This window comes from Pyrus communis, chromosome 8, assembly GCF_041283825.1.
Source record: "Pyrus communis isolate YQ-2024b chromosome 8, ASM4128382v1, whole genome shotgun sequence".
NCBI classification, from domain to species: domain Eukaryota; kingdom Viridiplantae; phylum Streptophyta; class Magnoliopsida; order Rosales; family Rosaceae; genus Pyrus; species Pyrus communis.
Genome location: NC_142572.1, coordinates 6,842,963 through 6,897,447, shown reverse-complemented (window position 1 = coordinate 6,897,447; position 54,485 = coordinate 6,842,963). Strand labels below are relative to the sequence as shown.

General features: G+C 37.1%; 2 protein-coding genes and 1 long non-coding RNA gene across 3 annotated transcripts; 1 reads left to right on the top strand and 2 right to left on the bottom strand.

Moving 5' to 3' along the window:
• The first annotated feature begins 935 nt into the window (after positions 1-935).
• Positions 936-1,872, top strand: LOC148694679 (uncharacterized). The gene is made up of 2 exons (XR_015965730.1): positions 936-1,035; positions 1,137-1,872. It is a non-coding gene; the product is annotated as an uncharacterized LOC148694679 (long non-coding RNA).
• An 11,226-nt stretch (positions 1,873-13,098) lies between these two features.
• On the bottom strand, positions 13,099-16,266 carry LOC148694678 (uncharacterized). Its single transcript, XM_088698287.1, has 8 exons — positions 16,182-16,266; positions 15,178-15,462; positions 14,993-15,096; positions 14,765-14,878; positions 14,221-14,528; positions 13,624-13,731; positions 13,434-13,572; positions 13,099-13,329 (listed from the first exon to the last, which is right to left on the bottom strand). Exons 1-8 carry the CDS (start codon positions 16,264-16,266, stop codon positions 13,099-13,101), a joined length of 1,374 nt encoding a protein of 457 aa, XP_088554413.1.
• A 12,727-nt stretch (positions 16,267-28,993) lies between these two features.
• Positions 28,994-35,240, bottom strand: LOC137718625 (nitrate reductase [NADH]). The gene is made up of 4 exons (XM_068458174.2): positions 34,161-35,240; positions 33,766-33,906; positions 32,998-33,230; positions 28,994-31,362 (listed from the first exon to the last, which is right to left on the bottom strand). Exons 1-4 carry the CDS (start codon positions 35,134-35,136, stop codon positions 30,004-30,006), a joined length of 2,709 nt encoding a protein of 902 aa, XP_068314275.2. The 5' UTR covers positions 35,137-35,240; the 3' UTR covers positions 28,994-30,003.
• Positions 35,241-54,485: the final 19,245 nt, after the last annotated feature.

Here is a 54,485-nt window from a genome sequence, read left to right as displayed (position 1 = left end):
TTGTTGGTTAGTATATTAATTTTTAGCCTTTATCATTTTTTTTAATTCTTTTTACAAATATTAAAAACCAAAATATATTATCTTAATATTATTAAATTTCTTACTATTATTTTATTGTTTTTCATATTTGTAGGTCATTTATGATTTGCAGGACATATCCCTCGAGGCCATGGCCTACTTAGAGGAGACCTTAGCAACCCGGTATAAACATTGGAAGAACAATCTTCACATGTATTTTAAGCGATGGGATGATCTGGAGATTGCTCACCTACATGGTCTAATCGAGTTGCAGAACCAGCCGGAGGATTGGGAGTGGCTTTTGTCACATCCCGGTCTCCCACCTTGAGGATATTGTCCGCTTTGGCATTCCTGGCCTGGACTAGGTCGCAGACTCCAGGCTACCGCACGGTTTTGTTTTTGCAGGCCGCAGCCCCAAAAGGCCTCCTCAAAGGGTACCACTAGGCATGTACATATAAGGCCCAAAGACCACGCCCTCACGGGCGATGTGGGATACAACAATCCACCCCCCTTAGGGAGCCCGACGTCCTCGTCGGCACACCACGACCGTGAGTCTGGCTCTGATACCAAATTGTCACATCCCGGTCTCCCGCCTTGAGGATATTGTCCGCTTTGGCATTCCTGGCCTGGACTAGGTCGCAGACACCAGGCTACCGCACGGTTTTGTTTTTGCAGGCCGCAGCCCCAAAAGGCCTCCTCAAAGGGTACCACCAGGCATGTACATATAAGGCCCAAAGACCACGCCCTCACGGGCGATGTGGGATACAACAGCTTTGCAAACATTTTACGGACCCAAAATTTGTGGTATGTACATAATATTTTAATAATAATTTATTATTGTTTAAGTTATTATTTTAAGCTTTTTTTATTAATTTATTTCAAATAGTCGCACTAACATGTATATTGTGTGTTTAGCAGAAGAAATATGTTGTTGGCATGGAAGCTCGGGAGTCAAAGACACTTCTCCACCATTCCGGTTCGAAGTCCTTTTCATATAGGCTTAAGGCACGATGTCAGGTAAAAGGATATTAATTTTGAAATTTTATACAATTTATTTATTATTATTGATTAATAAAATTTTCTTAAAGTTTTGTTCTTCATGTTTTTTTTTTCTTTAGGAAGGTTCTAAGTTCCTAGAGATCGACATGTTAGAGGACGTTTACGTTCGACCTGGTGATGAGATCACTGAGCAGCTTCATGTAAGTATATGTAATTGTTATTATTATTATATGTATGAATCGTTCAAATATTATTTATATTTTGATATTAAACATTATATGTTTTTTCTTTATTATTGCAGGTTGTTATGGTGGAAAAGCGCATTGCTGTTCTCTAAGAAGCAACATCGCACCTTCCCCCGAAAACCCCGATCAAGGACGTCATGGTACCCAAGGATGCAGGTTTTCAAATCTTAACTGATGTCCTAGATTAGAACTTCAGTCGTCGTCATGGCAAGGTTGTTCGGTGTATGGGGAAAGCGCGGGTTCGTGAGACGGGTGCCTTTTCTTCCAGATCGAACACAGCAGAGGTTGATGCATTGAAGGAGGAAGTGACAACCCTAAAGGGTTAGCTTGCGGTCCAGGGCAAGCAAATAAGGGCCCAGGGCAAGGAGATGAGGACCTATGCTGTGTAGGTGAGAGGCCTTGTACGAGCCATACAGATGTTAGGCCTCCAAATCTCGTTACCAGCACCTGATCTTGCTTCACCTTCGACCTCCGAGCTACCTGGCCCTGCCGATACCCAGTAGCCTGATGTATCAAACCTAGAAGACTACTTGTAGTTTTTTTTTTTGTTCGGACATCTTGTATGTACATTTTGATATATTTTATAATTAAATACTTTTTTCTTGGTTAATTAATTATTGTTTAGAATTTAATTACAATATTTATTAAAAATTTAAAAGAAAATATTTTTGGCCAAAACAAAAGAAAGGGTTTGCGCGATGAAGAAGAAACCTATGTTGTGTAAAGCCATTAAGCCACGTGCGATGAAGAAGAAACCTATGTCGTGTAAAGCCACTAAGCCACTTTGTGCGACGCATGTCCCTACATCGTGCAAAGCCACCTAAGCCACTTTGCGCAACACATATCTCTACGTTGCGCAAAGAGGCTTTACGCGACACACATCTCTACATTGCGCAAAGAGGCTTTGCGCGACGTAAGACACATGTCCTTACGTCGCGCAAAGCCACCTAAGCCACTTTGTGTGACATAGAGATGTGCGTCGCTCAAAGAATCTTTGTTTGACGTAGAGATGTGCTTCGCATAAAGTGGCTTTGCGCGACGTATGTTTCATCTTCGTCGCGCAAACCCTACTGTCACTGCCCTGGCATGATAGTTAGCGCGCGACGAAGGTTTCGTTACCCTATTTTGCAGGCAAAGATTTTTGACTTTGTGCGACGAAGGTACCTATGTCATGCAAAGTGTTTTTTTCTACAAGTGATGATAGTGATTGGCATTCTTTTAGAGGATTGCGAACAATTGCAAAGTAGTACCCTATGCTTTTGTCAACAAATAAAGGTTGCTAAAACTTATACTTAAGTAATCTTCTTTTGTAACTAATAAGACCAAACTACTTCCAGATTTATAATTATTGGTTGTATCTAAATGTTTGTATTAGAGGATTTTCATCACCTCATGCAATTTGATTGCCATAAGTCGAATTGACCCTTTCTATCCAATGTCTTTGAAGCAGTTTGAAAGTTGTGTTGTGTACATTTAATTTTATAATTATATTATATATAAATATATATATATATATATATCGTAGTGCTATTTACACACTCATTTTAACTTTCCACACACTTTTGTTAATTTGTTTGCATTGATCATTTTCGGTTTTTTAGCCAAAATGGTCCCTGAGATTGTCCACCATCCATTATTTTGGTCTTTCTCTTAAGAAACCAAAGGAAGATTGAAGGGCGAATTGACTAGGGTTTGAATAATAAGCAATTGGGTGAATGATTTTCTGATTGCTCTCATTGTCAACAATACAAGGTATATCTACAAATACAACATTCAATTACACCTATTTCTAAGGCTAGAAATTCGTGATCCACCTTTGGTGGGATTTCATCTAGACTAAATCAAGAAAGTAAATATTACAAATATATTACAAAGATAATTCTTAACACTCCCCCTCAAGTTGGAGAGTGAATGTCATGAAGTCCCAACTTGTCATGTTGTGTCATAAATTGATCTTTCCCTAAGGCTTTTGTGAACATTCCAGCTTGCAGTTTTTCTCAAACTATGTGACACTCTATTTCAATGTGCTTTGTACAGTCATGGAAAACTAGATTTGTTGCAATATGCAAAGCTGCCTGATGATCATAGAACAATGATGTTGGAGCTCTTTGTGGGACTTTTAAATCCTGTAATATATAGTGCAGCCAAGTGAGCTCCAAACATGTGTTAGCCATAGCTTGATAATCGGCTTCTGCTAATGATCTAGAAACAATGGTTTGTTTCTTAGACTTCCATGAGATGGGAGAGTTTCCAAGAAATACACAATATCCAATAACTAAGATTCTAGTGGCACGACAACCTCCCCAATCTGAATCACAAAAATCTTTCAAGGCAAGATTGTTGGAGGCAAGAAAAAACAAACCTTAACCAGGAGTACCTTTTATGTATTTGAGGATCCGTAGAGCAGCATCCCAATGAGGTTTGCAAGGCTGATGCACAAACTCACTCAATGTTCGAACAAAGTAAACTATATCAGGCCTTATGACATTAAGATAAATCAGTCTCCCAACCAATCTTTTGTACTTAGTTGGATCATTTAGCAACGTTCCATCTGTGGAAGTAAGCTTCAAATTTTGCTCTATAGGAAATTTATCTGGGCGTGCGCTTATAAGTTCCGAGTCCTGCAAAATATCTAGTGCATATTTTCTCTGAGACATGAAAATACCTTTCTTGGAATGGGAGAACTCTATGCCTAGAAAATATTTGAAATCTCCGAGGTCTTTGATATAGAAGCATTGAAGAAGAAACTTTTTGAGATGTTCCATTTTTTGAAGATCATTTCCTGTGATAAGTATGTCATCAACATAGATAAGCACTGCAGTAAATGAATTACCTTTAGCCTTGGTAAATAGTGAATAATCAGCCTTTGATTATTGATAACCAGCCTTTTGTACACTATTTGAAAAAGTGGAAAACCAGTTTCTAGGCTCGTTTGAGTCTATAGAGGGATTTATTGAGCCGACATACAATGTTCTCCCTCTATCAGTGAAGACCAGGATGAGGCTCCATGTAAACTACTTCGTGTAAATCTCCATGAAGGAAAACATTCTGGACGTCCAACTGGTGGATGAACCGATTGCGGGCAGCAACAACAGTAATGACACATCAGAAAGTGGTGAGCTTTGCTGTAGGGGAAAATGTCTCTTGGTAATCAATGCCCTCAACCTGAGTGTAGCCCTTAGCAACTAGCCGAGCTTTGTATCGTTTAATGGTGCCATCAGACTTGTATTTGATTTGTAGACCCATTTGCATCCAATTGGTTTATGACCAACGGGTAAATGAACCATACTTCATGTGTTATTTTGCTCCAAGGCCTCTAATTCTGCATGCATGACATGTCGCCAATTTGGATCATGGATAGCTTGAGCATATGAAGTAGGCTCGGTGGGACCTGTAATGTTAGCTACAAAAGCATAATGGGCAGAAGAAAAATAAGAGTAAGAAAGAAAATGAGAAAGAGGATATCGAGTACTTGAAGAAAGAGGCGTCGAGGTAGAATGATTGACTTGGTTGGACATGTCATAGTCGTTATGCCATGCCGGAGGGTGTTTGGAACGAAGGGACTGACACGGAGGTGGTATAGATTGTGTGGGTTAAGGTGTAGGCTCGAAAGAGGATAAATGGAGAGGAGTTGGGTTGACCGAGTGTGAGGGGACGTCAGAAGGTGCGGAAGAAGTGGATGGGGGGACACGGGTGAATCGTGAAGGATTAACTTAGGTATGTTGGGATTATTTGGTGAGGTAGGGGTGATAGAATTATCTGGTAAGATAGGTAGGATATGATTATGTGGTGCTTGGAGTAACGGGCTAGCAGGTGGGGTAAGGTTAACTGGTGGGTCAGACACATGGTCGTGTGTGTCAGGCACATGTGGGTTTAAGTTAGGTGAGTACTCTGTTGAATTTGGCAAGTGGGTTGGCTGATTGATGGTGGGAAATGGATGTGAACATGGCCCATCATCAGTGATGTGAGGAAATGATAAGGGGAACACAAAATTGGGATTGGGTGGTGTAGAAATAGATGAGAAAGGGAAAATCGTTTCACAAAATTTGATGTCACGACTTACGAAAAACTTATGGGTCTCCAAATCGTAAAGTTTGTAGCCTTTTTTACCGGTGGGGTATCCAACAAAGATGTAGCATTTGGCATGGGGATCAAAATTTTGAGTAAGATGAACAACAACTGCATAACATAAACAACCAAATACTTTCAGGTGATCAAAAGATGGTAGCCGGTTATATAACAACTCAAAAGGTGACTTGGTGGATAAAAGTGGTGATGATAGGTGGTTAATTAGGTAGACAGCGGTTAAGACACATTCTCCCCAAAAAGAAAGAGGTAAGTCAGATTGGAACAATAAGGCTCATGTTATGGTGAGAATATGACAATGTTTGCGTTCGGCAACTCCGTTTTGTTGTGGAGCATAAACACATTTGCATTGATATTTAATTCCATTAGTTTGAAAAAAAATCTCTCATGGAAAAAAACTCATACCCATTGTCAACTTTGATGGCTTGAATTTTGGCATGAAATTGATGAGTACGAGCAAAAAGAACAAAAGATTTTAAAAGATGTTGAGTTTCAAACTTATGTTGCATTAAAAATACCCATGTGCATCTTGTGAAATCAACCACAATGGTAAGAAAGAAACGTGCCTCTGAATGTGCGGGAACTTTGTGTGGACCCCAAATATCACAATGTAACAAATCGAATGAAGCATGTGTTGATATAGAACTTAAAGGAAATGGAAGTTTTGTTTGTTCGGCCATAGGACAAATACTGCAATTAGCATCAAAAGAAATATTTTTGGAAGTTAGGAATGGAGTCACCAATTTGAGACGAGAAGGGGACGGATGACCAAGTCGCATATGCCACAAACTGGTGGGGTGGGAAACTTGATTTGAGACAGGTGTTCTCTGTAACAGAGATGTGTAATAGAGACCACCACATTGTTTACCTGAACCAATCATCTTCCCCTTAGCCAAGTCCAGCAAGACACAGAAAGTGGGAAACAAAAGGATACAACAGTTTAAAGAATCAGTGACTTTACTAGCATACATGAGATTTAAGTGGAAAGAATGAACACATAAAACTTTGTCTAATATGATATTTGAGTTGAAAGGTACAGTGCCAATGGAAATGATTGGGACTGTGGATCCAGTGGGTAAATTAACAATGGGTATTGGGCAAGATTCTATCTTAGTGAAAAGTGTAGAATCATAAGTGATGTGGTCAGTGGCTCCGCTATTCAAAATCTAAGGTTTAGTGAAGGCAGAATTAATTGAGACATATGTAGAAGGTGGCAGAACTGAAACACTTGCATAAGAATTGTTATTACCAAAGACACGGTTTGCATTCATTATACATATGGCATAGGCAAGTTGTTAAAGCTCCTTTGCAAAAAGCCCATTTAATGGGTTCGGTTGAGAAGACTTTGAATTGGAGTACTTGGCCGGCACATGAAAGCTTTGACACTATTAGCCCCAATTGGAAGTTTGGGTTGTACATGCAGAGACATTTGTTGCGTTGGTAGCATGTAAGAAGGCAGGTGCCTTGCGGTCCATGCTAGTAGCATGAATTGGCTGCATTCGTTGGCAACATGCACCAGAAACATGTTTCGGCTGATGATACAGTTGTTGGTGATGATGAATTTACTGATGATGCATGTGATGCTTAGTCAAATAAGCATTTGATGCTGTGGAAATATTTTTGAGAATTAGGTTTTGTCTTTTCTGAAAGTGCTTGATTTGGCATGGTGTTGAAAGATTGGATTTTGTGTTTTCTAACAAGGGAAAATTTGATTTGATTTGACATGGCATTTTTGAGAAATGAGAAATCAGGCACCAGGATGGTGCTCTAATACCATCTTAAGAAACCAAAGGAAGATTGAAGGGCGAATTGACTAAGGTTTGAATAATAAGCAATTGGGTGAATGATTTTCTGATTGCTCTCATTGTCAACAATACAAGGTATATATACAAATACAACATTCAATTACACCTATTTCTAAGGCTAGAAATTCGTGATCCACCTTTGGTGGGATTTCATCTAGACTAAATCAAGAAAGTAAATATTACAAATATATTACAAAGATAATTCTTAACACTTTTCATTAAAAACTCTGTTAAGTGTCCCAAAGCTCTTGGTCGAAAGTTTGGGCAGTTTTCAAAGCTTCGTAACTCAATTGTTTCTTAATCAAATTCGACCCATAATATATCAAAATGAAAATAGGAAAGTGTAGAACAAAATTATACCTATTTGGAAGCCTAATGGTTGCCGAAGATGGCCGGAAAATAACCTGAAAGTTGACTGGTTCACGGGAAAACTGAGAAATTGGGTAAACTTTAAACGTTCATAACTTCTTCAATACTCAACGAAATTGAGTGATTAAAAAATGAATCATACTTCTAAATGAGACAAAGAGAATGGTACCTTTTTAGATGGCTAATTATCCGTGGTTTGGCCGGAAAAAGACTCGAAAGTGGCTAACTCGAGACCAAGACAACCATTTTCGAGCTATTTTTCGGCTAAACCATGATGATTTATCCATCAAGAAAGGTACTATTTTCTTCGTCTCATCGCGAAATATGATTTTCATTTTTGAATCACTCGATTTCATTGAGTATTGAAGAAGTTATGAACATTTAAAGTTTACCCAGTTTTTGGCGAGTTTTTCAGTTTTCCAACGGATCAGTCACCTTTCAGGCTATTTTCCAACCATCTCCACCAACCATTGGGCTTTCAAATAGGTATAATCTTGTTCTACACTTTCCTATCTTCATTTTGATATATTATGGGTTGAATTTGGTTAAGAAACGATTGAGTTACGAAGCTTTGAAAATTGCCCAAAATTTCGGCCAAGAGCTCTGGGACACTTAACGGAGTTTTTAACGGAATGATCAAAATAATGGATGGTGAACAATCTCAAGGACTATTTCTATTGATTTTCAATCTCAGGAACCAAAGTGATGTGTTATGCAAATCTCAGGAACCATTTAAACTAAAAAGCCATCATTGTCAATTTATTTGTTTCTACGGTTGAAAATTAAGAAGATATGTGAGAAATAGAATGAGTGTATAAGTAGAACCACTCTTTAATTATTATTTTTATTATTATTATTGTACCTAGTTATTAAGAAGGACATGAGTTTATTTCTATATTTTTTTCAGGCTCAACAAAAGTCTATTTGAGAGATCAATCTATGCTTTTATAATGTAATACAGTTAAACTTGAATCTTAATAATTAGAAGAATTGTTGTCGTGCCTGCAAGAACTAGGGATTGTTTAGTGATGATAATTATCAGGTGGGAAACATATCCAGAAGAGGTATAAAAGAGTATTCTCTACTTGATTCCATCATCAACAATTTCTCTTCTTTTGGCTTTGGTCAAAGGCATGCAATAGTTCAAGGAGGGGCCATGTCGGGTGGATGCGGAAACTAGGTTTACACGACCCTTCACCATACCAAAGAGGGACACAGGTTAACCAAAGATGCTTCAATATTTCTTGGTTTTGGATCACCCTAAAATGTGAGGACGTACGACTCTTAGATTTGTGATACACGACTATACTAAAGGGATTTTTTTTTTTTTTTCCAATCCAAAAGTAATAATATTATTCATACTATGTTTTTGTATCATATTTGCATACCACCTTAGTGACATCTGATGTGGACAGTCATATCATTTAAATTAATCAGATTTTTAAATTTAGTTAGACATTATTTAATAAACCAATAATTAAGAAAAATATAATTAATTAAATAATGTTTACGATTTACGAGAAAACTTTCTCCTTCCTTCCCCTCTTACTACTGGGTATACTGAATGGCTGCTGCTTCTTTTAAATCTGCAGCTGGGTTTTCGCAACTAAAGAAACCACAAAACCAAGTGCTTCTTCGCTCTCCCAGTCATGTATCCACCCTTTCGACCAAGAAATTTGCTTCATTGGCGGCTTTCACCGCCACCTAAAGCCTCCAGCCTCTCACAGACTTTCATGAATTTGAAGGAGCAGGAGGGAAAGGAAGCAAATTGTCGGCATCTAGGTTCTTCTTCAACGCCTAGGAAAATCTGGTAAGAAAATTGATTTGGATTGTAGTGGATATGAATGGTGTCAATATGCTATAATATTATTTAATTAACCAGTTTTTTTCTAATTATTGGTTTATTAAATAATATTTAATTAAATTCAAAAATCTGATTAATTTAAATAATGAGATTGTTCATATCAGATGTCACCTAAGGTGGTATGCAAATATGGTATAAAAACATGGTATGAATAACATTACTCATCCAAAAGTAGACTTTTTTAATGAATTGCATCAAAAAAGGCATGTTGGTCGCAATATAATCCATCGATTGTTATCTGCTCATTTGCACTAAATCCAAGTTCGAATCCAATTTTGTAAACCCTAAGGAAGTTAAAAAATGTCAAAACAATAGAGGTAGAAAAAACTACTTGCTCGACAAAACTTTTTGATGACGAAACACTTTGTCGTGTAAGTGGCCTTTGTGCAACAAAGTACCCTTGTTGTCACAGGAAGTCGTTATGGCTACAAAAAAAATATTAAAAACTTTGGACGACGAAGATATTCGTCACGCAAGAAGACTTCGCACAATGAAGGGAACAATTCATCATGCAATCTCTGGCAAAAAATGCAGAAAAAAATCAGATTTAACACCAATATGTCGCGCGATGAACATTTTATTGCGCGAGGGAGCACTTGTCAAGTCAAACTTGCGTGACAAGGTCTTTCATCACGTAAAGTGCTTTGAGATGGTAGGTGAGACATTTAAGGTGGAGAAATTACTGTAAACTTTGCGCCATAAGTGGCACACCCCGTCCTAAGGAGGACGTGCTGGCCGTCACATGAGAGTGATGAAACCATGTGCACAGTACGGAAGCTAAGAAGATAAATAGAATTACGAATAAATAAAAACCGAATCACTAGCAATACTAGCTAAGAAATGATGCTAGTGCGAGTCTAAGTGTATAAATACACATTCAGAGAAATAAGAACGTCTAGTTGCAGTCAAGTAGGACAATTACTAAGATATAACACCCGAAGGTGAATCCTACTATTGTGAATTCTGTCAGAACTACGTTGGATTCCTTGTGGCCACCAAAGCTCTGCTACCTAGAACCTGGAGGGGCGAAAAACAAAACGCGTAAGTGGGCAAAAACAAATCTTTTCAAATGTTCTAACCCCTCGCCGTAAAACCTGTATAATTTCCCAGAAAAATAGCATATATACTTATATACTCATCATAAATCATATCTCAAGTCATGCTATCAATATGCCACTGAGTGTATGCCATGCTCATACTCTGAATATGACAGAAAGGTAATAACTGGTGATGCATCTCAAATCAAATCGCATAAGCCGGATCCACCTCAGTGGCCTGTACGGTTGATTATAGCTCATCATAAATAATAACATGTCAACCGTATGATCAGCACGACTGAAACTATAGCTCATAACTAATCTCACATCATATCAATTCATATCAAATCTTGCACACGAGTCGGAACCACCTCTAGTGGTCTGTACGACAAGCATGGGTGTAAAATAAATATGCTCTAATGCTACAATCACGTGAAGACTGTGCAATTAAATGCAGGTCACCTACGAGTCGGAACCACATGTGGTGGTCTGTACGACAAGCATGTGCACCTAACTTGGATCCAAGGTGAGCATATGGTGTGGGAGGTGAACAACATGTGAAAGACTGTGCCCTAACTCTGGGCGGGAGCACTAACACCGGGGTGCAAGTTTATGAGCTATCGATACATCTCAACATATTCATCATCAAATTTCCATATCTCAAACTTAGCATCTAAACTTACCTGATACTTACCTGGGCGTCCACAGCGCTGAATCATAATTATACATATTTACCAATTCATAATTATATGCAACTACTCATGCATAAATAAAATGGCATATACATTGCAAGGCACTTTATAACATACTTTCACTTAAATTGATTTTCTGGGAAAAATCTCATTTATATAGGTATATACGGAAAACAAAAGCCCACTCACCTGGAGTTCACCCTACAACTCACTAGCACAACACATCAAGGTGTCATGACGATCGGCGTCTAGAACAATCATCAAATCATGCCTCAGAAATCATATCGATATAATATAACTCATATAAAACACGTCACTACGTAGATCGATCCAGAAGATCTGCAACTCAGATTTTTGATCCGTAACTTCCAGAGGTTCACAATATACCTCTAGAACAACATCCTAAAATGTCATTACCATCCAACGGTCGGATCTCCATCAATTGCCAAAACCAATTGACGGTTAACATTCTATTATATGAACTTACAACTCCAATTTCGGAAGATCCGTAAATCGGATGCCCAATCCGTAAGTTCCTATAATCCTCAAATATTACATATTACAACTTATCAAAGTTTGGTGACGATCCAACGGTCGGATCGTCAATTCACATTTTCACCAAGTAACGTAACGTAAAGAATTTAGGTCCAAACAATCAATCTACGTTACACAATCACCAAAACTGAAATCAAGGCAATTCATTTAGCCTAAGAATAACATTGACGGCCCCCTGGCCACGTGCCGCTGCGGGTGGCGGTCAACCGCCCCGGCTCATCGAAAAATCCAACTATTTCTAAAAATTACCAAAATTTGCAGAAATAAAGATCTCAGTGAGTAGAGTAAACTTTATACATGTGGCCAAGGCAAAATTGGCTTGGAAGAACTTCAATTTCACCAAAACCGTGTGGAACCCTAGGTTTTGGGTGTGTTCAATCCTACTCCAAAACAACTCCGTCATCCCAACCATTGCTTGGGGTTTGTTCTAGGCCTCAAGAGGATGCCATGGGTGCTGGAAATTGAAAGAAATTGCTTCGGGATTGGGTGATTCGAAGCCAAAGCCGCCACACCCCTCCTTGCGAATTTCTCCATTTTCAAGGCCAAATCTCTCCAAATTTGAGATGGAATGGATAGAGGGAAGGTGGTGGAGGAGTTCTTAAAAGGTTTCTAGAAGCAATTCGTCGGAAAAATGGGTGAAAATCGTTGAAAAGGGAGGTGTTTGCCGACCGGGTTGAAAACGGGTTACGGGTCAAGAGAACCCGACTTCCCCTTATTCTCCTTCTCTCTCCTTTCCCTCCTGTTCTCTCCTTTGGTTGGTTGGTCTCCACTTCTCTCTTCTCTTGATTCGCCAGAATTCTCTCTTCTCATATTTCTCGATTAGGCAGCTCACCCAATCCTGTTTTTCCTCCCCGAGTCCTCTTCTTCTTCTTTTACCAAATTCCAAATTTCTAACAACTCTTAAAATAATAATAAGGTTATAATATATATATATATATATATATATATATATATATATAAAGTTTAAATAGAAATTAAACTAAAAATGCTTCTCGGTTTACTGTTCCATAAAACTTTAACCAAAATTTCAAATCCTCTTCTGCTTGCTCCTACGAGCCCGTATCGTCGAATACTTCAGCAATATGCTAAAAGAATTCAGTAGTTCTTACTATACACTGATCAACGAAAGCCAAAAACCCTTTACCTCTAGGGTGATTTCGTAAAATCAAGCTTTTAAAATTTGTAAAATCATAAAAATTTGGTACGGGCTGCGACAATCTACCCACCTTAAAAATTTCTTAAACAAAAATTGCAATCCACTAATAATCATAAAACAACCTTAGGTATAACTCTCTCATCCGATAATCGGTCTCTCAAGTACCTTATTCCGCTGAATGATTCCTTTATAAAACTTTCATCAACCTCACTGTCTATTTCTCAGAACCTTGTCTTTCCGATTCAAAATAGTCACTGGTCCCTCATCATATGTCAAATTCGGATAAATTCCAAAGGTTGAAGAGGTATCACTTGTGAAGAATTTGAAACGTAATGTCGAAGCTTCGAAACATGAAACACGTCATGCACTTTCGACAACTCTGGAAGCAACTCAAGTCTGTAAGCAACTTCACCGACTCGCTCGGTGATCACATAAGGTCCGATGTAACGAGGACTTAGTTTGCTTTTCTTTTCAAATCGAACCACACCATTCCAAGGTGATAGCTTTAGAAATACCAATCGCCTACATTATATACTCAATCAGTGTCATGTCGGTCTACTAAACTCTTTTGCCGATCCTGGACAGCATTCAAATTAGACTTAATTACTTGAAAAATCTGAGTGGTCTCATCCACAATCTCAGGGCCCACCAAAACTCTTTCGCCAACTTCTGACCAACACAAAGGTGTACGACAAGTTTTCCCATATAATGCCTCAAATAGCGACATACCAATCCTCGAATGAAAGCTGTAATTGTAGGCAAATTCCATCAATCCAACCGCTTATGCCAAGCGTCACCAAACTGCAATACTGAAGATCTCAGCATATCCTTCAAAGTCTGAATAGTCCTCTCTGATTGCCCATTTGTTATGCTGTACTATAAAGTAACCTTGTATCCAAAGCATCCTGAAACGTTATCCAAAGCTTAGAAGTAAATATAAGATCACGATCTGAGACGATACTTACTGAAATTCCATAGTACTTTACAACCTTCGATATATATAATTCCAGCTAATTGGCTTAAAGAATACTTCTCCCTTACTGGAATAAAATGAGCTGACTTAGTAAGCTGATCAACTATCACCCAAATGCCATCATAACCATTTCGTGTACAAGGAAGCTTGTACACAAAATCTATAGTGATATTTTCCCATTTCCATTGTGGAACGGGAAGTGGCTGCATCAATCCAAAAGGCTTCTTTCTTTCCACTTTAACCTGCTGACAGATGATACACCTACTTACATACTCAGAAATTTCTGTTTTAATACCCGGCAGATAGTAAAATGGTTTAAGGGTATGATACTTCTTAGTACCCCCTGGATGTATCGCATAAGCTGAAATATGTGCTTCATCCAAAAATTGATTTCTTTAATTCCATATCATTAAGCACATACATCTTATTCTCTTGCATAAGCATGCCATCTGATTCTCTAACTCTGAGGTCTTTCTTTTTCCCTTCGTTCCTTGCCTCGATTAATTCTTGGGTTCCTTCGACATTCACTTGGGCATTGAGTATACGATCAACTAATATTGGCCCGACCTGGAAATTAGCCAATAAAGCTTCTTCTCGTTCTATCACCTTAAGCTTCACTCCAATAGATCTCAAATCCGTAAGAAGAGGAACATGGCAAGCATACCAAGCATTAATTCTCACTAGAGTCTTCCTATTAAGTGCATCAATCACAAAATTTGCACGGTCACCCTGGTCGTGCAATCATATTCACTAAGCAACTCCATCCACCTTCGTTGCCTAAGATTAATATCCCTCATAGTAAACAGATACTGGAGACTTTTATGATCCGTACAAATCTTGCATTTCTCACCATAAAGATAATGTCTCCATAACTTCAAAGCAAAGATGATAGTTGCTAACTCCAAATCATGAGTATGGTAATTCATCTCATGAGGTTTCAAATACCGTGAGGAATAGGCAATTACCCTACCATGTTTCATTAACACACTTCCAAGACCATTCAAAGAAGCATCATTGTAGACCTCATAATCACCATAACGAGTCCTAAAAGCAATCTTAGGGACATCCTCACTGATGATCTTTAACGGTTAATAACCAGACCTTAAATCATTCTTTGAAAATACATAGGCACCTCTAAGCTGGTCAAAAAAATCATCAATCCGTGGCAAAGGATAACGGTTCTCAATCGTTACCTGATTCAATTGCCTATAATCAATGCATAGTCTTAATGTTCCGTCTTTCTTCCTCACAAACAAAACTGGGGTTTCGCAAGGTGGCGTACTAGGTTGAATGAAACCTTTATCAACCAATTTTTGTAGCTAAATTTTTCCAATTCCCTTAGTTCAACAGGAGTCATTCTATAATACAATAACTGTACCTGGAAATAAATCAATGGTGAACTCAACATCTCCGTCTGGTGGCAATCCAGGTAAATCCTCAGGGAAAACATCAGGAAAATGTCTAACCGCTTTAACATCCTCCATACTACTCAGAGCAACATCATTTAGTACCGCATGAGCTAAGTATCCTTGGCAGCCATTCGATAACAACCTCTTTGCTCTCACAGCAGAAATAATGGCATGCCTCACTTTACCTTGCTCGCCCAGAAAAGTACCTTCTGGTAATCCAAGACGATGGAAAGTAACTGATTTCCCGAAACAATCTATATTGTCACGATTTTAATGCAACCAATATGTGCCTAAATAACATCGAAATCCACCATATATAACGGGATAAGATTCACTGGCATAACAACATCTTCCACCATCAATGGATACCCTGAATAAACACAATACTAGCATAGAATGACCTACCTATTTACTTGCTTAACGAATCCAACGAATAAGTTATTAATATTGCGGTCTGCAGCCGGTAATACCGATAACTCACTGTTGTCTCAATAAGTAAGTAACGATTCTCGAGGGTGCAATATTACCATCTTGCCCCTCATTGGGAAATACATATACACGCCTCGATCGTGCTCATTCACTACTTTCTTTGGCAACATCATCCATAACATAAAATTTCTACATCACAATCAATTAAAACTCTAGCAAATTGACCAAGAATGTTTAATGTGCCCATGATCAAGTCCGAAAGATTATAAGCATCTTGCAGCTCTATGTCTCATCTATCCACATGTAAAACATCCACTGCTATCCCGCCTACACTCTCCAAAGTGTATGTTATTGTACCTACGACACAAAGGTACATTTCCTCTGCCAGAGTCACCCTGCCTCTGAAATCTAGGACCTCTAGTAAATCTACCACCTCGCCTCTGACCAGTGGTACTAAAACCTTTGCAGGAAAAACTAGAAATAACCCCACTTCTTTTGAAAGAAGTGGTACTAAAACCTTTGCGAGGTCCTTGAGATGACTCACCTTTACCTTTGTCATCTTTCCTCTGATTCACATTCTTTTCTTCTTTTTCATCACTATCGCTGAACATATTCTCAGAGTCCTCCATCCTCAACAAAATCTCATAAAACTCTTGGTAAGAAATATAATGGGTAGTGGTCGTTAAAGAACGCCACTTCTTCTTATTACCCAGCTTAAAACGATGTAACATCTTCGTCAGATTAGCAGCAACATCCGAATGGTAACGAGACAAGTCAATAACTTTCCATAATACCTATTCGCTATCATCTTTCCTTGTCTCAAATTTGTAAACTCTTGCTTCTTACCATCAATATATGTCGGTGGAATAAACCTTTTCTGAAACAACTCTTTAAACAATTTTAAATCAACTGTTTCATCTGGCATCAATTGATAAGCCTCCTATCTCCACCAAGATGCAGATTCAAGACCCAAAGCCCAGGTAGTCGTCTCGACCCACTTGTCAGGAAGAAGATTCCGTTAACCTTGCATAAACCGAAACGTCTTTTCCAAATAATTAAGCCATCACCCTGCTCCCTCAGGTCCTTCATTCCCATAAAATGATTCAGCTTCAACTTAAAAATAGTCTCAAGAGGAGTCCTTTTGGAAATGACGGATAATAGACTGAATCACATTAGCAATAACTTCCCTTAACTGAGCTATATCAGGAAAACTAGGCTCAACTGAATGACGTGGCACTCTACGAGGCGGTATAGTCTTAGCAGAAGACACTAAGAAATTCTCAAGATATACGTGATTACAACCTGGATCTGATACCAACTGATACACCCTGTCCTAAGGAATACGTGCTGGCCGTCACGTGAGAGTGACGTAACCATGTGCACAGTACGGAAGCTAAGAAGATAAATAGAATTACAAATAAATAAAAACCGAATCACTAGCAATACTAGCTAAGAAATGATGCTAGTGCGAGTCTAAGTGTATAAATACACATTCAGAGCAATAAGAACGTCTAGTTGCAGTCAAGTAGGACAATTACTAAGATATAACACCCGAAGGTGAATCCTACTTTTGTGAATTCTGTCAGAACTCCGTTGGATTCCTCGTGGCCACCAAAGCTCTGCTACCTAGAACCTGGAGGGGCGAAAAACAAAACACGTGAGTGGGCAAAAACAAATCTTTTCAAAACCTTTTCTCTTTTCAAATGTTCTAACCCCTCGCCGTAAAACCTGTATAATTTCCCAGAAAAATAGCATATATACATATATACTCATCATAAATCATATCTCAAGTCATGCTATCAGTATGCCACTGAGTGTATGCCATGCTCATACTCCGAATATGACAGAAAGGTTATAACATGTGATGCATCTCAAATCAAATCACATAAGCCGGATCCACCTCAGTGGCCTGTACGGTTGATTATAACTCATCATAAATAATAACATGTCAACCGTGTGATCAGAATGGCTGAAACTATAGCTCATAACTAATCTCACATCATATCAATTCATATCAAATCCTGCACACGAGTCGGAACCACCTCTAGTGGTCTGTACGACAAGCTTGGGTATAAAATAAATATACCTTTTGTCTTGATTTTTCCAACCTTCTTTTTGAGCTTGGATTCCCTGCGTCAAAGTAGTAAGTAATTGAAAAATCTTATCATTATCACTTGAATTACCTACATTGCTTTGGGCAGGTTGTGGTGGTTGCATAGGCGTTGAATAGAACTCCTCATATGGCTGCCAATATCCTTCTTGTTGAACATGTTGAGGTTCCCACCACATAGAGTTTGAATGATCACTCCAATCTGAATTGTAAGTATTGGAAAACACGTTATTCCTTGATTGAAGATCAAATGTACCAACGCTTTGCATTTGGGACCTTTCCATGAGCTGTGACAAAAGAGAAACATTATCAAGTGCCATGTTGTGCTTCTCTAGTACCTAAAATCAACAAACAAAACACAAATCAGAAACTAAAACTAAAATAAATAACAGAAACGAACAATCCAAGGAATTAGCAAATTTGCTAATCCCCGGCAACGGTGCTAAAATTTGATACGAAAATTATACGCACACAAATTAAACCCTCTTTTTATCAATTGTAGTAAGTATGTAAGTAGGGATCGTTCTGGACCGGGGATTATGAGGGATTGTTAATCACTTGGATTTGACTCAAAAACGTAAAAACACAATATAAAACACTATACTAGACTCAAAGAATGCAAAACTAAACTTTAAAACACTAACACAAACCAAAAGACTCAAAACTGCCTAAAAACACTAACTAGGCAGTTTCTGACCTTAAACCCAATTTTGGACGAATTTAAGATTATGGCTTGATTCAAAACACTATAAAACATAAACTAAACAGATTCTAAGCACTAAAGAACAAGAAAGTAAAGGGGGGTTTTGATTTGACGAAAATTGAAATAACGAAACAAGTTAATAAACTAGGCAGAATGTAAATATGAATTTGTGATAGAATTGAATGGATGGATGCTAGCCAAGGGGTTCATCTCCACACATGTTATACTTGCATATAAAAAAGATTTCCAATTGCTTTTCAATAAACCATGAATTCTCAATGCTCCAAGTTAATTAGATCCGCTTAAATTAACTTTCAGATTTCCCTAGATTCATTGGATTGAATGGAATACGCATTACAACCAAATTATTCCTAATCAAAGTCTCTAACTATGGAATACGCTTGATAGAGACATTCAACAAAGATCATTAAGTTCAACGGAAATCATAAACATCGACTAGGCATTCATAACTATGGAATACGCATGAAACTTATGCCAAGAATTCGTTTAACGCGATTGTTTATAAGCAACCTCCACTACTTGTGAATATAAGTTCATAACTATTAGGTGAAACTCACTTATATTCTAGCGTCATATTCATGCATGAAAATTAAGCGTGCACTCTCAATAAACATACATAAATAAGTTATCAATCAAACAGTTAAACAAATTGAATCCACAACTTATGAAACGCAATTAGAAGTAATCAAATCATAATGCAAGCATAAACATATATTTCGAATCCCCCCCTAGCCAAGGGGGGTTTAGTTCCTCATGATTACAAAACAAAGAGAATTGAAATTAAACATTGAATTCAAAGAAAAAGAAACACCTAAACATTCCAACAACTCAAACTTGAATTGTATGAACGTTTAGGCCCTCTTCTCTTCCTCTTTGTTGCTGCACAAGGTCTAAGGTGAGTTTTGGGGATTATGGATGATGTAGAATGAAGTGAGGAGTGGTGGAAATGGAAGTGATGGTGTTTGGATTGGTAGGGAACTCACGGCACAAGGGGATGTTGTTGGTGTGTATGGATGATTTTCTGAATATGGAAGAGTGAATGAATGTTGTGTGAAGTGTGTATGGTTTTTATAGGGAGAGAATGGATGGGAGAGCATGTGAAGGACAACTAGGTTAAGTGAATGCATGTGCAAAACAGCTAGGAAAAGCTGTGGGAAGCTGGAATGAAATGTGTATGCACGGGTTGGCTTCATTTTTGGAATGTTGAATGTGCATGTGAATTAAAGCTAGGGTGATGATGATGAATGCATGTGCAATGACTGGAAATGAAGGAGTAATGCACGGCTTTGAAGTGATTGTGCTGAAAATGAATTAAAGGGTGCATGTGGGTTGGAAATGCATGTGGAATGGCTGAAATGCAAGGGGAATGTGCACGGCAATGGGAGGAATTTCTGGAATGATGGCAGGTTGTGTATGTGAATGATTAGGGTGAATATGCATGTGCTTTGACAGCTAGGTTGAATTAATTAAAGGGAGTGCATGTGGCTTGGCTGGAATGAATGGAATGCAATCTGAAATGGGATGGGAGTGCACGGCAAAGGGTGAATGGGTGATGTGTGATTGAATGTGCATGGCTGGAATGAATGTGTTTACATGTGCAATGACAGCTAGATTGAATGATGATAAATGCATGTGGATTAAAGAGTGAATGCATGTGGATTAAAGAGTGAATGCATGTGAATTAGGTTGGAAAGTGGCTGAATGAATATGTAAATGAAAAATGAAACAATGAAAAGGCCCTTGGGTGAGAAAATAGGTACGGCTGAGATGATTTCATAGATCAATGGGAGGCTACGGATTAAAGGGATTTTTGTGGCTGAGATGGTTTGATGAATGAGTGGATGGGGAATGGGAGTGAGGAATGTGGTTTTAAGTAGTTAGAAATAGGAAACAAAGCCCTTCCTTGCACGGCAAGGAAGGGAAACATAAGGGGACACATGGCATGGCTTAAGATTGCAAGTTTTGCGACCTAGAATAGGTAGGATCCTTTGATATTAGGTCTTCAATTTCGTCCATTCCTTTTGCTCCAAACATAAGCTATCCATTCCAAGTCCAATTTTGCTCCAAAATGCTCCAAAATGCATCTTTTTGCTTCCAAAGCCATATGAACCTAAAAACACACGAAAATGGCTTAAACTACTAAAACAGCTATGAATTAACAATATAAATGCACGAAAACAAGCTAAGTAAGTCGCCTAAATATGCTCCTATCATTCACCCTATAACTCCCTAGCACAACATATCAAGGCGTCATGACGATCGGTGTTTAGAACAATCATCAAATCATGCCTCAGAAATCATATCGATAGAATATAACTTATATAAAACACGTCACTATGTAGATCGATCCAAAAGATCCACAACTCAGATTTTCGATCCGTAACTTCCAGAGGTTTACAATATACCTCTAGAACAACATCCTAAAATGTCATTACCATCCAACGGTCGGATCTCCGTCAATTGCCAAAACCAAGTGACGGTTAACATTCTATTATATCAACTTACAACTCTAATTTCGGAAGATACATAAATCGTATTCCCGATCCCTAAGTTCCTATAATCCTCAAATATTACGTATTACAACGTTTCAAAGTTTGGTGACGATCCAATGGTCGGATCGTCAATTCACATTTTCACCAAGTAACGTAACGTAAAGAATTTAGGTCCAAACAATCAATCTACATTACACAATCACCAAAACTGAAATCAAGGAAATTCATTTAGCCTAAGAATAACATTGACGGCCCCCTGGCCACGTGCCGCTGTGGGTGGCGGTCGGCCGTTCCGGCTCGTCGGAAAATCCAACTATTTCCAAAAATTACCAAAATTTACACAAATGAAGATCTCAGTGAGTAGAGTAAACTTTATACCTGTGGCCAAGGCAAAATTGGCTTGGAAGCACCTTAATTTCACCAAAATCGTGCAGAACCCCAGGTTTTGGGTGTGTTTAATCCGACTCCAAAACAACTCCGTCGTCCCAACCATTGCTTGGGTTTTGTTCTAGGCCTTAAGAGGATGCCATGGGTGGTGGAAATTGAAAGAAATTGCTTCGGGCTTGGGTGATTCGAAGCCAAAGCCGTCGCACCCCTCTTTTCAAATTTCTCCATTTTCAAGGCCAAATCTCTCCAAATTTGAGATGGAATGGATAGAGGGAAGGTTGTGGAGGAGTTCTTAAGAGGTTTCTAGAAGCAATTCGTCGGAAAAATAGGTGAAAATCGTCGAAAAGAGAGGTGTTTGCCGACCAGGTTGAAAACAGGTTACAGGTCAAGGGAACCTGACTTCCCCTCATTCTCCTTCTCCCTCCTTTCCCTCCTGTTTTCTCCTCTGGTTGGTTAGTCTCCTCTTCTCTCTTGTCATGATTCGCCAAAACTCTCTCCTCTCATCTTTCCTGATTGGGCAACTCACCCAATCCTTTTTTTCCTCCCCGAGTCCTCTTCTTCTTCTTTTTCCAAATTTCTAACAACTCTTAAAATAATAATAAGGTTATAATATATATATATATAAAGTATAAATAGTAATTAAACTAAAAATGCTTCTCGGTTACTGTTCCGTAAAACTTTAACCAAAATTTGAAATCCTTTTCTGCTTGCTCCTATGAGCCCGTATCGTCGAATACTTCAGCAATACGCTAAAAGAATTCCGTACTTCTTACTATACACTGATCAACGAAAGCCAAAAACCCTTTACCTCTAGGGTGATTTCGTAAAATCATGCTTTTAAAATTTGTAAAATCATAAAAATTTGGGACGGGTTGTGACAATAAGTGCTTCATTGCGCAAAGGGTTCAAGGGTTCTATAAATCTCATATTAGCTCTCCCTTTTCCTCATCCTTTTCACCAAACCCCTCACCCCCACTTTTTCTTCTTCCCCAAACCTCTCATATCCCAATTCCAAGGTGAGTCTTTATAGATTCAAATAAAGAACAATATTTTTGTCAACAATCTTCAATTTCCAAGGTAAGCCTTTATATATCCAAATAAAGAACAATTTTGTTTCAATAATTATTTTTAATTTATAAATTGTGACTCATAAGTTGTGGGTTTTTTAATATATGAAAATTATAATGTTGTAGGTGTCCAATTCCGCTACTGCTCCAACTAAATTGGGATATGAGGGAGAAGGATCTCGGATAGGTAATACCAAATTTTCTATGAATTTTATGGTGTTTTTTGTTGTTGAAAAAATTTATTGGATTATTATAATAAAACTTGATGTAACATCCCACATCACCTAGGGGAATGGATCCTATAAGCCTTATATGTATATTCTCATCTCTACCTAGCACAAGGCCTTTTGGGAGCTCATTGGCTTCGGGTTCCGTAGGAACTCCGAAGTCAAGCGAGTTCGCGCGAGAGCAATCCTAGGATGGGTGACCCACTTGGGAAATTCTCTTGTGAGTTCCCAAAAACAAAACCATTAGGGTGTGGTAGGGGCCCAAAGCGGACAATATCATGTTACGGTGGAGTCGACCCTAGGATGTGGTGGGGGCCGGCCTGGGATGTGACAATTTGGAGTTTGGTATCAGAGCCAATCCCTGGCCGGATATGTGCCGACGAGGACGTCGGGCCCCTAAGGGGGGTGAATTGTAACATCCCACATTGCCCAGGGGAGTGGATCCTGTAAGTCTTATATGTATATTATCATCTCTACCTAGCACGAGATTTTTTGGGAGCTTACTGGCTTCGGGTTCCGTAGGAACTCCGAAGTTAAGCGAGTTCGCGCGAGAGCAATCCCAGAATGGGTGACCCACTGGGAAGTTCTCGTGTGAGTTCCCATAAACAAAATCGTGAAGGCGTGGTCGGGGCCCAAAGCGAACAATATCGTGCTACGGTGGAGTCGAGCCCGAGATGTAACACTTGATGAATTCCTTAGTTTGATTTGAAAATTTTGTTTTTGCCTCAGAAAAATACAAAAAAAAAAAAAAGAAAAAAAAAGAAAAAAAAATGTCTCGCCAGATCAGAGAACAAATAATTGATGAAGGTAGGCGAATCAAGTTCGAAAAGGAAGCTTAAGGAAGCCAAGACAGAGACGCACAATATGCTTGCCACAACATAGGGCCATTATTGTGGAACCACTACCCTACGAAGTGGTCGTTCTAAAATAGTGTCGAACGAAATAAAGAAGTCTTTGCTGAATGAGATATCGGTAAGTGTCAATTAGTAATTTAATAATTCATGATTTAAATTATATTATAATTATTAATAATACAATGCTTTGTGCTTAACAAGTTGATTTTATTACTTATGAAAATGACCCTGAGCTAATGAATTACCTGGATGACATACCTAAGAGGCGTTATCAAGAGTTGAAGCGTAACGCCGACTACGAGGTACAAGCACCACCAATGCAATAGATGTTTTATTTAGATGTTATGGAGGAATAAATTTTAGTATGTAATCGGTTTATATTAACATTTGTGGACGGTGCTTTAAATATTTTCTTCATTTGTATTTGGATTAAATATTTACTTTAAGTATTTTATTTAAATATTTTCTTCATTTGATTTACTTAGACGATTTAAATATTTTATTTAATTTAGTGAGAAATAGTAGTCAATATAATTAATTAAAAATATATATAAATGACTCGCGCGACGGAGGTCCTTTATCGCGCATAGAGTATATGAGCAGTGAAAGCCATGTTGGTCACGCAAAAGTTCTTGGCGCGACGAATATGACCTTTGTTGCCCAAGGTTCTCACCTAAATTCAATTAGGGATAAGTTGTAATAATCAACGATATTTACCTTGTGCGACAAAGGCTTCATCGTGCAAAGATTGCCCATTTATAAGAATACTCAGTCACAAGAAGGGCAAAACTGCAAGCTCATTGCAACAGCTGCCTCTCCCTTCCTCCATCCCTTCAAATTCCACTCCCTCCATATCCCTCCATCTTTTTATCCATTCCACCTCTCTCTCCATCTCCACTCCATCTCCACTCCATCTCCATCTCCATCTCCATCTACATCTCATCTTCCTTCCTTGATGAACATTTTTAGCCTTCTCATGGTAAGGTTTATCGAGGGATGAGGAATGCACTATCTTGTGACATTGATGCCTTCTCTTCTAGATAGAGCACGGGACATGTTGCCATGTCAAAGCATGCAAATGCAGACTTGAAGCAGCAGTTTACGGCCCAGGATGCCCATCTTGCGGCCTAGGACGATAAGATGAGGTCAGATCTTACACAACCTCCAATTGTCCGACTTTTAACTCTTGATGCCAACAGTTGCTCTTCAGCTACCTTTGAGCTCCCAACTGCTCCACCCAGCAACCTTGATGATCTTCTTTTCTATTTTTTTTTATATATTCAATAAAAATTTCAGCTTGTACATACATACATACATAAATATATATATATATATATATATATATAATTTTTTTAAATTTAATTAAAACAGTAAAAAAAATAATTTAAATATGTAATTTAATTAAAAAGTATAAATAAAGAGAAAAAAAAAATTAAAAAACACATTTGAGCAATGAGTGACCTTCGTCTCATAAGATTTAACATAAAGAAGTCTTTTGTCGCATAACATCTTGAATGACAAAAATATCATAATTCAAAAATATTACTGAAAAAATTTCCTTGCAGCAAGGTTTACACGAAAAAATCCTTAGTCACGCAAAGTCCTACCTAACAAAATTTAGTCGTTGCCAGTGTCGACGCGATGACAAGCTCTAGTGGTTTTAAACTTTAAGCAACAACAACCATCGTTTCGTTACATTTCTAGCGACAAAGACTTCTTTCGTCGTAGGAATGTGCTTGTGAAGAGAAAGTTTCCAAAGTAAATAGTAATGACTAGCTGTCAAAAGTTAATTAGGAAAGTCACCTTTGTAATTTACCCTTTCTGTTTTGGTTTGTTATTTTTAGCTTTCCTATAAATACTCTATGTAACTTAATCATTAAGATATGAATGAAAACATTTGTCAATATAGTATCACGAGGCTCTCTGTCTTCCGACTTCTGATCCTTTGACAAAATTTTCTTGCATTTTCTTACCTACCAAACAGATTGCTTCCATTCTCTTTCGTGTTCATCCATGGTGGCCAATTCCTCTCACTCCTTTCTCCAGTGATTGAACCTCTTCATCCTTCTCTACTGCACACTGAGTGCCCTACGACTGCCAATCTGAACTCTTCTCCGATGAACACAAACCCTAATTCTTCTATCCAGGCATCGATCAACTCAATCACAATCAACAATATCGGCAACATGATTCAAACCAAGCTGAAGTGCCACAATTATCTTGTGTGACGATCTCTCTTTAAATCGATCTTCCGCTGCTACAAACTCACCAACATCGTTAATGGATCTGAGCCTCCACCGCCTTGATTTCTTATTGATAATTCTGGAAATGTCACTTTGATTCTGAATCCGGAATTTGAGATTTGGTACGAAAATGATCAAAACATCATTATATGGATCAATTCTACTTTTTCTGAAGATCTAATTCCATTCACAATTGGTGTTCAATCTGCGCGTAACCTCTAGCTTAATCTTGAAAAACACTTTAGCGGTGTCTCTCGCTCTCATATTCATCAACTACACACGAACTTACAATTTGTTACCAAAGGTTCCCCCTCCATTTCTGAGTACTTGCAGCACATCAAGGAGATTACTAATGCTCTTGCTGCGACTGGCTTTCCGGTTAATGATCATGATTTTCTTCTTATTATTCTCAATGGTCTCCCTGACGAATATGATTCTTTTGTGGACTCGGTTCAGTTTCCATTGGCTGATACTTCAATTGATGACCTTCATGGCTTCTTTCTTAGTAAAGAAATGGCTCTTGCTCGCAAGAAACAAGCTCAAAGATCTTCCACTGCTGAATTTTATCAAGCTCTTAACTCCATTCAAGCAGCTTCAACTCTCACTCCCTTACTTCCTACACCTCAGGCATACACTACTCAGAACACCAATTCTTCTAACTTCACCAAAGGCAATTCTCAGCACCATAACAATTCTTATAATCGTGGAGGCAATCGCTATTGATTAAACAACTACAAAAATAATTCTTACAATCGAGGAAGAAATCGTGGTGGTTTTCGTTATTCTACAAATACTTTCAAAGCCAATCCTTGTCAAATCTATGAAGATCCAGGTCATCTTACTATTGACTACTCAAATCAAATGAATCCTAATTTTCAGGGTCGAGTTCCACCAGTTAAACTTGCAATGTATGCAAACACCAACAATTATTCTCCTCCTTCATGGCTGCTTAACTCCAGCGTAAGCTTCACATAACCAATAATCTCAACAATATCCAGAATCCACAGCCATACAATGGTCCTGACAAAGTGTATATTGGAGATGGCTAAGGTTTGCCAATTCTCCATTCTGGTTCTACTTCACTTCATACATCTATTGCAACTTTTCATTTAAACAATGTGTTGCATGTTCCACAACTAAAGCATGATCTACTTTCTGCAAATATATTTCTTCGGGACAATTGGTGTTCATTGAATCTAAATCTTTTTTACTTTAATGTCAAAGATCTTACTACGAGGATGATGCTTTTTAGAGCTCCTGTTCGCCATGGTCTCTATCCTTTCTATGCATATTCTCACTTTTCAGCACCATATCATGCTCATACTGCAATCAAAGCTTCTCTTACTACTTGGCATCAACGTTTAGGGCATCCCACGTTCAAGACTTTGCAATCTGTGCTCTCAAAGTCTGCCTTGCCTATTTCTAGTTCCTTTCAACAGTTTTTCTGTTCAGATTGAGTTTTAGGCAAATGTGCTAAGTTACCATTTCAGCATTCTCTTTGTAATACAGCTAGACCTTTAGAGTTGGATTATGCAAAGGTTTGGGGACCAGCTCCATTGCGTTCTGTAAGTGGCTCTCAGTTTTATATCATCTTTGTTGATGACTTTACCAAATATACTGGTTGTATCCACTTAAGTACAAATCAGATGTATTTCAGACTTTCATTGAATTTCAACCACTTGTTGAAAACTTGTCTGGCTATAAAATTGGAACCTTAAGATCTGATTCAAGGGGTGAGTTTCTCATTCTGATTTCAAGCACCATCTTTCTGTTCATGGCATTCAACATTAATTAAGTTGTCCCCATACACCTTAGCAAAATGGTTGTGCAGAAAGAAAGCACTTGCATGTTGTCGAAACTGCCATGACTCTTCTCATTGCTTCTAAGGTTCCACATTATTTCTAGGTTGAAGCTTTTCTCACTGCAGTTTACTTAATCAATAGACTACCTCCAGTGTCTAAAGCTTCACTATGGGAACAATTGTTCAAAAAGTGTCCAAATTACTCTCAACTTAGAATTTTGGTTGCAATTGTTTCCCTTGGCTTAAACTTTATACTAAGTCAAAACTAAACCCTAAAAGCAAGCCATGTGTCTTCGTTGGTTATAACCTCTCTCATAAGGGTTATAGATGCTTGGATCCCCCTACAAATCAAGTTTATGTATCTCGACATGTCCATTTTGATGAAGCCACATTTGTTTTTCACAATTTCAACCTTCTTGAACAACAACAAACCACATGTTCCTCCTCATCTCATTCTTTCCCATTTTCTCTCACTTTTTTGAAACTCTACTCTCTCTCTCTCAGCAACTTCCTATCTCACAATCTGCCTCGCTCTTTCAACCTCATACAAATGCTCCAAGTTCTCCCCCCTCCAAATTCAAATCCTGCACCCACATTCCTACCTGATTCACCCATTCCAAACCCTGCACCACCAAGTTCTCCTAACCTACCTAAACCTACACCTACCATTGCACCAGCCTCATTATCTACAGTCTTCATTCACCCTATGCAAACTCGATCCAAATCAGGGATCATTAAACCCAAAGCCTTTACAACAACTAAACATCCACTCCCTCATCATCTTGACACATAATTTGTCCCATCTACATATCTTCAAGCCTCCAAGTATTAACATTGGAGAGCTGCAATGCAGGATGAATTTAATGCCCTCCAAAACACTGGAACCTGGAAATTTGTACCTTCTGATTCTACCTACAATATTGTTGGTTGTAAGTTGGTTTTTCGGATCAAAAGAAAACTTGATGGATCTGTGGACAGGTACAAAGATCGCCTTCTTGCAAAAAAGTACAATCAGCAATAGAAAATTGACTATAGTGACATATTTAGTCTAATGGCTAAACCAGTAACTATTAGAATTCTTCTTACTCTTGCAGTTCAATCAAACTGGTTTATGCATCAACTGGATGTAAGCAATGCATTCTTGCATGGCTTCTTAAAGGAAAATGTCTACATGTCTTAACCTCCCAGCTTCATTGATCAAGATCCATCCTAATCATGTTTGTCATTTGCAAAAGTCTCTCTATGGCTTAAAGCAAGCCCCTCGAGCATGGTTTAAAAAGCTTCAATCTGCATTACTATCTATGGGTTTTCAAGTTTCTCAATCTGATCACAGCTTGTTTTTTCTTAACCAATCTATCTTGGTCCTGGTCTTAGTCTATGTAAATGATATAATAGTTACAGGACCTTCCTCTACTGCTTATGCTAATGTGATTACTCAACTTAGTGCTCAATTTTCAGTTAAGGACTTAGGGGATTTGCATTATTTTCTTGGCTTGGAAGTTACTCGATCTGCTTCAGGAATTTTTCTTCATCGATCCAAATATATTTTGGATCTTCTCAAATGAACTAAAATGGATGGAGCAAAGCCTTGCATTACACCTCTTGGTTCTGCAAAATTGGATCTCACATGTTCTCCATTAACTAATCCTAAAGAATGTCAATCAATAGTTAGGGCACTTCAGTACCCCACTTGGACTCACCCTGATCTTTCCTTTGCAATCAACTTAGTGTGCCAGTTTATGCACTCTTCTAAAGAACTACATTTTCAGGCAGTTAAACATATCCTTCGATACCTTAAAGGCACTCTTGGACATGGTTCATGGTTCCCTAAAACTGCTTCACCTCTCACACTTAAAGCATTCTCAAATGCTGATTGGGCAGCCTATTCTTGTGATCGACGCTCTACTGGTGGTTTCTACATATTCCTTGGTTCCTCCATCATTAGTTGGAGTGCCAAGAAGCAACACACTGTTGCTCGTTCATCCACAGAGGCTAAGTATAGGTCCCTTACTCACACTGCTATAGAATTGACATGGATATGCAAACTATTCACGGATATTGGATTTCAGTTGCCTTCTCTACCTCAGATTTGGTGTGCCAACATTTCAGCGATTGCATTGGCTTCCAATCCCGTGTTCCATGCTCGTATCAAGCATGTCAAGATCGATTATCACTACATTCGAAAGCTAGTCCTTGCCAAACTTCTCATGGTTCAGTTTGTGTGCAGCTAAGATCAAAACGATGAATTTTTTTTTTTCGTCGTGCAAATGTTCTCTTCTCGAACGTTGAGCAACAAGTGCAGGGTGATGAAGGTTTCATCATGCCATTTTTTTTCGTCGCACAAATGTTCTCTTCTTGAAAGTTGTTTAATGTAGTAGTGTTCTCAACGTGATAGCAAATAGAGTACAATTGACTTTATTTTAATATGTACATATTACGACCTCTTCTGCACATATACCCTTCAAAACAACAGCAATGAATTTGTGGTATCATAATTCATCTTCTCCAAATTCGGTTGCACGGCAAACTTAATCATCGGAGGGGGCCCGCATGCTAGTGCAAGAACATCGTTCGATCCATTGGGAATGTGCTCTCTCAGCACACTCTCCGTGATGAATCCCACACTGTATTCCCACCCTTCCTTGCCATTCTCCACCACATACCAAACCGTGAACCTCTCATGTTGTTTAGCCCAACCATCAAGCTCTTCCCTCAGCAAAATATCATCTTCCGTCCGATTTGCATACACCACATACATTTCAGTCTCATCTTCTGGGTCCTTCAAAATGGCCTGAGCCACTTGGTAAATTGGGGTGATCCCGGTCCCACCAGCCAGCATGGCAAGCTTCTTTGCAAACTTTGGCTTGCCATTGACCAAAAAATTACCACGACCAGTGTACTCTATGTGCCCTAAGGGACCCTTTATGTCTAGTGCGGCCCCTATTGGCAGTGAGTCCAAATACTGTGACATGATTCCCCCATTTGGGAACTTAGGGTGCACATTTTTGAAGTAAACCTTGACCACCAAATCAAAGTACCCAACTTCATCAACTGAGCTGCTTGGAGTGTAAGCCCTCATGCAAAGCTTGTCTTCAATTGTAGCACACACGAAAATGTGCTTTCCCACTGGCAATCCCAAAACTTGGTCTTCTGAAGGCAATCCAAACCTGAAGAGCCTCACGTCGTGAGAGATCGACATCTTGGCTATGAGCTTACATGAGATTTTCTCACGCGGAATAAGTGCGACACTTATTGAATGCGTTACTTCTTTGATTGGGGCTAACTGTGCCATGTTAGAGGAAATAAGGTCCAACACTGACGTTGTTCTTGGTGGCCCGTGCACGGAGTTATTAGGAGAACTAGATGAGGAGTCCGAAGCATAATTCGTGGACACCAACTCTCCAATTCTATAATCCTCAATCATTTTCTTGGCCTTTTCCGAGTGGATGGCGTCAAACTCTTCGGTGCAGTCAGTGCCAGCGTTGATGAGAATGCTATCAGCGCCACCAGGGTGGTCGTTGAGGAAGCTAGTGCAGTCGTAGACATGGCCATGGACAATGATCCAGGCAGATTGAGAAGAGTTGTGCTTCTTAACATCTGAAATTGAGTACATCTTGGTTGCACTAGTGTTCATGAAGGGTGTTGAAACACTTTTCTTTAAGATTGTGTTGGATTCAGAGTCCAAGCGTTTTTCTTTGGCCATCCATCCGCCTGATTGGTTTCCAGGTTGAGTTGGATGCTCAAACACTAGTCCTATCTCTCCCCTGTGTGGTTTGCACACATTGGTTTTCACCCGAAACCAGCAGTTGTTCATCATTCCCTGAAAAATAACACCCACAAATCAGAAATCAATTAGTGAAAAAGAATTAAAGATTAAAATATCACATAACTACTGGCGATATATTTTTTTTGTTAAATGTGTTTAAGTTACATCTTTGTAAGTGGAATTATGATAAGGTGATGTACATGTAACTTTATTTAAAATGCAATCTTCATCTATCAACATGTCATAGTTGTTACTTTTCTTCATTAATAAAGAAATATCAATGCTCAGAATTTTAATTTATCTGCCCAATGGTAGAAAAGTTCGAGCTCCAATTTTTATATTTTGATATACTATATTCGGTTTCTAAATTAGCCTCTCTCTCGAGAAATTTTTCTTTGTACCCAAAATACGGGTGGTAACCCATGTGTCATAATATAAGTGGAATGAAGTTTTATTTTTTAAGTTTTTAATGTTTTAACACAGGTATCTCATCACTTGTATAGTGATAAGTGGTGTACCATTATGTATTCTGAGCACACTGAAAATACTCTCCCAATGAGACTGTGATAAAAAAGATATCAAATATGTAGAGATGTGTGCGTGTAGAAATAATATACTAATAGGTGCATCTAGATTAAAAAATAATAATGTCAAGTTGATAAATTATTAGACTAAATTGGTAAATCATTTGATGTTATCAATAAAAAATAAATACATTAATTAATACTTAATTATTAATAATCACTCTATATTATTTACAAAATAATTTAAATAAATAATCCTAGCATTATACCCAAAAAAAACCCACTGACCCACACTTCGTGGAGAAGATTCTTGTGTAGGTTGGAGCACCCCTAATAAACAAGTATTTCTTCAATTTTTTTTGTCCCAAGACCCAAGGATGCATGGTGTGACGTCACCAATGAAATGAAACACATTTTCAATTGCTAGATCCACGTTTTCGAGAAATTTGTAAGGGATGTGATATCCACGTGCCTTTTTACTTTTCTCATACTTTTTTAGTTTTCGGTTATCGGATCGGATGAATTGAAGAATATTAACGAACATAAATTAACAAGGGGTGTGTGAGAAATAAAAAAAGATATGTGGATAGCACACCCCATTTTTAATTGTGAGGGGAACATAAGTGGTACACCATGTGTTTTAATAGAAATGGTGGAAATTTTTATTTTTTAAGTTATTAACTTTTTAACACATATCTCACCATTTGTATAGTAATACATGATATACTATTCAGTGTATCGATTTGAAAAGTCTCCCACGGTTTAATTTGGGGAAAGTGATAGGTGACAATCTGATTTTTGACCCCACTAAAAGCCAGCCACATATTGCCAAGTTTGCCCTACCAAATTATTAACCTTGAAAAAAGACTCGACGATTATACTGGCCTCGAGGCCCACAAATAAAAAAGAAGAAGAAATACTTGGTTCCAGCAAATATTTTGTACTTGTAACCCTAATCCTAAATTCTAGTATTTTTATTCATTTGTTAATCACAGTTTAACACGATTATAAACAGTTTATTTATAAATTAAATTAATTCATAAGAAGGCTGAAAGTGTTCAGTATCGAGTACTTATCCATATATGTTTAGGGTTTAATTGTCCCTTAATATCGACAGTATTTAAAATGTAGAAGAAAAAAAAAAGTGTGGTACTTATATCTTTACCATGACGTTCCAAATGAGTTTCTCGGGTTGAGTATTGAGTGTCTCGTCCCAAGCTCGCACTGCAATCTCTTTGGCAGCGAGTAGGTCGAGCACCTCCACTTCTAGTGACCAGAAACACCAGCACCAGTATTTCCCGTACTTGTTTGGCTTCTCCTGGTGGTCTAATGTGCACACATGCCACGTTTCACCGCCATCCATTGTTATCTCCACTCGTGTGACTTTCTTCCCGCCGCCTGTAAAAACAGAAGAGCTGAATCACTACGTACAACGTATGTAAAAGTAAAAGCCCTAGCTTTTACCTGTTTCGTTTTCAACTTTTTTTCTTCATTTTTTTTTTCATTTTTTAAATAAAAATTATGAGGTATAGTCATGGAACAATAATTGTGACCTGTAATAAAATCCAAAAAACTTGACAAATTTTTATGATTTTCGTAACGTGGTTTCCGATATTTTATCAACATGCATCGGTGTTTCATTAATCTTCATTCTTTATTTTTCAACCGAAAAGATAGGATCGACGAGACTATTAATATCACTCGTTAAAAAAGTCAGAGTGTACTTTCTTGTATACAACTTTTCTTTTATATTTTTATAAATATCGAATGAAAAATAATAATTTTGGAGTGTAATGGACAAAAAAAGTCTTGAGAGACCTGTACCTACTCTTTTTCCCAACTTTTATCTCAAACTTTCTTATATAACTTAGACGCAACTTGTTTTGTGTTTGAAAAATAGTTGTACAAGTATAGTGTAAGCTTTATAACTCACCTGAGTATGCGTAGCCTTTCATCGTATACGGCCTCTGAGTTGTATACGAGTTGATCGCCAATATCTCCTCGTGACACGGCGTTGTTATAACGGAGTTTATATTCAGCTCGTTAATGATATACTCCGGCTTGTACCACCACGCTGCAACATAAGTTCACAACCCAACACAGTAACAGTATTAGCTTCAGATGTAAACACTTAAACAGTTAAACAGTAAAAGAAGGTAACACTTTCACCTCACAACTGACAACTATCAATATTAGGTTTAGTCACGTCACAACTGACAACTATCACTATCACTTTCACCTCACCTCGGCGCTAAATTTTACACCACGGGCCAACAGAAACGCTCAAATTTCAAGTGCGGACAAGGTGTTCGATAAAGTCGTAAATACCTTCAGCGTTGGCTAGCTCCGCATCGACGTGCGACGGGAGCACTCGATTATCCTTGAAGTGGTAGTAGTTGTCGGATTCCGACGTCGTTACGACGATGCGCTTCAACCACTTCACCATCCGACCCCCGATAAACCCGGGTATTATGACCCGTACCGGAAACCCGTGATCCGGCGCCAAAAGCTCCCCGTTTTGCATGTATGCTAGGATAATATCCCTCGAGGGGTCCATCGCCACCTCCTTTCTCAAGCTCGTCCCGTACTTGGTTCCACCGCCACCGGGAAGGTCCTCGGCCCCCTCAAAGCACACGTTGAGGGCGCCGTTCTTGCGGCTGCGGATCCCGCACCGCTTGAGCAAGTCGCAGAGTGGGACGCCGCGCCACAAGGAGTTGGAGATGCCAGCGGCACCCCAGTTGAAGCCGATTGTCTTCTTGACGAGATTCTGTTCCTTCCTCCGGTTTCCCGCGCAGACAAGGGTAACTGGGAGCTCTCGTGGCTTGAATTCACGGACGAGCTGGTCCATGGTGAACCGGGTCGGTCGGCGGACAAGGCCGGTGATCTCCACAGTCCAGTCCTGCCAAGTAGCCTTGGGGACCACGCCGTGGTTGCGGACGTAGTGGAGTGGGACCGGGGTGATGAATCCGTGGTGCATGAGGCGGGTGAGTGGCGGTTCGCAGTTGAAGGGATGTTTTCCAGTGAGGCGGACCATTGAAGAGTTACGACGCACCCAGCTGTCTGACGTGGCTTCATCTCTGGGGTCCAAGATCGACGGCTCTAATTCGTTGTTGCCTCTCCGGATTAAATCCGTGTATTCCTGGACGACGCTGTCGTCATTTTCGTCGTCGGACGACGAGTCGTTGCTGTCAACGAAGGGGGTGCTTTTCGGGGGTGTGGGATCAGAGAAGTTGAAGGAGCGGACGACTCCGTTTATTGGCGGGTTGAGCTGGGGGAACTGGCGGTTCTCGACGGAGGCCGTCATATCTCAGCCGTGTGTCGGGCACCTTTTGTGTGTGTGGAGTGAGGAAAAGGGAGGAATCTTTTTTCTTTTGGGATATCTGTGTTTGTGGGATTTTGTTTTCCTAGGAAAAAGAGACGGTGGTGGAGAGTTTATATAGCAGCTCCACGGATAGATTGTTGACACGTGTCACGCGAAACGTGCGGCGTCCGGAGAAAGGAGGTGTTGGCGCGAGTGGTGAAGCCTTGGCTGCTATATGGCTGGAGGGTTAATGGCCTACAGGCTACAGCCATGTCGAGAGCCGCACAAAAAAAACTTATGTCTGCCGCCAATCAAATTAATTCAATTTTTTTTTTTCTAAATATCTGTAAAAAAGAGAATATTAAAATATATTAGTATTTCTGAAGGGTAGTCATTTTTTTAACGACATTTTGGTTTCGGTTCCTAATCAACCTAATTATTAGACTGAAATCTTATTTGTTTAGATATTTTGATCGAGATCCTTAGCCTCATTTAAGATATTTAACTCATGTATCTATGCATTTAATGTCCCACAAATTATGACATTTAAACAAATTCAAATAATATTTTTAAATATAATAAATACTTAAAAATTAATTTTAGAGTAATATTGTTCTTCACAAAAATTATAGCAAAAAAATAACGTACCCTCATAATTATTAACATATTTTAAAAAATAACTATTGATATATTTTAAAAAATAAATTAAATACATATAATTAGCATGGGTACATTTAGCAAAATTAAAAACGGGTACAAATAATTGAAAAATATGGGTACAAATACAAATAAGAGTTTAAAAAATATGGGCACAAAAAGGAATTAATATATGGGTACAAATTAAACTGAAAAGAAAATCAGTACAAAATTAAAAAAATTAAAAATGGTTGCAAATTAAAAAAGGGTACAAACAAAAAGTAAAAGTATATGACAAAATATTTAGCCATGAATATAAATATAACAAATGTAACGTTTCTAACATTAACTGAATATACTTAGAAATAAAAAATATTTTATTATTAAAATAATTAACGTCGTTTATTAAAATCTAAGGACCTTAATCAGAAATTGAAAAGGAACAAGATTTTAATTAATGAACAAGGAAAAATAGAGATGGGAATCTAATTTTGTGATATCCCACATCGCCCAGGGGAGTGATCCTTAAATGTATATTCCAATCCCTACCTAGCACGAGGCCTTTTGGGAGCTCACTGGCTTCGGGTTCCGTAGGAACTCCGAAGTTAAGCGAGAAGGAGGCTAGAGCAATCCCATGATGGGTGACCCACTGGGAAGTTGCTCGTGAGTTCCCAAAAACAAAACCGTGAGGGAATGGTAAGTCCAAAGCGGACAATATCGTGCTACGGTAGTGGAGTCGGGCCCGGGAAGTGGTCCCACCCGGGCCGGGATGTGACAATTTGGTATCAGAGCCTAACCCTGGCCGCGGGTGTGCCGACGAGGACGTCGGGCCCCTAAGGGGGGGTGGATTGTGACATCCCACATCACCCAGGGGAGTGATCCTTAAATGTATATTCCAATCCCTACCTAGCACGAGGCCTTTTGGGAGCTCACTGGCTTCGGGTTCCGTAGGAACTCCGAAGTTAAGCGAGAAGGAGGCTAGAGCAATCCCATGATGGGTGACCCACTGGGAAGTTGCTCGTGAGTTCCCAAAAACAAAACCGTGAGGGAATGGTAAGCCCAAAGCGGACAATATCGTGCTACGGAAGTGGAGTCGGGCCCGGGAAGTGGTCCCACCCGGGCCAGGATGTGACAAATTTTTTTTATTTTTTTTTATTTACCTCTAGTCTTCCCTATAACAATTAATTGACCTTATCGTTTGTCAAAAAATAAATATTTTATTTATTTATATTGCTCGTTGTACAAATATAATGTATTTTCGAATGGTGAGAAATGGGTGGAAATTTTCTAGAACATTTTTGAAATGATATTATCCAACTTAGCTAAATTAGGAAAGTGGGAATGGCACCAATATTCTACGACCGGTATTATCATTGTGAGATGTAAATTAATGAGGATGCATGGATTTGTAGTTTTGTACGTTCATCGTTGCATGGAAGCTTCATTTGGTGACCGACTCGGCCGGGATAGGGCCCTCTCTGTTAAGATTTTAAATCATACACAATGGAGGGTAAACACTGCCCAGATATTAACTTCCCTTGTCGACACGGTTTCATCCCTAAATGGAATGAAGTCTTTTGTTTGGGATTGGTATGTAATTAGATCGGGACAAGTGTGGTTCTTCGGTGTAGAGAAATTTTTCATTGTAGTCGGAACACAGATAGTATATCACGTATTTTTATACAAGTGATGAAAAATTTTATTTTTTAAGTTATTAACTTTTAACACACGTATTCCACTATTTGTATAGTGACACGTGATGTACCACTTCGTGTACCAGTTATACTGAAAAATCTCTCCTCGATGTGGAACCGGCTCATCTGTTTTCTTTTACTTATTATGTATGAAAACCAAAATCAATGGTAAAGACTTTTATTCATGTCAAATTTTGCGTATACTAACATTTAGGATATTCATTAATTTGTGGTTCCATTAAAGGGCAAGGAAGGTCAGCTAACTTTTCGAATTTCGGTGAATCTTCATGGATAACTTTGGTGCTTTTTCATTGAAGGTTGGAGTTGTCCTTCATACATGCCCTCCAACCTTGATAAAATGCCTCAAAGAGGAGTTGTTGTTCTTATTATTTTTTTTATTAAAAAAATATCAACTTGAGCGTTATATTCTTGATATGCGTTGAAGTAGTGAATTTTCTCAATTGGAAAGAATTGGTAGTCTTGCAAAAAAAAAAAAAATGGTGGAGACGAGGAGGAATAGAGTATACGTTCATGTGTATTTGCTAATTATATTGGCATCAATTCTATATGTTGCTACTGCTTCGGCGGAAATAGCCTTTTGCGCTTATGAATATTGTGACAAGTCTATTGCGTAACCAAATGGAAAATCATGGTTGAGTGATAACATGGTGGTTTATATTGAGAGCAATGTTTTTTCTTCCATTGATAATGAAGCTATAATGTAGCAATTTCAAAATATGACAACGCGTCGTGGACAATTATGATTTGTATTTTTATTTGTTCTATAAATTGTGAATGATGGAACTATGGTTTAAGTTTTAAGGTTATTATATCTAAGAAATGTTTGTGAACTTTACATGTGAGCCTTCGAATAACTTTTCCTTGATTTGCCACTGGTGATACCTGAAAATGAATGTATCCTATATATATTTTATTTTTTGAACAAATGATATTATTTATGCTAAGGGGGAAAGGGTGGGCTTAGCCTCACAATGGGTTAGTAATAATGTGGTTCAAATTTGCCTTTGGCAAAAATCGAACTTAAAATTTCTCACTTACAAGTGAGGAGGAATGCAATTAGATCGTAGTACTAAGTGGCAGACAAAAATGCTACTTAATTATTCACATCCATGTTCCTTCTAATTATGCATTCCTTCTAACAAAAATGATACTTTTATCATCAATTTATATCATCATTTGTATCATCCCTCTAATGGAGATAGGACCCACATGTGTCGGTGAGCCATATTTCTATTAAAGAGATAGTACAAATAGATGATAAAGTGTAGCATTAATCCCTCATTCCTTTATACTAGGTAAGTAAACATGTCATTAGAGTTTATTAGGCAAAGCTGGAAAAAAAAATCTATATAGTATGTAAAAGAGACAACAAGCGCCACTTAGTACTACGGTTTAATGGTATTCTTCTTTTCTTGCAAGTTGGAGGCCTTAGGTTTGATTTTTACCAAAGGCGACTTTGAACCATATTATTGCCAGCTTATTGTAAGGCTTAGCCCACTCTCCCACCAACTTAGTATAAATATTCTTTCTTTTTTTTTTTTTTTTTTTTTTTGTCAAATGATAGATTTTGTTAGATTAGATGTTAGATTAGCTACCAACGGGGTTCAAACCCACGTCGTCATGTAAGGGCTTAACACCTTTCCAAAATTGTGGTAAAGGGCCACTTGCACTTAATATAAATAATATCGTTTGTTCAAGAAAAATAGAGACAATGAGAGGATATAGCTAGCCAGGGATTTGTTTGTACGCCTATGTTGTATCCATACAACTTTTGGAAATGAGAGTCAGTTTACATTTTCATAAATTATAAATTGAATTGGAGCGTTGATATTGAAAATTATGTAAATTAAAAATTCATTAAATTGTCACTTAATACTACGGTCAAGTGGTATTTCTCTTTACTTATAAGTAAGATATCTTAAGTTTGATTCTCGCTAAAGGCAAATTTGAACCACATTATTCCTAGCCTATTGTGAGGCTAAGCCTAACTCTCTCTCTCTCTCTCTCCTTAGTATAGATTAATTTGATATCTTAATGAGACAAAATGTGGAGTATGAGTTCTTGAGCTAAATCTGTAATAATTTTCGTCAAAATTAAGTACATGACACACATGTACTTTAAAGGTACGTTTGGGGTGAGGAATTTTTAAAACTTTTAAGGGATTTAGAAATGAATCTAGATGAGCATTACAAAGTCATGTAAAAAAGAATTGTATTGATACATTCCAAGTAGTCATTTTCAAATCCTTCTCATATGCATTTGTTATGCTCATGTAGATATATTTTTAATCCCTTCTATATAACTTTTCTGCTCCATTTCTTCATTATTTTGCGGAAAGCCCTTGAAATTTAAAAGTTCCTAGCCTTGCCCAAACATATAAAGATACAGGCCTTTAATTAAGGCAAAGGATCTCTATTTTTTTTTTTAAATGGGGATTAGTTATGGGACCCACTCCACATCGAACTTCACCAATCCAAACCATCTATTTTGTAAGTCTCGATTCATATATCGTCCTTACAAAAATTCAATTCAATCCAAAGTCATTTGCCTATTTAATTATTATCACGATGAAATTTTAATGTTTCTTAAAAAACAAAGTGTTCGTCATTTCTATGAACTCAATTAGATGCCTTAAATATTTTCCGATTTGGCTAATATTTTGCAAGGATGATCTATGAGGTGCAACTTGAAAAATAGACAGTTCGGATCATTAAAGTTTGATATGGTGTGGGTCCAACAATTAATCTCCATTTTAAAAAACAAATAGGATCTCTTCCCCTAAAGGCTTCCGACAAAGATATATGTACAATGTCACAGTTTACTCGTCAAAAAGGCTCACATGCATGCTTATTTAACAAAATTTCTCCCACGTTTGGCGCCAAGGACAATTTTCATATACCAATTCCCCAATTTTCTCCCAATTATAAGGAATTGGCTTATTTGGAAGTACTTTTGAAATGATTGAAAGCGGTTTTAATAAAAGTATTTTTGAAACTAATCCTTAGTTAAAATATAAGTAAATTCTGAAGAAAAAAAACACTTGAAAAACATTTTATAAGAATCACTAATTATGTACTTATTATAGAAAGCACTATAAAAAACGCTTTCATTCATTGTAAATACACTTTCAAAATAGCCATACGGTAGACATTGTAGTTGCATCTCAGCTTTCTTGTTGGTAAATTGTCAAAACAAAATGGGAATGGTTTTAAGATTTTCCCAAAAGAACCTTTATCTCATGGTCGAAGTTTTTGTATTGATATTATTTGTATTAAAATCCCATAAGCTCATTATAACAGTATGAACCATAGCTTTATTTTTCTGCAAAAATGCTTTTGCTTTTCATACATAATTTGTTTTCCAGCCTTCCTGTTTCATATATAAATACGGTCGAGAAAAATTTCCAATGCATTAATATTACACATATTTAACATTTTATCCTGTTTTTCCATATATACCTTTTTCTGCTTTGGTCAGATGCATATGATATGAAAGTTGCCAATATAGATCGAGGTCCTAGACGTACACGACCGTCCTTCAAGATGAGGAATCTATCGAGGTCCTAGACTCCAGTATAATGTGTAGTCGACATCCGTATATTTTATTGGTTATCACAAAAGAAAATATACTTATGTATTCATTTGGTACATCTCATGTTCCTCATCTTACAAGAGTATAAGATAGAAGATTTTAATTAAGATGTATGTCCAAACCTGTATATGCATGCATAAACAATGTTCTAAAAAAAGGCCTAAGCACTGACCAGGGGGTGGCCGAGGTGTTTTCTTGCAAAACGGTGGGTGGTCGAGGCGTTTTGAAATTGAAATTGAAATTGAAAAAAAAAAATCCTATCTTTATTATAACTTTCTAAGTTCCCGTTCCCTACATGCGCCTATGTTTATATCTTGAAATTTTGTTAATTTTATAGAATAGGTGTGTATCAACTTAAAGTCCGGGATGTTAAAGACAATTACTATATTTCCTTATTTTCCTCCTATTTTTCATTTTATGTGGTTTTAAATTGTGAACTTGTTGTACATGTGTCATCCTACAATACTCCTCACTATGGTTATATGGCATATATGCTTAATATGTTTTTAAATTTTGGACTTGTTGGTTACTCTTTTTGCATTTTATCGTTCTTTTATTATCTTATCCTTATATTTCATACAAGTATAATTTTTTGTAAGTGTCAATATACACTTATTTACAAGAAATTTACCTAAATCCGCATAAGCGCTAGCTCACAGCCCGACTCGTGCCTAACGTTTTTTAGAACCTTGTGCAGAAGGAGAACTAGATATATGGATGGGCACTATATACAAAGGGAAAGGTATATATAAGGTCATCTCCAATGAAGATGGCTAAGGGTTTAAAAGCCAAAAAATAGCATGACTTGTTCAAAAACACATCTCCCACCGATGACTATGCTATAATTTTATGGAATCCACCAGAACATTATTTGGCCAAACAGACATCAAGTTGGTCAAATATAGACCCCTTCTTAGCTACTTTTTGAGGTCCAGCTCATCATATGCAATAATTGATTTAAATTAATTAACGGCAGGCTAGATTTGAAAACATCCAAACTGTAGTTTAAAGTATAAACTTTTCTTAATAGTATGGCTTGACATTATTAATTTAAAAATAATATTTGCAAGACTATAATTCTGAACGGGACTATATTTAGCCCTTTTAGTTAGAGATGGCCTAACCCAGTTATCACTTAGTAGTATTCCATTGATCAGTTTTGAATCTCAACAACATTTTGTCCCTGGAGGTCTCTGTATGCATAGTGAGAGGCAATCCTCTTACCCATACGAGAAAAATCCAGCTAAAGATGATATATAAATTATATTTCAATGTATAGTTTTTCAGTACATTTCTGTTTCCAAGTACACAAGTTAATTAAAATCATGATTGGATAAGTCCGTATAATTTTGTGTGTTGTTAATTAGTTAGGAATATGTAGGTGCAACATACATATTTCGGTTCAGTTAACAAATTAATGGAGCGTAAAATTTCGATCCAACCCTAATAGCCTTGAATTATTTTTTTCTTGGAATTTTTTGAACTATTTCTTTGATTGGCGTACGTAGGGTTTTGTAAATTAAACCGTGCAAGGATAGAATTTAAGTTTGATAGAGTTAATTCTTTTGCTTGGAAGAAACTTTTGAATTGAGGACTTGAGTTTAAAATATTAAAAAAATTATTTCATTCATCTCACACCACTTGAGTTAAAATTAGATAACTGAGAATATTTGTTTGCTAATATTCCGTTTTTTATTACTCATATACATGGAAAGAGACGTGCTTTTTTTTGGATAAATTTGTGTGTTTTAATGTGGGAATTCATCAAGTACATGGAATTATTGTTAAAATTAATGGAATACTACAGTACGTATTAAAATGGGTAATGTACCTTTGTTTTAATAAAACTATTAGTGAATATGGAATTATACCTATAATCATTATTTATTTTTGGGCTAGTTACTGACTTTTAAGTTCAACGTTCAAATTACAAAAAAGGTAAGATTACATTATAATCATTAAAGTTTACAGTCCAAGGTTATATAATAATGATAAATCTCTAGTTGATAGTACATAATGACATTATTATTACTATAACAAAGATGGTTTTACGATGTGAACATCATATTACACTATTAAGATAAGTTGTTATGAGTGGACATAATTGCATTGTAAAACCGTCGTTCAAATTAAAACATATTGTATACTAACCCTATATGAAGTATACGATTAATCAGTTAGGGAAATCGTGTTGCATTCGATTCCTATTTATGGAAAGGGCAGCAAACTATTCAAACACTGTTTGTGGCGAAAAGTTGTATGAAACAAGTACCCTAATTAACTTTTTTAATGCAGGTTTAGATCGCATATAAAAAGTATACACAAGATGCTAATTAGTAGCTCCATTTAGAATATGATTGATCAGATCTTGTACCATTAAAATAGTCCAAATTGACAGACTGATATAATGGTAAAAGTTAAAGGGAAGAACAAGTCGACTCAAAGCCAAGCAAATAATAAAGGTAAGATGTGAAGTGGCGCATGGAGTTCCCAATAGCCAATTGACAAAAAAATGGGGCATGAGTATATGGTTTTTCATGCAGAAACCAAGCACATGAGAGAGAGAGAGAGAGAGAGAGAGAGAGAGAGAGATGGGTCAAGGTTCAAAGGGTGTAGTAACTAAAACGCAAGGGGTCACGACCCACAGCATCACAACTGGATGGGTCAAGGCTCAAAGGGTGCGTAACTAAAACGGAAAGGGTCACGACCCACAGCATCACAACTGGGGGCGGCTCATAGATAACTGAGGGGGGTTAAGCATGAAATTGATCTCTGCCCTTTGGTGAAGCATGGAGCCACCTTGGTATTTGGTGGCTCATAATCTCTCTTAAATTCTCTCTCCCTCTTCCACCACTATCAGACAAAATCATTGTCAAAATTGAATACCGTCCATAGGCTGATACTTGGGTGCGTCATTTTAAACCTTTTCTTTTTGGTTAAAAGTTCATTGAAAAAGATTATTCATGTGCGTTTGAACGATTGATCCATACATTTATGTACAATTGACGGTCACAAAATACACGTCAACATAACATAAGAAAAATCTTGCTAGTTGTTATGGGACTATAATTTTTTGGCTTTTGGGTGCATATATGCTTTGAATTTCAAACAGATAATGCCACAGTATCACATTTTGCTCATGTGGCATGAGATTTTTTGTGAGTACCTTAATCCAACTTTAATTGATAAGAAAAGTTAATCATCCTCGTTGATCAGCGGGAGAGCTGTCTAGAAGCTGTCTATAACCCATTGACCTGAAAGAATGGATGTATAGTTGGTAAGAAGAAACGAATTTTTATTCTTTTCTTTATTTGACAACATAAATCTCTCTAATTAACCACGGATGTTCATAAAGCTACTTTCATGTAGAAAATCGTAAACCAATATATTAGAATTGGAGTAGTACTAAAGATATATTGTAGATCATACAAAGATTTATGAGATACAACAAATATCCAAATGAAGATAGAACTAAAGAGCTTGAATAGCATCAAGATGATGAGTAGGCAATGATGAATTTACATTGGCAACTAGTAACAGATTCATCGATGTGAGTTGGGGAAATATCTTAATTAAATGCGTTCTTTTGTCGTGATCTTAAAGCATTACGCTATCTTCCATCACCAGTTACGCTGTTACCGACAAAAACAAGAAAACTATTACGTTGCTTTTCATCACCACCATGCTAACCCCCAATAGCTTAATCTCAGCTAAATTCTCATCTTTCAGATTAAAAGCCTAATTGATTATGTTTTCCATATATAGTAAGACAAATTCTTCACAGGAATGATTTAGTAATGCTGCAGTTATCAAAGGGAATAATTATTGGCACTCCAAAATTCTCATTCTACACTCCAAATTTTCTTTATTTAGAAAGAAAAAATACACTTGTGAGGAGTGTAGAATGAGATTTTTAAAGTGCCAATAACACTTCTCTTATCAAATTTGTTCACAAAATACTGTTGTAGTAAACTGACTCCAAAGATTCATAACAAGATATTGACACGCTTAATGGCATATCACCATCTAGTGAACTAACTTGGCAAATAGATTTAGTATGTAGAAAGCAACTCTTGTTCTCTCTAGAAGTCTCGAGAGGGTGGAGGACGGGCTCCCCGTGAATCTGTTGGCTCGCCCTCTTTCACGCCCCAACCCGCGAATAAAGACTATTCATGAGCCAGCGTGTGAACCATATCTTAGCTATAGAAATAAATTCTACAACCAAGATATGGTGAAAAATAAATTAAAATTATTAAAACTTATTGAATACGCAGAGGAAATAAAATATTAGTATACAAAATTAATTTATAACAAAAGTACCAACAAAAATAATAATTGAAATGAGTAGCTCTTGAAAATACATAATGTAGGCAATGAGATGCATAAATGTACTCACTCCCTTCTAATCCCCTCAACGCATACCTAAGGCACCCAAGCCTGCACGTCCCATACCATGCTTATACTACTTGGCTCCTAATGCCTTAGAATATGAGTTAACTCCCGTTCGTCCCTTAAACCCATTTTTTTTGTAATTAAACTCTCAGTTTCCACTTTATTAAATAGGCACTTCCCCCGACGCCCAATTGTATATTCAAGCCCTTCCCCCGATGCCTGACGTATACAAGATTTCAGTATTTCATAATTAACCAATTTGTATACTTAAGCCTTGCACCCTACACCTGACATATACAAGGTTCATTATTTTATATTCAAAGTAAACTTCAGCCCTTGAATATCTTCACAACTTAAACACTTTACACAAGTGAGCACTTGACACAACACAACTCTTTTTCTTGCTTTGCAATGCATATACATATATAATGCAATGTAGATATAAAAATCACGCGCCCATTAAATCAACGTATAATTCAAATTAGTTAACAAGCAAGGTAATAATTTATAAAACATCATATAAAGTGTTGCTCATTGACCACTCTATATATTTTTCCATTGTCTTGTCCATTTTGGTCAGGCAACCTGTTTTTATTAGAAAGGAATAGACGTCCATGTTAGAGAAGAGAATTGTTAGAGTGAAATATAAGTCTCAAAGACCACAAGGCATGAAATCATGTCTCCAGCTTTTCCCCAAACATCATCTTTTATTTTTATTTTAGCCCACCACTTCTATTTCTTCTCATCTCACTTCCCTTATGTTCTCCCTCACAAACTTGATCACTTTCTTTCACCCGATTCTCCTCTTCCTCCAACCCAACACTCTACCCTTTTTATCATCTTTTAGCTTCTCCTTTCTTTTCTACAAATCGACCCCCAGCTCTCCCGACTCATTCTCTCCTTCCTTTTCACTCTTGCTTTTGCTTCGCACTCTTTTTCTTTTCTTTCCTTTCTTCTTATAACTTGTAATAATGAACACATAGATTTAAGTGGTTCACCAAATCGGCTACATCCACTAGAGTTGCATATGCATTTTTGTTTTCTCTATGTAAGAAGATTTACAAAGGACAATGGAGATGGCTTTGAGCCTTTACATAATATGAGAGAAATGGATAGTGAAGGAAAGGGTGGTTTGAGGAAGAAGACGTTCTTCTTGCTAGTGTGGTGGTGTAGCTGTTTTTTCTTTTTTCTTTTTTCTTTTTCCTTCTTCTTTCTTTTCTCTTCTCTCCATGTCTTCCGTTTGGTTGCATGACATCTTCCTCTCCAAAGAATCTTCACAAGTGTGCCAATAGAAAGAAAGCAGGTGTTGTGCCAATCATTAGACATAAAATGTGTTCCAATAGAAACACATCAATTGTTAACCTAATCATCACCATGAAATAACAAGGCAACAAATGTTGTCCTAATCCTTAGCAATGAAATGTGGTCCAATAGAAAAACAACAAATGTGAAGCTAATTATGAACTAATGAATAATATGCAAGATGTTCCTTGCATCAAAGGCCACGTGAAATGTTCTAACCACAATAAGTTGTCATCTTCCTTTATTTAGAGTGGTGAATATCATGCAAAGTGGACAAAAGCTCAAAAACCACGTTCAAAGTCTAAGGGATATGAATCCCACCTCTTCAAATTTTGGAGGGATGAATCATCACCAAACATTTAACTCTTAGATTCCTAATGAATACAAACTTACCAACTCACCCTTAAGTAGACTTCCACCTTCACATTTAGAGTGGTGAGTTATCACTAAATCATTAACTCCTAATGTTACAAACTCTCCACCTCATCTTTGAGAGAAAATATCAAGAAAAAATTACTCATTTAGTCCAACCTCAAACTCTCGGCCCTTTGTGAGGAAAATCAAATCAAACTCATTTAATCTCCCTTCTCCAATTCAAAATAAAATATCTCTAATTACTTATGAACATGAAACTAGTTTTTGAAATAATTTGTAGCAAAAAGGATTTTACATTGAAACTATTTTACATATCGAAAATAGGTTCTTGTACGTAAAAAAATAATTACCCACAAACATACATATATACATATAACCACTTTTTTTTAATATGGGGTATTACACCCTCCACCCTCTCGAGACTCCTAGCCCTCCTTCCCCCCCCCCCCCCCCCCCCCATCTTTCATGTGATTGCTTCCCCCTTTTCCTTCCAACCCCTCCCTTCATTTGTTTCTTTGCATTCCCTATTTCCCTCCGACTCCTCCCTCCTTTTTCCCTATGTTATCTCGCTTTTGCATATCCTTTTCTTTTGGCCTTTAATCTCTAGTTTTCTTAAGATTTGTGTCAACCTCCCTAAGCTTGTCTCAAATTTTGGCTTTTATGTCTATTTTTTACTCTAAACTTTCTCCCCGCCGTTAGTCCTCCACTGGGACCTCTGCTACCCAGGTCATCGTGTGTCTTTCCTTGGCAGCACACTTTGGTGTTAGATTGTTGTTAAAGTGCTTTTAGCACTCCTTAGTAGGATTATAGGAGTAATGTTTGGGCAAGTGGCTCTCTCACCCTCATTTTCCGTTCATCTAGTTTGGTCATGGGTTCTTCCTCTTGGTGGTGGTGGCAAATCGACAATAGCAGCATAGTTGGTGTGGTGGAGTCTGTATTCTTCCAGATCTAGGGTTTTTTGTTTTTATGGGCTTCTCTGTTGTATTTACTTTTGAACTATACTTACATTTAGATTGCCTTTGGGCTTTTTATATCTTGTATTAGGTTGAAATCTGATGAGAGATTTTAAAATATGTTGTCTCGTTAGGATGGGCGAGATGCTAATAACCGATTTCTATGAGATGGACCTAAACTTCTTGCTACAAATGGGCTTGAGCTATCCTCATCCACTTGGGCCAAAATATTTGATTTTGGCTTAATTATGTTTCCACTTCAAAGTCACAAGGGGGGTTGAAAGCTTAAAGCCCAAGTAAATAGTACAAAACAAAGAAAATGGAAATCATAGATTTATTATTATTATTATTATTATTAGGAAAACTAACCAAAATGACTTCAAAACTTTGAGTTTTAACCAAAAACCATGTTATAAATTTATTTAATGGTTAGTACAAAGCCCACTTTTAAATGAGCCCAACTTAAATGGCTCAACCTAAATAACAAGTTAATATGTCAATTTTGCCCCAAATGATTTTGGTTTAAGTTACGTTAATTAATCTATTACTTTAGTTATTTTGAAATTAGCACAACCGACTGGAACGACTTTGCTTTTGTGTTGCAGAGTTCTTCAATCTGCATTTTGAGAGTCAATTTTTGTGAACAGAGCAAAGGTTTTAAGAGTTGATTTTTTTGAAATCATGATTTTTGTTTTGTTCGTTTAGGTCTTTCGAAGTAAGAATTATTCTTCAATTGAAGGTTCGTTGAAGGTTCTCAGATTTTTTTTTTTCCCCCGATATTGAAGGTTCTGAATTTTTTTTTTTTTTTTTTTTTTTTGGATTCATGATCTTCGTTGTTGTTCATTGTTTCACTGGAGTTCTGTAATTGATCGCCGTTTTTCATAGTTTCATTGTTTGGAGGTAATTGGCTCTACATTACAGGTTCTGAGATTCTAGTTTCGTAGTTTTTCGAGTTTTTGCATTGATTGATATATTTTGTCTTAATTTGTGTTCAAATTAAAATATAACAAGTAGTCGATTCCGGTTTTTTTTTTTTTTTCTCAGTTTTGATCTTACTGTTTTGAAGAATTTGCAGGTGAGTCTTGATTTGTTCATCACACTATATGTGTTTAATTTTTAATAAATAGTGCATGTAGTTTTATAATAGTTTATGAAACAGTTGTTATTTTGTTTGTGATGTTTTGTTTGTTTTGTTTTAGAAATATTGTTAGTTTTTGGTTCATTTTATATGAAGGCTTTTTAGCCAAAATGGTCCCTGAGATTTGCATAACTTCTCACTTTAGTCCCTGAGATTTCAAATCGATAAAAGTGGTCCCTGAGATTGTCCACCATCCATCAATTTGGTCCTTCCGTTAAAAAATTCCGTTAAGGTATTTTTGTCAAATCAAGTTCTCCACTTACTTTTTCACCCTTTTTCTATCAACTCTCTCATCTTTTCTACCAAAGTCCTCATCTCCCTACATTCGTCCTTGTCAGTTGAAAGAGAAAAGGGAAAAAGTGATTAGGGTTTCTGAATTAGGGGTTTGGTTGACAGAGATTTGATCGGTGTAAAACTAAGGCTGAAAATCAGATATCGATAAGGAATCTTTCGAATTGGTGGATTGTAAGGCAGTGAAGTTGACTGCGAAATGGCAGACCATTTTCGCAGATCTGGGAAGGCTCCCAAATATGGTGAGTTGCATTTGAACCATATAATACTAAGATTGTTGATACATTTGAGATACTTAAGTATTTTAAAATGTTTAGTTGTCAGTGGTGTGGTCCTAAGATGTGGGTTTTTGTCATTTTGTATTGAAGGTTGCCTTGGTTTGCATTTTGGCTTTTTAAATGGCATTGTAGTGGTTGGCGTGTATGTTTACTGCTGTCTTGTAGTGTGGAATAGTTTAAAGGTTTTGGCATTGAATAAGATTAGGGAAGATATGAGGAAGTAGGGTCCTCTGGTTTTTGACATCTAACCTTTTTGCAACCTTTTCTTCCTTTTGGTAAGCTTATTGATTGAGTGTTTTCCATTCACATTTAATAAGTCTATTTTTTGTGGAAGTTGTGCTTTCCATTCACATTCATAGTTGGAAAGCAACACCGACAATAAACTTTATAGGTTTTTGCATACAAATATAGCTCCTCCTTATACATATACATATATATATATATATGGTTGACATTGAATGATGATTTTTTTTTTTTTTTTGCACTGTACTAATACATCCTCATGTGAATAATGGTTTTTAGCATTGAATAATGCAGCTAAGCCGAACAAATTCACTTACAAAATCCACCATGGAGGTCAGATCATTAAGAAAGAAAGTCAACAAAAATACATTGGAGGTGAAGTTATTTTCTTAGATTGGGTTTCAGCTGATCAACAATCTTTGGTGGAATGTCATGATATTGCAAGACAATTGGGGTATCAATTGGAATTAAGCATGCATAGAAAAAAGCCTACTGGGATAGGATTTGTTGAAATGACATGTGATATAGAAGTTTTGGCTTTAATTGATGAAATGGGAAAAAACAGGATGACAGAATTATTTGTGGTTGACAAGAAGAAGAAGGATGTTGGTGAAGGCTTAACTAATGTGGATGCATCAGTAGAGCAAGAGGTTGAGATGGCAAATAAGGGAGATGTTGTGTCTTTTCTTGAAGATGTTGAGGGAGGAAATGGGGAAGATGCAGATGTTGAAGGGGAGAAGAATGAGGAAGTTGTAGATGAGGATGTATTTAAAGACAGTGATTATGAGCAGGATTCTGATATTGAGCTGCAAGTTGATTATGAAGTTGATGATGATGAGTTTGAAGAACATGTAGACCAACCTATTATAGAAGAGCCCGAAGAAATGGGGTTTGCAAGAGAGATATCAGATGAGGATGCTAATTCTTGTGACTTTCATAGCCTTGAAAATGAAACTTCACAAGAAAAAGATGAATTTGATGAGGTAACCAGCAGAAAAAGAAAGAGGCAATGAAATAAAGCCTACACCAAAGTTTAGAGAGTAACATAGAGGTACAAACTTGAAAAATCCTAACTATTAATGGGAGACTATCATTAATTACAGTGTAATTAATGGGAGACATAAAGGTAGCGGAATAAGCCTATACCAAAGTTTTTCCTAATAAACCACAATTGAAGGAGGCTATCATTAATTACAGTGTAATTAATGGGAGACATGTGTGGTTTAAAAGAAATGACAAGGTTAGAATTAGGGCTGTTTATCAAGGAGATTGCCCTTTTGTCATTATGGTCCTTTACATAAGAAGCAAACAGGCAAACCTAAGAAGAATAGGACAAAGGAGCCTGGTGAAAAGCCACCAGTGACAACTCATGGTGGAAAGAAGCTAGGGAAATGGGTTTCACACAAATCGTATACAATCAACAATGTGGACATAAAGGCCACACAAACTTGTGGAAATGGGGGCTTTACAAGTCAGTCAACACCAACTCATGGCATTTATGAGCCAAGTCACACAACTGCAAACACACCAGTGACAACTCAAGCCACTCAAGAGCCAAATCATTCAGTTGTTAACACATCTACACTAGAGGTATCTATTTTGTGTTGTATTTTTTTTTTTTTTTAATTATAGGTTTTGATAATGAAAGTGAAGTCCATTAAATTGGTTGATATTGTAGGTGGGCATATGTATGGGCATGGGAAAAGGAAGAGGAAGAGGAATGGGAAGAGGGAAAGGCATAGTATCTAGCTTACAACCCATTCCACAAGTTCAAATGATACATTCAGTAGCCCTTTAAATGATACATTCAGTAGCCCTTTAGTTTTTGTGTTGTTTATTCTTTTACTTTTTTTTTTCAACAATTACTTCTGTAAATTGTGATAAAAGGAGTACGATTTGGATTTTATAGGGTGACTAAGTGTAAGCTATTATCTTTTGGTTTTCAATAGGTACAAGGCTGCATTGGTGTCACTTCCCAAGTAGTGCCACCACAATCACAAATCACCTGCAAAGAGAGGCAAACCTTGGAAGCCTTGAGCATAGAGGGAGTTTGTAGTTTGGATATCACTGCACAAATAGAAGAAAACAAGTTGCAACCATTTCTTTTCTTCTTCTTTTTGAATTAGAACAGTTGGATATTAATTTTGAAGTTGACCATTGCTGTTAAACATGTGGGATGTTGTTTTTTGATGTTGAACATTTTAACATATTTTCTTTGAGATATTTTGCAAGTTATAATGATGATCATGTTGAAAATTTCATGTAATGGAACATGATATCTCTTTTTGTTAATTCTTTTGATTTAGCTTTGTCTATGGATTTACAATATTTGAACCATTCATTTCATTATATTCAAGTGTGCAAACTATACAGTTTTTTTCTAAAAATTAATGAAAGGGAAAAAGTCAAGTACCGTTTACAATGATTTACTTGAGTTTGATGCCAAATCGTTTTTAATAATAGTTGAAGAGTTAATATCACTACCAAAATTAGCAACATAGGGGTATTTTCTGAGAAAAATGAGGGAAATAGGGTGAAAAAGCAAGTGGAGAACTTGATTTGACAAAAATACTCTGAACTTAACGGAATTTTTAACGGAATGACCAAATTGATGGATGGTGGATAATCTCTAGGACCATTTTAATCGATTTGAAATCTCAGTGATCAAAATGAGGAGTTATGCAAATCTCATGGACCATTTTGGCTAAAAAGCCTTATATGAATGTACAAATAGTGGTACTTATTTTTAGAAAGAAAAAAAGGCAATATTTATGGCTTTAACATCTTATTAATGTTATTTTGCTATATAATTTTTTCAGCATACATTTACACAAAGCAAACTGCATGAAAGTTTAGATTATGAAATATATGTGAAACCACATTAACTCTAAATTTGAACAATATGTAGTACATGTGAAACCACATTAAAACTAAACTTGTAGAATTTTTAATATATGTGAAACCACGTTAAAACTAAACTTGTAGAATTTGTGATATATGTGAAACCACATTAAAACTAAGTTGTACTTTTAAGAAGTAAATGCACATCAGAATTACATATTATCCATATTATGAATTTTGATTATAATGTCCAATGCTTGTGAGTCTCTGTGAAATTTCAATAAATGCTTTTTGTTCCTTTGTCTAGCTGAATTCATGGTTCATCAAATTGGTGAAATATCTTTGCGTGCCTTTTTGACTTGGTAATCTTTGATACGTCCTTGAACTTTCTGGTTGTTTGAGAGTTGATCAATGAAGCTTATCATGTATATCCTGCAATCTGACCTGAATTTACAAATATATTCAAGTTGTGAATGAATATGAAGATTGAAGAAAAATGAAGCTTGTTATCGATATGCTGGAAGAAAAAAAAATTAAAAAAAAACATACTTTTTCTGGATCTATATGAAATTTTTACATTATTTCTTAAATTGCAGAAAGCACAAAGTGTATATAGAAGTAGAATTGTTGTTATAATTTCTGCCTTTTTCTCGAATACTTCTTCCTTGTCAAACGTGGGTTCTATCAATTTGCTCTCTTGTACTTGTTGTGTATAGTGAATGACAAATATCCCACAATCCAACCTGCATTTTTTAGTTCAACTATAAGTATGCAGATGAATACATCACTTGATAGTATTAGATGACAGATAATGATGTCATTTATATTTGAAGTTAGAGTAACCCTAGATATTATAAAGTTTGTACTTACGAGTCTTCTCGTTGTTGTGCGCAAATCTTGTAGCTTTCAATATCTATTGTTAAGGTGTTGTCACTCTTGAAGTCTTGTATATTGTTTGGATCTTGTCTCGCTCCAAAAAAGAAAGAAATGGAATGTTTTGTATGAAACAACTTGTTGTCATTTGAAATTTAGTACATAAACTGGATTATTTAAGGTTTTGTTCTTACCACTTGCAAAGCATGGTCAAAATATTGGTCTCTACCTCCTTCAATCCTTGGTAGTTTTGAATTGTAATGAGTCATTGTTCGTTTTTTAATGTCCTAAACTATTAATGTGAAGTGGAAGTAGTGTTTCATCGGGATGAATACTTTGCTAACCTTGTCCACATTTTCTTCCAATATTGTCTTCAAACGTTGGTCAAGGTATTCGTCATCACTCTTTGGTCTTTGTATCTCCATGTCATTCTGTTTGAATACAAAGAAATATTATATTAAACAAATGGACAATAGTTGTCTAGACACTATTTATGAAAACAAAAACCAAAATAGGTACACTATTTATGAAAGTGGTCAAGTAACTAGGGTATTGTTTATGAAATTGGACTAAACACTGGGGCACTATTTATGAAAGTTCACTAAGAACTTGAACTGTTTATGAAACTGGACGAACAACTAGGCATTATTCATTAAAATGCACTAAGAACTAGTCACTAAGTAGAAACTTAAAACAAGAAAAATACATTGTTTATGAAAATGAA

Bases quoted from the DNA above. Each gene is read 5' to 3' on its own strand.
- LOC148694678 (XM_088698287.1), bottom strand. From the start codon at position 16,266: ATGGAGGACTCTGAGAATATGTTCAGCGATAGTGATGAAAAAGAAGAA. The intron at 14,529-14,764 runs GTAATTGCCTAT...TTGCACGACCAG, and splicing joins TGTTAATGAAACATGGTAGG to GGTGACCGTGCAAATTTTGT. The intron at 13,732-14,220 runs GTATGTGCTTAA...ATAACGTTTCAG, and splicing joins CTTATGCAAGAGAATAAGAT to GATGCTTTGGATACAAGGTT.
- LOC137718625 (XM_068458174.2), bottom strand. From the start codon at position 35,136: ATGACGGCCTCCGTCGAGAACCGCCAGTTCCCCCAGCTCAACCCGCCA. The intron at 33,231-33,765 runs GTGAGTTATAAA...CTGTTTTTACAG, and splicing joins GAAAGGCTACGCATACTCAG to GCGGCGGGAAGAAAGTCACA. The intron at 31,363-32,997 runs GTAAAGATATAA...GTTATTTTTCAG, and splicing joins AACTCATTTGGAACGTCATG to GGAATGATGAACAACTGCTG.